We start from the raw sequence: 71656 nt of genomic DNA on the forward strand, positions 1-71656 counted from the left end.
GCTGGCACCTGTTGTATTTGTGCGCAAGGACAGAGGAAAGAACATCCGCTAGTGTGTAGATCTTTGAGATCTCAACAAGAACATCTGGATAGATATGCAGCTATACCCAGTATTTTAGAAGAGTTAAAAGTATTAATCGGGCACATATTTTCAGTGTAATTGATCTATCTCCCTCTTATCATCAAGTTGCACTTTGTGAGGGATCCATTAGTTGTGATGCCGTTAGGGGCTTTTCGTTTTGCACAAATGCCGTTTCGGCTGGTTTCAGCAGTGGTCTATGTTCAGCTAGCGACAAAGGGAGTGTTGGAAAGGGAGGTGCATGAATGTTATTTCATGCTGATATATAGGTCTATGGTAAAGATTAGATTGTTTGCTGACCAAGTTCCATAAAGGGGGTTTAATAGTAAAAAAACAACAATGCCAGGTCAGGGTTGGCACTGTAATGTATTTGGGGCACAACTTTTCGGGTGAATGGATAAGTTCCAAAACCCATTTGTCGGAGTCAGTTGTTAAGGTCTGAATTCTGTAGAATGTGGGACAGAAATGGTTCTTTTTGGGCCCAGCTGAATATTATGTTTTATTTATTTTTTATGGTATTGCATTTTCGCCGGTTACCATTGCTGATGTTTTGTTGTTGGTGAATAGGAGGATGTGTTGTCATTTAGCCTTTAAGGTGCTAGAGAATGGGCACACATCGCTGCCGTCTACTGAGGATTGCTAGCCGGAAGCTCCCAAGTGTCCGCTGCTGAAGGGGGCCCAGCAGTGGAGTCCTTTTGCTGTTATAGTGGGGTTTGCTGAAAAGATCTGGACAACCTACACTGGATGCTGTGATCTGTGTGGACCAAGAACTTAACATAGATCTAAGAGGAGCTAAGAGAGGTGTCTGGGAGAGCTTGCTCTGCTTAGTAACACCTCCTGCCTCAACTGAGGGCAGTTAGGACACTGGCAATGAGATTCTGAAACCAACCTCAGTGAACCCACAAACTGCATAAACAATCCACATCCTCTCCCAAACCAAAAGCCACAATTTAAGGACAAACAGAGAGGAACCCATGGTTCCACACACTCTATCTGCCTTCAAATCTTCTGACTTTCCATGAGTTTCTCCCTCCAGCAAAATGTTTGGTGCAGTCAGCATTACAAATACACCTGTCTCTCACCCTATTACCTGCCCCGCGTCTATCTTCTTGGGTTCAATCTCAGATCGCATGCTTTCCTACTAAGCCCTCCATATTTGGCCAACTTGTTAGGGAGCGATCTTCTAAACTGAACTCTAATGTATATTCGGTGGGTACTCGGCTCCCACAAAAGCTCTTATGAAATATTTAGACTCTGCTTTTTGATGTGGCTCTGTCCCTTCTCAGTTTGCAATGCTATGGGCAGCCTCTAAGCATGGGCACAAGCCCTCAAGAGAGAAATTACAGTTTTAATTACCCCTTGATTAAAATTTGGGGGTGAATTTTCGGCAGGAGAAAGACATCTGCCTGCTGACCACATTCAGGCGTTCGTAAGTTGCCGTGCCCTTTTACCGTGTCCAATACGCGTTTCATTCTATGAATGGCAGGTTAGACTCATCCGTTCGATGACTTAGGGCTATGCTAAAGTTACAAAATCTCTTCAGGCTCTTACTGAAAAGAGACCCATTGATATTTTGCTCTGGTGCACCAAAGCCAAGCAAGCCTTCCTTTCTTAAAGAAATCAGGCGGCCTGAGGCATTGAGCAGTAGCGGCTCCTGGAGGGAGTGCTCGGGTCGGGGGACAGTAGTGAACTACTGCATACGGCCGAACCGAGGTAAGTACATAATTAAATAAATAAAAAGAATTACATTGCGCACGCTGCAACGCCAAATAGCGTGCACAATGAAATTCGCAGCTGAAGAGGGGGTTTGTTCCATTGTTTGTGGGCCACGTGGGAGAAAACGCGTCCGCTGCTCCTGCTGTTTTTGATTGGGGGGCAGGCGGAGGGACGCGGAGCGTGGTTGTCTGGTGGGTTGCTGGAAGTTAACTCTGTTGTTGAGGTAGGCGGGCCCGAGTTGTGGAGGGCTTTGTAGGTGTGGGTGAGAAGTTTGAAATTGAACCGTTTGTTTTGAGCGAGCCATTGTACTGCTCTGAGGTGTGGGGGGGGGGGGTCATGTGGGCCCGTCTCGAGACAAAGATTGACATGCTGTGTTAAGTTTCCAAACATGTTTATTTACAGTTTAAGCTGTCACAATAAACTAAAACACACCAAAAAGCCACACATCATTTTGCCTCGCTGTCCAGTGTGTCAAGCCTGTGGGTGTATTTACATTTTGTCAGTATGTCTGGTCAGCGCCTTCTTCAGTGTTCCTGTGACGTGCACATTTGTTTCATGTTAACAGAGGGCTCAGAGGCACAGCGAGGCTTGAAAGAATCGCTGTTTCCTAGAATTTCACTCTAACCTCAGCCCTGTGTGCACTGCCTGGAGCTCTCCCTACCGTATGCTTCTCAGATTACAACAGTGTGATACTTCCGTACGAACGAGTAGGCAGCACTGTCTCTCATGGACTCAGGGCCCGATTCACAGAACTAACTTAAGACAAAATCCTAAACTTACTACCATTCTGGTATTCACAGAAGGGACCTACTCATTTTCGGTATTCACAGAAGGCATTTAGGAGTCCTAAAGTTAGGACTCCTAACTTCTGTGAATACCGAAATGAGTAAAGTGCCTTCTGTGAATTCCAAAATGAGTAAGTGCCTTCTGTGAATACCAGAATGGTAGTAAGTTTAGGATTTTGTTTTAAGTTAGTTCTGTGAATCGGGCCCTCAGTCACCAGTAGTGCAGTGGGTGCATTGGCACATGGACCCATAGGAGTGAGGGGGCCATTGTGTCCTGCACCAGCTGCAGCGTTTTTTTAAATGCTTAAAGCTTCAACTTTGTATGTGCAAATGTCAGACTGTGTCGTGGTTCTGTGTGCCCTTAAGAAGGGTAGGTATGAACAGAAAGAAAACCAGCAGGCAGGCCCCGGGCATACATACGGCCCAGTAGGGTGTGGAATGCAGACACTCCATATTCCATGCAGGGGTGTACTCCTTCCTTTCATGAGCCAAGTTACTTATAAAACAATCAGCCATCCAATTTAACAATCATTGGCAAAGCCAATAGGTCTTGCGTCGCCTGTGCAGCGTGACTAAATAATATATTTTTTTTAAAGCCTATGACGTGGTCACCCACATCATGTTGTAGGTGTGAGCACCCCACATGTGCAGGCCTACAAAATGAGGCAAGCACATATTTTTTATTCATTAGTCCAAGTTGGATCAGTAAATAAAAGCAATTGCAAACTTTTTTTTATTTGGGGGTGTGAGGGAAGCAACACAGAGGGTGGGGACGGCAGAAACATGAGGGCAGGAGCAAAACAGAGGGTGCAGGTGGGGAAATCAACCAGGAGGTAGCTGGAAGAAACATGGGGACCTGGATAGGGGTTTGAAGCAACAAGGGGAGATAGGGGAGATGTGAGTGGGCTAAGAAACATGGGGGATGTGGTGGGGGAAGCAGCATAGAGGGTGTGGGAAGAGAAAAGAGAAAAGCAAATGGCCAAGACACAGCTACGTGGGACATAGGGTGGAGTAAAAGCAAATAGGCAGGCTGGAGAAAACAACATGGAGCTGGAGGAGGGACACACAGGAGAGAAGGCAACACAAGGGCGTGTGTATCACGTTGGGGTATGTGGAGAAACTCACAGCGGCGGAGACTAACACAGAAGTGAGGGGGGTAAGAGAAGTGCACTAGGGAGACAGCTGGAAAACACATGCACTCTCGTAAAGTGCCAAAGACAAAAGAAAAAAGTAGATCCCTAAAACTTAGCAGTGGAAGGACACAAGTAAATTGGAAATGCTCCTTGAAGGACACAAGTAAATTGGCAATGCTCCTGGAAAGAGAGACAAAATATGGACAAGGTAAGTCAATAAATAAGAAACAGACAACTGAGAGTGACAATGTCGTCAGCCAATGGCAAGTGATGGGCGGGCTGCAAGCTCCTCTGAATTCTTGGTAAGACCACAATATGTTTTTCATTGGCACTGTCTGGTATGCTCGACCTAAAATCAGTTAATCTCTAGCGAGGGTGAAAGCTCAGTGCCCAGGCGGTGAGGGGGAGCAGTGGCTGATGGTTTTTAAGGCTGCAAATATTGTTGGCGGCTGGCAAAGGGGGCACCCATGTGCCGAAGTGAGTGGCAGGGGCGGAGCTTTAAATGATAATAGTCCTGCCAGTGTTCACCACTGGCAGTAGTAAAAAACTGACTTTGAAAAGGGCCAAATGTTTATGTCCTTAACTTTACAGATGAAAACCCCAATTTCCTGAAAATGAGGGTAAAAGCCCTTAAGGAGGCAACCGTTGCCAGTGATGCAATCTGTGTTTACATTTCAAATGTTTCCCTTCATCTTGCATTCCCCAATATTTTTTGCCTTTTCTAGACGCTGTTTTCTGCAGTTTCGTTTTCCATTCCTCAATGGCTCTTGTATAGTGCCTACTGATAATGGAGTAGTTCTAGGTGCTTGGGCGGATTACGTTTGTAGATGGGTTTTCTTGCCGGGGCAGCACCGAGAGCATTGAAGTTGAGGCTGAAAGCAGTGCGAGTTTCTCACAGTACCTGTCAATGTGTCTTAGGGTGTTCAAAACATACCCATCCAATTCTTGGCCTCTCTACTATGCACAACGATCTGGGGTCAAATATGTTGTAATTGTATTGGAAAGGGATAAAGGAGGAATAGAGAGTTGTAGAAATATTGAAAGTGTCACAAGAAAAGACAATACTGTGCATGTGTACCAGAGGCATGCCTATCACAGGCCCAGTGGAACTAGGGCCAAGAGGTGAGAGGGGGCCCCAAGGGCTTCAGTTTATTAAAACCACAGCTCAATATTTATTTTTTGGGTAGTAACTGTCTTGGGTCTGGATCTGGATTTACTTTTCCTGAAATGAGTGTTACGAGGTGAACTAGCCGACTGCTGCTTGTAGGGAGCTAAGCTGCTTTGTGATTGGACGAACGAAGCATCAGTCATCAGATTAGAAAGTAGCCCAGCTCCAGACAGTACAAGCTTGGAGGCACCAAGGAAAGAAACTGACAGCTCATGTGAATGACTGTTGACTGCAATTATCATAGCAAAATCTAATTACAAACATATACCCCACACAATGAGTTCCGGAAACATCTTTTACTACATGCTGAAAAATGATACATTATCAAAACATTGAGGCCAAGAGAAGCCGCTTGTACATGTAGATGTTAGACCTACAAAGTGACGTTTGCTAATATAAGTGTTCAATTTTCCATAGAGTTTAACAGGGGTGAACCTACCAATTGTCTAGCAGGTGCAGTGACACCGAGGACAACTGAACCCAAATTATAACTGCATTTTACTACCCATCTAATAGCCATGTGGGGGGGGGAGGGAGGTTTTCCTTACTTGCACCAGGGCCTATGAAGACCTTGCTGCGCCGCTGCACACAGCCTTAACCCCTTCACTGCAGGGGTAGTTCCCCCGCTGTGCTAGGTGGCGGGGGCGCGCACAGCGCCCCCATGCACATGATGAGCTCAGCTCGTCATGAGGTACAGTGCTCCTGTGCTCATGACGAGCTGAGCTTGTCACGGCCACACCTGTTTTCGTGGAACGTTCAGCACAGCAGGGAAATTATCCCCGCGTGCGAGCGTTCCACGGCTCATGACGAGCTCAGATCGTCATGAGCACAGGAGCATCGCGCCTCATGACGAGCTGAGATCGTCATAAGCATGCAAGGTGTTAAGATATAAAACGTGACTATCAAAACTCACAAGAAGGAGAAGTTGTGTGACATTTTAATATTCACCAATGCTAACACTACCTTCAGAGATCAACAAATATATTAGGGGTGGGTGAAGAACTCCGCTCTGCCGGCGTATTTGCGGAGTTTAGTCCACTCCACGCTCTGCATGGAGTTCCACAAAATGCTGCGAAGTGACGCGGAGCAGAGTTTTTTATCACACACGGCTCGCCAACGTTAAGTTGATGAGAGCTCACAAGAAAAAATTATGCTCTAGACCTCCTCTCGCGTTGAGAATGTGCAGCTAGCGCTGAGGAAACTGGTGCAAGAGTAGAATGTTTACTCAAGCTTCTGACGGTGAGCAGCGCCCTCCGGCGCGATGCGGAGTGCCGTTCACGTTGATTATACAGCGCAGACAAACTCCCAGCTGGCTGAACTCCACAGGGCGCGGCTGAGTTTTTGCGGCACTTCACGGAGTTCCGCAGAGTAGAACTTCGCCCAGGCCTCAAATAGATACTAGTGGTACTCTAAGAATGGTGGGGTTATACACTCTGCAGACGACAGCATTTCTTTTTTTAGTGAAAAAAATATACCAGACAAAAGAAAACGTGCAAGTGGAGTGGACAGTGAAAATATTCGCCGCAAAACCATGAACCTAGACCCTGGGCCCCTGAAATTATACGATTGTGTGGGCGCTACATTTTTCTCATAAATATATATTTGCAGCATTTGCCAAATAATCCATTTGCTGCTGCATAAGATGCAGATTTTAACAAAAAAAATAGTTTCTTGCCCAAACGGTTCAAAAGTTTCTAAAAACACAGCAATGTGTTGCTTCACAGTGGAAGGCCCTTTCTAAAGGTTGGCTCAGCTGGCCACCTTTATGTTGCTTATTGCTATATGTGGGTGTTAAACTGCTCCTAATGAGGTGAAACCAATGCTCAGGCATTTTTAACAAGTATAAAAATGACAAAATTGCGAAGAAATATCAGCATACGATGGGCCGCATGACCACATAATTTGCCTTTTGTTGCCGCATCATTTACTCGTCCCTGCCGTATAATTTGACCCTCCCCGCACACATAATTCCAGTAGCCTTGCCTAACCCGTTTTAATAGTTTAACACTGACTATTCTGTAAACAACATTTCAATCCTTAAAAAGATGTTGAAAACGCGGAAGAATTGGGTGGGGCGCAACCGTCGGGCACACGCACAGCTGAGCGCCAAGAAATAATTCCGTGTGCAGTGCGTGCTATGTAGATGTTCTTGTTGAGTGTTTCTTGCAGTTTAAGACTGTCCAGCCTGGGAAACATCACCCGATGGAAGCGGGTGCAGTGGAAGCTCTCGAAGAACCGGGATTTCCGACTTTGCCCAATTGAATGGCTTTGCTGCCATCTCCTGGACAAATTAAGTAAAGCAAATGTGATGCCTTTGATGATTGAGTTTACCTGCTCACACCATCAGTAAAACGAAGGATTCCCCAGAGACAGTCAGTGTAAGAAATGGGGGGCGATTCACCCGGGTCTTGCACGTGATACAGCTAATGTTGAACCCAATCTGGGAGCTGGGCCGGCGCCAGTAAAATATGCTGAGTTTACCCGAAAGTAATTTACCATCAGGACACATTCCGCAATGTCTGCAATGTTATTTTTATTTCCCGGTGGGTCCAACATAAAAGACTCACTTAAGGGGCCACCAGCCCCACTTTTGCAACTTGAATCCTAACACCTAGCTGCCAATGCAATGGGTGGAAACAAAGGCACTGAACTTGTCACCTCTTCACAAGTTTTTAAAAACACTGGAGCATATTACCAACAACTAGCGCTAATTATCGCTATGTTGGCTTAGCGGGAATATTCCTATCGCCGCCCTTCACCTGTTTTTATCGCTGAGATACCTTGCTATTATCAAAGTTTATCTCAGAAGCGATAAAAACGGGTGAAATGCGTGAATATCGCTGTCAACACAGCAATATTCATGCATTACCGTGACAATGCTCTTAGCCTTGTTATCCACCTCTCATTGGATAACATGGCTAAGAACTGCTCAGGGCAGGAGTTAGCTTTTGGAGATATTCGCGCTTAGCGCAAATATTTCCAAAACTAAGCCATTGTTGGTAATAGGAGATAGCGATATTAGCGACTGTTTCCAGTCGCTAACATCTTGGCACGCCCACTTTGCATGTCTTTAGCGATAATTATCGCTGACATGTAAATCGGGCCCCAAGATGATCGCTATCTCCTACTAGCTGTCACTAACTGGTGTTAGCGACAACTTGGTAATTGGGCGATCAAATTATCGCCGCTTTCGCGGGAAAAAGTTCCGCTAAAGAGGCGATAATGGCCTTGGTAATATGCCCCACTATTATTAGAGACAAGTTTTTAACTTTATTCAACATCTGTATATAAGAGTTATGCATGCACTGTAACAATTTCCGACGTAGCTGTTTGTATGAGAAATTACACTAATATTGGTTTACATGGCACTTAGTAATTCACTTTTTAATGTAATTTATTTTATAGTGCTACTCGTCCCACTGTAGGGTGTCAGAACGCTTTACATCATGCACATATATTATACAGAGAAAATTAACTATGCAAACATGTACATCAAAGTACAGCGAATGTTACATAAGACTAATAGAATCCACAGTCTTGGAGTGACATGTCACCCACACTGGATTATAAATTAAACTTGCTTGGCCTGGAGAAACTCTGAGGGCCGAATTCTATTATATCCTATGGTATTTATGTTTCAGTGGACGGTATACCCGTCACCACTGTGACAGAGTAACCTGTCCGCCAAGATCTAAATCAGCCCTAAATGAGGATTTAAAACATAACACAAAACACAAAACTTGGGGTTGTCTGTTCTTATAAGTCTTTACTATTACCTTTTCTTCAATGTCAAAATAGCAAAGGATTGAGAAAAAAAAAACGTTTCTAAACTTGTGCCTTGCAGTTTGTATGAAGCTCATTAATGGAGGTTCATAGCTCACTGTGCTATATTAGAAGGATTCGAACTTATGAACTAACTGCAAATAACAAAAGGATCTGTGTGAGCTATTTAAATGAAATGAAAAGCTGTGGTCTGTGCTTTGCAGCGGGTAAACTAACCCTCTATGCTACTTGACTAGACAAAACACAGATCTCTCCAGCAAGTGCACTAACCACCAGAGCTATCTTACTGTTACTATTATCCTCTGTTTATTGTTTGGCACAGAAAGATCTCTGCAGCAGGTGCCTTTCTCTCAAAAAATATTTTACAAGGCAGCCTCTTTGTGAACCGTTAAATCAGTAGGAACAGATTTAGCAACACTTTTTTCCTTGTTGCCAATTTTTTCACAGCATAGGTTTTTTTTAGTTATTTTTTTTAAAGGTATAAATTGACTGTCAAACTCCGCTTATCATAATTTCCCCCTTGTGGCACAACCCCTTTCTACTGCCGTATCTTGACCCTAACTTATTGGATCCTAGAGTATTTTTTCTATTTCCAGCACTGACTACAAGAGAGCAAAGTGCTAACACCACTGCTCTCACTGTCTATCTCCTATCAGGAAAGATCCAAGCTTGCTGATTCCCGTTGGGAGAAGGTGCAACAACAGCAGACAGGTGGCCTCTGGGGCAACAGCTGCTCCCAAACTAACACATACAGTAGGTAAATTCATTCAACAGAGCAGCAGACTAACAATTTTACACCAGCAGGTGATAAGTAAACTAGAAGATGCTCCATTACTGGTATATCATTAGGGGTACGCTGCAGGTGAGACGGAAATTCATTTCACAGAGGTGCAGAGTACCAGTTTTTCTCCAGCAGGTGTAGTACAAGTTTGCACCAGATTCTTTTATTTGACAATTAGTGCACTTCTAAGGTATTTTTTATCTAAACCAGCACATTCTAGTGAGAAACACACATTAGCACCTCTTTCGCAATTTGCTATTATTCAAACAAGCAAAAGAATGTCTAAGTAAGATGTAACACTACCTACACAATATGAAGAATGACAAGAGAAACCATGGTGAAGAGAAATGATGAAAACAAGGAACATTTCCAGACAACTATTGGCCTGTAAAGTTCCAAAGAACATCGAGAAACTTCACAAGTTTTTTTTTTTAACTTTGGCAGCTTCAATGTGTAAAAAAAAGGGAGGGGAATGAAGAAGAAGTGACAAAGCAGTTACTGGCACATGCATCAACGTAGGCTTTTGCGATTCCTAAATAGCGATTTTTAAGGAATCGCTATTTAGGACTCGCAAAAGGCCTATGCATGTAGGAATCGCTAAAAAATAGCGATTCCTAAACATTCCTTAATTGCTACTCAAAAACTGCTAGTCGCAATTAAGAAATGCTGTCCCATTTATTCCTATGGCCGTAGGAATGAATTGGAGATTGCATGAGCAATTTGAAAGCACCAGTAGGTACTCGCAAATTGCTCGTGCAATTTCAAGGGTGCAAGGGTGTCAAAATGACACCCTGTTGCACCCCTGAAATTGATCTCTGCACATATGTGTCTCACACACATGCCCTAAGGGCATGTGTGTGCGCAACATGATACTTTGAGAAATGCACAAAAGTGCATTTTTCGAAGTTTTTGCAAATTACCATGAAGTTCAACTTCATGGTAATTTGCTACTCCTATTAGCGAAATCGCTAATTTTTTTACTTTCATGCATTGCATTTAAGGAATCGCAATTTAGAGATTACTAAAATTGCGATATTTGCATTTTGGATGATGCATCCCAAATGTAAAAATACTGGTGGCAAAGGGGCGGATTCTGAGAATCTGCCCGTTTGCGACCGTTTTTTGGTTTGATGCATATTCCTGATAGTTCTTGTTCTACATTTTCGTTAAAAAAGGAAGGCTCTCCCTCAAAGCTGCTGGGCTTGCTAGATTTGTATTTTCACTGCGGCCTCACAGCAGCAGCACTGGTGCCTGCGGGCGTCCTCAGTCTTTATCAGCAGACCAGTGGCTCAAGGTGGTTGCTAGGGATTCTGAAGGGTCGTTCCTCTAATGGGTGCTTTGGCATCGAAGAAAGTCATTTGTATTGAGGTAAAGTGAACGAATGTGACCTTGCTGTGAAAAAAAAAGATAGTTTTTTCTGTACCAGCATCAACATTGTATGCAATGAACAATTGGATTTGACATTAAGGGGGGGATTTACTGAGATTTTGCGCCAGGTTTGCGCCACAAAAGTGACGCAATCGGCACAAAATCTTTTTTCCCCTAGTTACTTTCCAGCTCTAAACTTGTTTAGTGCTGGATTCACAAAAAAGTAATGCGAATAGGGCGTATGAAGGGTAGAGCATGAGCGTCCTCATGCAGCCAGCCACCCAAGGTTTCTCACACTAAACCCAATTTACTAAATAAAGTAAGTTGGGTTTAGCGTGAGATAATTGCGCCCTTTTCAAGTAGGCGCAAGGAAGGAAAAGTGCTTTCATTTCTCTGTGCTTGTCTGTCTTTGCACGGGAAAAACTTTGCAACATGTCTGGGCATCATATTTTGTACAGGAAGGGTACCCTTCCTGCAAAAAACCAATGCTAGACTAATGCACACACCATAGTGCTATGGGGCTAAGGATTGTGCGTGGTGCAGGACAGCTGAAATCACGCCGGCACAAGGGAAAGGGGAGGAGAGAGTCATATCAATGTAAATATTGAGCTTTCCTGCTCCCTCCCTGTTGCACAACGCAGCACAGCCTCAGGGGAGGCTGCGTTGCTTTGCGTGACTTTTTTGTAATACTCCCCCTGAGTGTGAAGATTGAGTATGCATTTCAGGTGTAAAATAGTGCCTCATTTTTGAATGTGGAACTAATTCCTACGAGGCAAAATAATATACAACATCTAATAGCACGAAGTACAAGTTGTGCACTCTCACTTCACGAAAACTAAAATATATGTAAAAATATAGACCACTATAAAAACCCCAGTAGGCAAGAAAAAAACTTCCCATGTGTTATACAAATGCGTGCAAAGATCTAACTGTTCTTCACCGAATAAGCAGAATTGACAAGAAGTATAAAAATTCAGACCCAGAACCAACCCACACCTACCAAGTGACTCACACAAACAACCACTTCAAAATGATATACATCCTTCAAGCAGACACCCACCATGTCAGGATGAACTCGAGACATCAAAGGTAACTCAGTGTCTTTTTTGACAACACTCATGCCAGCGACTAGAAGACTCGTACTGACAACGCTGATGCTGAAACTCGAACATGACACAGAAGTTATTTTTTAGGTCTCGCCTACGCAGCGTGCAAGTGCTCCTTAGAGAGACCTCTTGGCATCGCTCAGCACTTTTGTTAAAACTTGTGCATGTTTTGCACTGCTCTCTATGGACACTCATGCACATTTGGTTTTTCCCTTGCGGCAGCGAGCAGCGTTGCCATCTGTTTGCAATTATTGCGAAACAGATGTCGTCCCTGCTCGCTCCCACAAGAGAAAAGCTATGTGAGTCGTTAGCTCCACGTCACTCGAAGGCTCCACTTTTATTGCTATCTTTTGATCTTCGGGTCTGCAACCCGATCCTCTTTGCCTCTTCCTTGTTTTCTCATGTGCCTATAGCAAGCGCTGAATGGGTACTTGCAGAATGCATTTGCGAAGACGATATGCACGTCGTGTCATCAAAAGGATTAGAGCGAAATATATTTTCTCTCTCTTTGTTTCTATTTTAAGGACATTTTTTCCAAGTTTTGGCGTATAGATTGACGGGGGGCTGTCACTCGGTATCCCTTTTATTTGCGCGCAGCCGAGGTTGCATGGGTCTTTGGGGCATTTGTTGCTGTTCTGGGACTCTGGAAAGGATTCTGCGCACCCTGCTGATATTAACTAAGTGACACCAGCAAGGGGGTGGCTAGGACTCCCGAGCCGGTGGCTGTTCTGTGGCTCATGCGCCCGCAGAAGGTGGCAGCCAAAGCACCAGGTACAGACCCCTTAGCAGCCAGGTCCAGGCGGCAGGGCAGGCGACCCTTCCTGCTTCTGCTCTGCTACCGCCCTGTTCTGGCAGGCTCACACATAAGAGACAGACGACGGCTCAGCCTCCACACTCCCTTTAATGTTGATCCCTTTGATAAAGGCGCCCCCTGGTAGTCTCTGACTGATGGGAAATTATACCAAGAAAAACATACATTGCGTAAAGTCTACGTGACAAAATAAGGCTAGGTTCCTGAGACTTTTAATAACACTTTAGTCATCCAGGTGCCTTCCTTCTGGGAGCACACTTAAAGGGGCATTCAGAGATCAAAATGTGCACCTAGCACGTTTGACACACGCAGGAGCAATACATTCTATATAGCGCCAATGGAGATGGGAAGCTGCTTCGAAGCGTTCTAGAGCAGTGGCGTAGCTATGGGGGCGGTGAGGGCAGTCCACCCCAGGCAGCACTATTTTGGGGGGGCCAGCTGTAGCTGGGCGGCACTGGTGGCCCACCGAGCAGCCAGTACAGTACATCACACGTATTGCTGTAAAGTGCAAGTGCGCCTGCTTGCAAGCAAATGCTGCACCACCTAACATAGTGGTGGTGGGGCGCTGCATTGCACGGCGTACTGTGTATGTGGGTCCAAGGGCCGTCAATCTTTGTAGCGAGCGTAAAGCGCTACCAATGACGGCCCTGGGGTTCATTTTTGGCCAGCCCCGGGCTGCAGCATGGATACACAGTATTGCGCACCTCACCAGGCGCGCTTTCTTTAAGTGGAGGAGTCTCGTGCTGGGCAATGCACTGGGAGTCATGCCTGAAGTTATCCTTGACAGCACGTTAAGACACTTCTACATGAGGGAATGAGAATCCATCATTTAAGCTGTCAGAAGCTCAATGGCAGCTGGCCTTGATTGTGACATTTTGCAGGAGCTGCTCCAGAACTGACACCAGCATGTCCGCACTGTGTAGAACCGTCTGCCTCAGGCTGCTGCCCCTGGCCCGGGCCCCACTTCCATGGACCGCTTGTGCTGCTCACCTTGAAAACAAAGCTGTTGGACCTGGACTCGTGGCGTGGTTCCCCCCGTCCCTCAGCACCCCGTTAGCCTGGCCCTGCATCCAAAAACCCCTGGTCATCCTGTCCATGTCCGCCCAGACCCCGACGACCAGCCCCGGCATGCCCCCGTACTCCTCCCCGGCCCTGCGCGACCAGAACCTGCAAAGAACCACAGGCCCACCGGCAGCCATTTTCCCTTCCCGAGATCCCTGACTCCCTGGGCCTAGCATGACCCCAGACCCAGCGAACCGTAGGCTCCAGACACGCCAGCCCCCGCTGGGGGGCTGAGGGCTCCCCGAGTGAGATAAGACAGGGAGTTTTGATTGCACCTCCGGCCTCCCCTGAAAGACTGGTTTCTGTCACACCTCTGGCCATCCCTTGGGAGCCTGTTTCGATCGCACCTCCGGCCTCCCCGAGTGCTGGCTCCAGACCCTGCTGAGCGACTGGGAATTCCTGGACGCACCTTCAAAGAGATCAAAGGGCCAACCACGGGACCTCAAAAACGACCAGCCCCCAAGGCCTAAGACCTCCGCCTGCGAGGGTCCGGACATCAAAGGGTCACTGGACTATATCAAGGCCCGCCCAAGAACTAGCGGGCAGTTGTATCCTGGAAAAGAAAGCCCTGCTGATCTGATCGCGCCTGACACTTGGGGAAAACTGAACTTCAGAACTCTTCGAGCCCTGCTGACGCTGTCGCGGGTCATCCTCGTAACTACGGAACTGGAACATCGGAGCCCTGCTGACCTCATCGCGGCTCGATCTTGAACCTTAAAGATCTTCGTCGAACCTCCGGAGCCCTGCTGACGTGGTCGCGGCTCCTCAAGAACTATCCTCCGGATCGAGCCCTGCTGACTTCGTCGCAGCTCGAGAAGTACTCTGGTCTGGCTGGACCATCGACGCTACCAACATGACTGAACGACCTGAAGTGAGTAGGACATCCAGTATGACTACCATCACCCGTATCCCCCCGGCTCGAGGATTGCGAGCTGTGCGCAGGGTACGTTTCGTACTGGCTGAAAGACTAAGACTGTCCCACTTCCTTTTTACCCGAATCTCTGAGACTTTACGATCCTTCGATCGCTTGTAAATAAGAGTGCTGAATCCTTTTTCTGTTCATAAAGAACTTGTTACTGAAAACCTACGGGGTGGTGTCCGTTCGTAAGTGTGGTGTGATCTCAGTGTGTACGATTCGATACTCGAAGTTTTCCCTGGTGAGGACCTCTCGTTATGACTCAGCATTATTGGCAGGAGAGGTGGGTCACGGAGAAGTCGGGTGGACATAGCCTGGCCTCTGGGACCGCCCCTTCTAACAAAAGCAAAAACTGCGATTTCAAAATCTCTTGAGGAGCACAAACGAAGCTAAAGCTCCAGTGGAAGGCATACAGCTTACTGCAGAGGAAGCAGTGGCACCGCAGGAAGAAAACGCCACCTTGGAGGCGGTCCATGACAAAGTTAATCTACTGCATAGCTTAGAATTGAAGTGCGAAAAACAATCTGTGGTATCTGGTTTCTCATCTTTTTATGGAACCATTTCCTGAATTAGAAGCATTGCACTTATTTTGCCAATATGCTAGACCTATAGGGAAAGCATAATAAACTTCCAGTATTAACATTTCTAAGAGGATAGTGCCACACTGAGAGCTCCATGAGTTTTGAACATGCCGGTTTTGAGCTTGTCGCCAAACGTTAAGAAGTTAGGAATTTATCTTACTTTTTCCTAGCTTTAGTTCCAGAGTTTAGGAGAGAAAAATGAGAAAAGCTGATTAGCGGTTTTCGTTTTTTTGCAGCGTTGATTTCCAAGTTCAGCCTCTATCTACACTGTCCCTCAAAGGTACGTCGCATTTTTCTTTTAGGTAACCTGGCCGACCTGAGTGAAAAATGTGTGTAACAAATGTGATTTTGAAGTTTAACGTGTTCCAATAGTGTAAGTAACTACTAAAAAAAACAGTAGGGATTGCAGCACAGTGGCATAGCTAAGGGGGCTCCCACCTTGCAAAGGTATAAGAGTATGTACTAGCCACCCCATATTGTCAAAGTGAATGTGGGGCAGTTTGTTCAACTTCCACCACTTTGCCAAATGGGAGGTTATAAGGAATGTTCTCCTCATTCTTAGTCAGGGGTGCGAGGCACCGAAAATGAAGAGGATTGGGTATCTGGAACACTTGGTGGCCCACCATATGCTCCAGGCCTCAGAGAAGTGCGGAAGATCACAGCTCAGCTACTTCTCAGTTCACAGTCTGAGCACTGGGAAAGCAGAGAGCAGCCCATAGCTCTTTCAACACGCATATTGCAATTGTGAACTGAGCACTCTGGGCCCAATTCACAGAATTAACTTACTCATTCCGGTATTCACAGAAGTTAGGGCTACTAACTTTAGGACTCCTAAATGCCTTCTGTGAATACCGAAAGTCTTAAAATTAGGATTTTTCTCAATTTAGTAGTAGTAAAGTTAGGACTCCTAACTTTACTACTACTAAATTAGAAAAATCCTAATTTTAAGACTTTCGGTATTCACAGAAGGCATTTAGGCATCCTAAAGTTAGTAGTCCTAACTTTACTACTACTAAATTGAGAAAAATCGTAATTTTAGGACTTTCGGTATTCACAGAAGGCATTTAGGAGTCCTAAAGTTAGTAGTCCTAACTTTACTACTACTAAATTGAGAAAAATCATAATTTTAGAACTTTCGGTATTCACAGAAGGCATTTAGGAGTCCTAAAGTTAGTAGTCCTAACTTCTGTGAATACCGAAATGAGTAAGTTTATTCTGTGAATACCAAAAGTAGTAAGTTCATTCTGTGAATGCCAAAAGTAGTAAATTCATTCTGTGAATGCCAAAAGTAGTAAGTTCATTCTGTGAATCGGGCCCTCAGTGAGCTGTGAACTGTTCACAGTTCTCTTTGTGCTCAGTTCAAAACTGTGAGCTGAGAATTGGGAGAGCAAATAGCAGCTAACAGCGCTCCGAGAGCTCAGTTCACATTGGATGTTATGCTACGGTTTATTAATACAAGCATGTACACTTTGGATTCTTGGCACTATAGAACAACATAATTGGAAACAACAGTGTAATAAAAACAAGGAACATCATAGAGAATTATAGATCAAAAAGACAAAATACAGATTACATACAAGAGTCTTAAGGTTAAGGTTTTTTATGCACAAAAGGGGAAGGCCCTTCTCTAGCCAATGCAAATTAAAAGGCCCTCTCCCAAAAGGAAGCTATTTTATTCCTGAGGACAGTCAGCAATTTTTTATTTGTAGCGTGCAAAGTATAGGGCTGTATTATTAAAGTGTATCCTTGATACAAAGAGGAGAGAAAGAGTAGATAGAACGGTGTTCAATCACTAGGGTCTTTTATGCCTCACAAAAAGCCTGTCGAGGATCTCAAAATCGGTGTAACTTTTCCAGGAGTTTGAAAACGACACCTGGACAAGTTCAGCATAATTCTGTGTGGCCCAACTTCTTGGCAGGGTGGACGGCGTTCACCCTGTGAAAATAGTGGGTGACGCAGACAGAAAACCCCGCTCCGCCCTTTGCTTTCACCTGAAGTGGAGTAGAGTGGTGTCGTAAATTTAACCTTGCCAATCCACTCCCGCTGCTCACGGTCCTTTTTTCCCAGCCCGTCCCGCTACTGGCCATGGGTGGCAATCTGAGGGATAGCCCCGGGCGCCAGAAGCTCTAGCTACACCTCTGTTCTAGAGGGTAGAAGGTGTGCAGGAAAGGACGGCAGATTACGGGCAAATGGAAGTTTAATCCGTTTCGAAATCAAAATAAATAGTCCTAGACAGGTAACGCTGAATTCAATTAAGAATATTCACCATCGTAAATAATACCTTGAAAAGTAAAACACAGTTCTGCATCGCGAAGTTTTGCGATCACTGATTTTAACCATACAGTGTCATCGCACCTCAGCACAGTCTCATCCCACAGCACCGATATACCAATGAGTGGCAGAAGGAGAACCTAACAAGCATTTTAGATCCAATCAGCGCGCCTCATTGGCATCGCAGGAAGGGGAGATGAAGACACAATTTGTGCAAGGGATTTCTTTTTAGGTGACACGGTTGCGCGCCTCATTTACGCATCATTGTGTAAATTTATTATGCTATAAAATCGACGAGAGTCACAAAACTCAAAAATAAGTCTCTTTAGCTTACTAATATACCACCAGGATTACTGCCCTGGCAGAAGGTGTGCACAACGTGCCCATTAAAAAAGTTGGTATTTCCCGATATCAAGACGAGGTGACGTAAAATGACGTCACTCATAAACCGGCCAACCAGCCCCTACCCAGCCTTCAACTCTGCAGTCGAGGCTAGACTGTCCCATTTAAGTAAGGTGACCAGGCGTCCCCGTTTTGCCAGGACGGTCCCAGTTTTTCACCAGCTGTCCCAGCAAATTTCAAGAAATATAGCTCATGTCCCTGTTTTAAACCCTTCGCAGCGGGGGTAATTCCCCCGCTGTGCTGGGGTGCGGGGGTGTACACAGCACCACAGTGCTCATGACGAGCTGAGCTCGTCACGCAGCACGGTGGCGCTGTGCTTATGATGAGCTGAGCTCGTCATGACAGCGCCCGTTTAATGGAACGCTCAACACAGCGGGGAATTATCCCCGCGTGTGCGGTGCCTCATGACGAGCTGAGCTCATCATCAGCACGGAAGGTGTTAAAGAGGGTCAACAGAAAACGGTGGGAGGTGTTTTTTATGTTTTACAAAGCAGGGATAGTTAGCAGTTGTTTCAAGAAGGCAATGTAATTAACAGGAAAGCTGCTGGGTTTAAAAATTGCATTTTATGTATGTTCTTACTGCCTGTTCTGTAATTCTCTGCTGAGGAGCGCTCTCATCTCTTGAAGTGAAATTGTAGTTCTTCTTCTATTTTTGTGAAACGTCCCAATTTTTGGCTTTAAAATTCTGGGCACCCTACATTTAAGGAAGAGGCAAAAAAGACCATTCAATACGTGTAGTGTTTATCCCAATAGCACAATTGAACGGAGCTGTTTTCTGCCTTCGTGGCCTTGTAGGCTAGGCGGGGGTTGCATGGTAACTCGGCCCTCATCCCACGAACTGCTGTAATCCCAACTCTGATGCAAACAAGAGTTTGGGCCTAATCAGGATTAAAGTTTATCTCTAATATCTCCGCGTTTCACAATCACAATGTTCCACAGGTAACATCTAATGGAATTTCTGCAGAGAAATAGCAGTAGTTGGCAGTTCGAAACAGGGAAAAAGTGGAAATTACCGCAGCATGCCCCATTCTAGGGTCGGGAACTAGGAAGGAAAAGTAAAGGTGCACCCTACCACGGTAATGGTATTTACTGGATGCGCTATTTACCGCCATAATAAGGGTGCCTTCACTGAGGCCAAATGGGGAGACCCAAGGTGCGAAAACCCATTGGCTGCCAAAAACCCACTAGGAATAGCCAAAAAATAGCATCATTTGCATCACATGAGGTGACTTATATAAAGCTGCTCATGCCGCTAGGCAGAAGGAGGCAAATAAACAGGGATACAATAAAATAGGGCAGCTTTGGCAGGACCAAATGCTTTAAAATGCCCTGCCCCGTGATAAATGCAAAAACAACAGTTAATGGACAGAATGCAGAATAATGTCATACATTCACCCCAGTACAGAGATCTGGGCCTAAATCCATTGTTTATTTGCTCACCCTGCCATTCCAGTTTGAACCCAGCCATATGCAAATCAGTCTTGACCCTGTGCCCCATGGGATCCCGAAACCTGTCCCAGGATGCTTGTTTCTGGTCCAGGGAAGACATGGCTTGGCAGTTCGGGCTGGACTGTTCCCATGAGGCACATGGTCAGACTGATTTGCATATGGCTGGGTCTGATCTGTGGTGGTGACGTGAGCTAAAGAATGATGATGGATTAAACCCAGTTCATTTGACTGGGGATGAGTGTTTGATTTGCTCAAACTCTCCGTCCATCATCCCCTTTGGTATTGCTTTGTTCGCCCTAAGTTGGCAGGGTATGCCCAGACGAGGGTCCCTTGCTCACTTGGCCACTGGATTCAAGATAGCCTGGCTGATGAGGATTATGAATCCGAAATCAGTCCCAGGATGCTTGTTTCCGGTCCAGAGAAGACATGGCTTGGCAGTTCGGGCTGGACTGTTCCCATGAGGCACAGGGTCAGACTGCTTTGCAAATGGCCATGTCTGAACTGGGGTGGCGGATTGAGCTAAAGAATGGTGATGGATTAAACCCAGATCAATTGACTGGGGGTGAGTGTCTGATTTGCTCAAACGCTCCGTCCATCATCCCCTTTGGTACTGCCTCATGATAAAGGCGCAGATTTATTCTGCCCGCTTCCACAGAGCAGAAAATGGTGGCCGTGCTGGAACCCAAGGAAGGCTGTAGCAGGCCTCCTTTTAGCTCCCCTCATGAAGCATAGCCAATAGGTCTCGCTTTTGGGACATTATAAGTGTTTAGTTATGCAGCACAATATCCTTGGTGCAACAACATCAACTGTTGCATGGCTAAACATTTATACGGTCCCCAAAGACGAGACCTATTGGCTATGCCAATGCTTGTTATTTCAAGCTAGGGTTTGTGAAGTTGTAAAGTTTTTCCTCTGTAAACTTTGCAAAGTTTTTTTTCTAATCAAAATTTTGCAAACTTCAGATAAATTGCAAACGGGAAAAAGTTTTAAACGTGTAAGAAAAAAAATCCTGCAAATTCTGTTTTGTGATCAAAATACGGCAAACATCTATGTTTTATGGGAGAATTCTCTTTCTAAACACATTTTGTGTGGAAGTTCCTTATCACAAACTTCTGTGTTGGATGTTCTGTCTACAGACAGAGTTTTGCAAAGTATTAGAAAACTTTTAAAAGTTCCCAAAGGGCAACTTTTTTAACTTAGGAAAACGTATGGCTTAGATGTTGTCTGAGCTCCCCGAACTTTGCCTTTATTAAGCTACATTACAGTTGCAACATGTGATACTCTGGTTTGCCAATGGGGATAACTGGGGAATAACCTCCTGGGGGAGGGGGGTATGGTACCGTCAAATTAGCTACCCGAAAAGTTCATGCTGGGAAGTAATGAAGTAATGTGTCAGAAGACTGACCAGACTTGTACAAACTAGCGAGTAAGAGCGGGAAAAGGGGTCACCATAAAACGCAAGAAACTTCGTACATTAGGCCCCCCCCCCCCCTCCGACCAATATACCTTTCTGGTCCTTCAAGCCCTTTAAAGACATGCCCATGACTAGATGGAGAGAGGGTGGCTGCAAAAAATGCTATTGTACAACCTTCCACTTGACCTCTATTTCTTTAACATTGGGGCTAAATCTGCTCCTACGGGCACATCCTTATTTTTTTTTTTTTGTGAGACATTATCTACTCAACACCAACATTATACCAAAAAGATATATTTATTATTAGTTTTGTTAAATGTTTTATACTTGTTTTCATCAATAATAGCAAAAAGTGGATAAAAAGTCCTTTTCCTAAAAGACATATATATTATTAGTTTTTTTTCCACATTGTTCCTTTTTGTACATTTCAGTAAACGGTTAACGTATCACTTTGAACAATACAAGACACAAATATGCAGTGCACCCCTGAATTCCTACCAGCAAATCAAATCACTCAACTATATCCACATTCATTCTCACTCATACCATACACACTAACCATCGGCCCTAAACCACATGTACATCCTGGTCGGAAGAGGACAGCGGTGTCTGAGGTCCTAAGCCTTATCTTGACCACCTTTTTCAGGACCTTCTCAATTCAATTTGCCGGACTGTTACGTAAATGTATGTGTCTTGTAAAGCGCACTGCTGCCCTGAGGCGTCGTGGCGCTGTAGACCGCTCGGGAACCCGTCCTGGCTATCCCTGTGAGATGGTCCCTACTGGGTATCTCCAAGGTGAAACCAGGCATCCCCGGCGAATGTGGGGGGCCGTTTTGGAGATGAGGCAAGCTAATGCCCAGAGTTGCCGAGTGTGATCCCTGGTTAGAGTAGGCACCGAGGCGAGAATTATCGAGTCCGCTGACCCTGGTCCATGACCCTGCCGTGTCGGGAATTGAACCCTGGTCCCGGGCCGTTCTCTGCTTCCGGGTCTGCCACCTCTAACCAGTGAGCCACACCTCTATGGAGGGACAGCATCCTGCAGACACGCGCCTCGTCCGCCAAAATACTCCCCCCCCTAACCCCCCCCAGCTTCACCACTCTTACCTGCACGGGCAGCAAATGGTAAAATCTGCAAGATTTGGACTTCTTTCATGGAAGCTCTTCAGAAACAAAGACACTGACAGACATCCTCCCTTTGGCAACTCGCAGGCGACTGGTTACTAACTTATCCTCTGTCTTGATACCCAATAGGGAGGGCACAAACTCAGTGCAGGAGAAATAGTCATGTGAGTTTTCTGAACCAATAACGGACTCTGACTGACTGGAAGAAGCCGTATGAGCAGATCAAATAGGTTTCACCTCATTCACATTTCAAGTTAGTTCAGTTTCATTATTTACACATGAGATATATTACACCTCAAATGTTAGCAATGATTTACCCAGCAGAACGCCTGCTTGGGCTTGTGCCAAGCTAGAGGAGTTCACTTCCTGCACATGGTGTGCAGATGCATAAACTAGCCAAATTCTGGGATAAAGCTGTAAAATATCTACATTCAGGAACCCATGCCTGTTAAATATATAAAGGATATAAAAAAGTGATGAATGGAATGCTTGAATTAGCCACAGGTAATTATTCGGGCCGCGTACCACTCCATTGTTATTTTGCACACCGTACCACCTCAGATTGAACCCAGCCATATGCAAATCAGTCTTGACCCTGCTCCAATAGAAACAATCTAGCACAAACTGCCAGGCCATGTCCTACCTGAGCCGTGGCACAAGAGACCCAAAATTCGTTTTGCCCTGATCGCGGCTCGTCAGTCGGGTGCAGCTTGGTTCCAGCGGCACAGGGAGCACGGGACCCTTGCCTGGTACACCCGTTGCACTTAGGGCTTCACACTAAAGTATATAAAAAAAGTGATGGAAGGAATGCTTGAACAATCGCACATGAAAACTGTGAGAAAGAAATTGAAACGGTATGCAACCGTTACCACGCAACTTTTACCACGCATACTGTTACAATGCACACCATTACAACGCAGGATCCTTTACAACACATGCCTTTACAACGCATGCCATTACAACGTAAGTATAGGTACGTATATCTTTTTATTTAACCCTTTTTTTATTACCAAAATATTTAAAATAAATAAATAAATTAAAGTAATTTTATATATAGTTTGGGTTTTGGGGTACAGGGGTATTTTTAGGGTTCAGGGCTGGGTTTGAGTTTTGGGGTACAGGGGTATTTTTTGGGTTCATGTCTGGGTTTGTGTTTTGGGGTACAGGGGTATTTTTAGGGTTCAGGGCTTGGTTTGGGTTTTGGGGTACAGGGGTATTTTTAGGGTTCAGGGCTGGGTTTGGGTTTTGGGGTACAGGGGTATTTTTAGGCTTCAGGGCTGGGTTTGGGTTTTGGGGTACAGGGGTATTTTTAGGGTTCAGGGCTGGGTTTGGGTTTTGGGGTACAGGGGTATTTTTAGGGTTCAGGGCTGGGTTTGGGTTTTGGGGTACAGGGGTATTTTTAGGGTTCAGGGCTAGGTTTGGGTTTTGGGGTACAGGGGTATTTTAAGGGTTCAGGACTAGGTTTGGGTTATGGGGTTCAGGGGTATTTTAAGGGTTCAGTTTTATAAAAATACTTAAATTAAAATAAATAAATTTATTTTAGTAATTTTTATATTTATTTTAAAAAGTATATATATCATTTTAAAATTACAATAACATAAATAAAAAATGTATTTAATAAATAAAATTAATTAAATATTACTTACATTTTTTTTTAAATAATATAAAAAAATAATATACTTACCTATACTTACGTTGTAATGGCATGCGTTGTAATAGTATCTGCGATGTAATGTCATGCGTTGTAAAGGTATTCGTTGTAAAAGATCCTGCGTTGTAAATATTGCATTGTAATGGTATGCGTGGTAAAAGTATGCGTTTTAACGTCATACATCCAATTGAAACTGACAGAAGGTCTAGCACACTGATCAGCAGGGCTGGTAAAACTGAAGGTTCTTCCCAGTAATCGATCTCCACGAGAAGGCGAATAATTAACAAGTCTTGCTAGAAACTTCGACTGGCCTATTGGACAATTAATCAGTGCCTATTGGGATGGCGTCACTGCACGGTGTGTTTTACATTTTTTTAGCTGTTTGCAAACTACTTTTTTGGTTGTCTAGGCCGACTTTTTGAGTTAGTTTCCATGATATTAAAACAAGCATTGCCTGCAGCAAGCGCAAATCCATTCAGGCTTCCAAACCTTGCAAAACACTTATACAGAGTGTCTTTCAAATTCAACACTGCTCCACTTTGCAAACATGAGCCACTTTTTTAGCTATCTAATTCACTAATTTGGGCCACTTTTATTTTGGTGCCCGGGCCTATTTCCTGTCCCAATCCAGCCCTGGTAAACGGCTCTAATTATCAATGAAAATGTTATGAATTTGCATTGCAGTCTCAGTTATTATATATAGAGTAAATCAGAACCAATATAATTGTTAGTATGGAGAAGGCGATACTCCTTACTGTTAATGCACCTGAGAGTTTTTTGTTTATTACTCTAAAACGTAATCAACAAAACGTTAAAATAAAAAAGCTTAGCAAAACTTTGCAGCTGAAAATGTAACTTTGTCCCCCTCAGCTTTAGACAAGCGACAAACCACCCATTCAACAACCCCATTGAAATCTTGCCCTCCCATTAAAACTCCGAAATAAAATAAATTATTTGTATTTCAGTGTGCGCAACAGCCACCATGCCATGCAGTAATCTACCTGAACCCTGGAACTTGATTGGCACAAAAAAAAGAGACGCTTCATAATGCAGTGGACATTAAAGTTCATTTACCCCGTTAAAAATAAATAATTAGTTACATATAATTGGATAGATGGATGGATGGAAGGATGGATGGATGGAAGGATGGATGGATAGTAAATAGACGACAGCCTTCGGAGCAGGATGGAAGCCCTCGACCTGCAGTATGAGCTGGGGGTACATACAAGTCTTCCTTCAGATAATTATACATAGTAAATGTATATATGTAAGTGTCCACACGTGGGAGGATCGCACACTTCAATCCAGTGAGACATGATTTAATGTCTGATGATGTCACCATTAAAAGCCTTCTCACACCTCTTCTGTTCTCACTAAGCTTCAGGCTTCATATGTTTGTTTAGGTTCCCTGTAGGGTGCACATGACTTACCTGACTCTATGAAAGTGCACCTGGACACCCTTCGTGTTACACCATGCTTACTTTTTGTAACCCACACATGGTTGCTGCTACGTGCACGTGGAGCAGCGGAGACGTGTGCGTTTTTAACGTGACTTTCAGCCAAACATAATAGTAAAGAGCCAGGATTTGAGGGCCTTTCTAAGGAGATGAGGTGGTGAGAGGGAGGCAGATCTGGACAGCTAGAGAGTTCCCAATTCTGGGGTTTGCATAGCGAATGGCCTTTCACTCCTTCCCCTAGACCGCGGAGTCAGTGAGGAACTCAGGGCAAGATTCACAGAACTAACTTAAGGCAAAATTCCTAAACTTACTGCCATTTTGGTATTCACAGAAGGCACTTACACATTTTGGTATTCACAGACGGCACTTACTCATTTCGGTATTCACAGAAGTTAGGAGTCCTAACTTTAGGACTCCTAAATGCCTTCTGTGAATACCGAAAGTCTTAAAGTTAGGATTTTTCCCAGTTTAGGAGTAGTAAAGTGAGGACTCCTGACTTCTGTGAATACCGAAATGAGTAAGTGCCTTCTGTGAATACAAAATGAGTAAGTGCCTTCTGTGAATACCAAAATGGTAGTAAGTTTAGGATTTTGTCTTAAGTTAGTTTTGTGAATCGGGCCCTCTGGGTTAAGAACCTGATGTCTCTTCTCCACGGACTACGCTGGACGAAGGCTCTGTGCATCTCTGCTCCTACCTGTGTGAATAAATGGAGATCCCTGTTCAGGTAAACCACTCACCTGCAGTGTTGCAATGGTTCCAGGAAGCAGCAGAGGGCACTGTGTCTTGGAGTGGAGCATGAACCATGGATCTCACGAAGGGTGTTAGCTTGGAGTGCAGCGTCTAAGCAGTCGAGGGCACTTCTGTGGTCTACACCAAATGAAGACCTGGTGTGTAACTACACTTTCCTGAGGGAACATCCTGAGATTCCTGCTCAAGTAAAACCCCTCGTCTGCCACGCACGGTGCTGAGGGTTGGAGACAGTGAGTACACGTCATTGGTCTTGAAGAGAACCTCTATTTTTGGTGTGTTTGGGGAATGCTTTCCCATCTGCTCCTGAAGACTTATTTATTTAGTGTTTTCTATAGCACAAACATGACCCGTTAGGGTATCAGAGCGCTTCAGAGAGATATAGTGATTTCAGTAGTGATAGGAGCAAGCAATGATATCTAACACGAGTGAAGCATTACATTCAAAATCAAGAAAGGAGCATATGCACATACGATAAACGCTCCCCCTGTAGGGTTACATCGTAATACCCATCAGGTCTTAAGAAAGGTGCCTGACATGGCCCACTGGGCAAGAGATCTTTAGGTATCTCTGAACATCATTCACAAAGGAGTGAAGGGAGCAAGTGCAGTGAAGCGTGTGAGCAGGTACAAACTGAATTGGGTAGTAGAGTGGGAACTTGGGTAAGTCAACACGTGACAAAGGTGTAGAGTATGGTATTTGGGCATTTCAACACATGACGAGGGCATAGAGTTGGAAAACTGGGTAAATCAACACACGAAGAAGGCATAGAGTTGGAAAACAAGGTAAGTCAACATGTGAAGAAGGCATAGAGTTGTAAAACTGGGTAAGTTAACATGCAACAAAGGCCTAGAGTTGGAAAACTGGGTAACTCAATATTCTACAAAGATATAGAGTTAGTAAACTGGATATGTCAACATGCAACACAGGCATAGAGTTGGTAAACTGGGTATGTCAGCGTGCGACAAAGGCGTAAAGTTGGAAAGCTGGGTATGTCAACATGCACAAAGGCATAGAGTTGGTAACCTGGGTATGTCAGTATGCAACAAAGGAATAGAGTTGGAAAGCTGGGTATGTCAACATGCAACAAAGGCATAGAGTTGGAAAACTGGGTATATCAACATGCAAAAAAGGCGTAAAGTTGGAAAACTGGGTAAGTCAACATGCAATAGAGGCATAAGGTTGGAAACTGGGTAAATCAACATGCGAAGAAAGCATGGATTTGGAAAACTGGGTAAGTTAACACGCAACAAAGGCATAGAGTTGGTAACCTGGGTATGTCAGTATGCAACAAAGGCATAGAGTTGGTAACCTGGGTATGTCAGCATGCAACAAAGGAATAGAGTTGGAAAGCTGGGTATGTCAGTATGCAACAAAGGAATAGAGTTGGAAAGCTGGGTATGTCAGTATGCAACAAAGGCATAGAGTTGGTAACCTGGGTATGTCAGCATGCAACAAAGGAATAGAGTTGGAAAGCTGGGTATGTCAGCATGCAACAAAGGAATAGAGTTGGAAAGCTGGGTATGTTAGTATGCAACAAAGGAATAGAGTTGGAAAGCTGGGTATGTCAGTATGCAACAAAGGAATAGAGTTGGAAAGCTGGGTATGTCAGTATGCAACAAAGGCATAGAGTTGGTAACCTGGGTATGTCAGCATGCAACAAAGGAATAGAGTTGGAAAGCTGGGTATGTCAGCATGCAACAAAGGAATAGAGTTGGAAAGCTGGGTATGTTAGTATGCAACAAAGGCATAGAGTTGGTAACCTGGGTATGTCAGCATGCAACAAAGGAATAGAGTTGGAAAGCTGGGTATGTCAGCATGCAACAAAGGCATAGAGTTGGAAAGCTGGGTATGTCAGTATGCAACAAAGGCATAGAGTTGGTAACCTGGGTATGTTAGTATGCAACAAAGGAATAGAGTTGGAAAGCTGGGTATATCAACATGCACAAAGGCATAGAGTTGGTAACCTGGGTATGTTAGTATGCAACAAAGGAATAGAGTTGGAAAGCTGGGTATATCAACATGCAAAAAAGGCGTAAAGTTGGAAAACTGGGTAAGTCAACATGCAATAGAGGCATAAGGTTGGAAACTGGGTAAATCAACATGCGAAGAAAGCATGGATTTGGAAAACTGGGTAAGTTAACACGCAACAAAGGCATAGAGTTGGTAACCTGGGTATGTCAGTATGCAACAAAGGCATAGAGTTGGTAACCTGGGTATGTCAGTATGCAACAAAGGCATAGAGTTGGTAACCTGGGTATGTCAGCATGCAACAAAGGAATAGAGTTGGAAAGCTGGGTATGTCAACAGGCGACAAAGGCATTAAGTTGTATGACTGAGTAGGTCAAGAAATGACGAAGGCAGTTTTTGAGACTCTCTGTACACGTCACTAAGGAATGGCTTGAGCCGTTCAAGCGGGTTCAGAAGCCCAGAAGCCAGTTCGGCCTTTTAGAGAGTATAAAACTGTTTTTCTGGGCCTTGCTCATATTGATGGCGCCAAGAGTTAATGTAGATCTGGGCTACAATGTCACCCTCTGCTCCAACAAGTTGGCTTTTAAACATTGCTACAAATTGTTGTTAAATCATAATTTTTTTCCAATATGTTGAACACTCAGGGAGACCATAGATTTAATAAATGTGTGCTTCCTTGACCATGGCCGAGCTCAAACTGTTGTCTTCTGAGGTAGAAGTAAGAGCGTCACTTTTAATATCTGAAAAACATCTTTTTTATTTTTAATGACATGTTTTAATGATTTGAAAAGAAATTCGATAGTACATGAAAATGTATTCATACATTTATATATATTTTAAATGAGCCACAATTACACCAAATAAAATAAATATATCTAGTCCTATCCTACATCGTAACATACTGTTAGGGTTAAAAATACATTCATAATAATAACAAGCATTGACAAAGCCAATCTGGTGCAATGGTTAATTTTTATTTTTTTTATTTTTCATTGCAAGAAAATGCCATAAAGTGAAAATAAAAAATAAAATGCAGCCACCTGGTCTAATGGTGGGCGGACCCATTGCCCTAAGGGCAGAAGGAAAATGTGAATGACATTTTAATAGACCAATGGATGAAACCCACTGACAAGCCCTCTCTAAATATATATATTATGAGTTAATATTTTTGAAAAACAATAGTCTGGAGAGACTGCTAAGGCAGTCTCCAAGACCATACCTATGCACAAAGCCACTTGTTCTGCAGCTAAAATTTGTATAAACCCAAGGTGCTGTCAGGCCAGGGCAGTGTTCAATTTGTGCCAGTGTTTGCCGGTGCTCGGCACCTACACTTATTTGATAACACTGCACTTATTTCTGACAGTGAACCACAAGGTGGTGCTGTCTATTTTTCAAAAGAGCACATAGTAACCCTGGACGCAGTTCGCGTAGTCGCGCTTCATGTAGCTACACGAAGTGCACTACGCATGCTACGCGTAGCTACGCAAACTGCGTAGTGAGTTAGGGAAATGCTGTTCGCAATGATTGCACAGTGCCGGATGCTTGTCTGCACTGTGCAATCATTGCGAACGGCATCATGCCCAGTGCAAGCAGTCGTTTTCTGCCGCTCAATTAGATTTATACTCGAGCGGCAGCTTTCTCAACGCCAACATACGCGACCACATGCAATGAGAAACCTGACCTTCCCACGTTGAGAATCTCGCCAGGCGGTTTATTTTCCACGCTCGTGATCGGCAACTTGATGTTGCTGAACGTGAACGAGCAAAAAGTCTTGCAGGGATGTTGATTTTGCTCAATCGCGGTCGCCAACTTGACTTTGAGGACCGCGAGCGAGGAAAAATTGCCTGCTACGCTACGCATTTTTACACTGTACTACGTGCGATTCGCATAGCGCGTAGTTGCGCAAACTCCGCGAGCGTAGCTTTCTTTTCCACCCAGGGTTACACATAAGCAGATCCTTTAAAACTTAAATATAAACAGCATTTGACAGCACTGGCAGGATGTGCAAGCTGCAGTGGCTTCCGGTGAAATTACTTGGGTCCTGGCACTTATTTCTGTAAAACTTAAGCACTGGGCCTGGGGTGCTTGTGTTCAAAGGGTGCCCCTAGGTTCTCCTTCGCCAGCTTGTGCTGTTAACTGGACCCTCATCATAAAGCTGACTCCCGGACAGCCCCTGTTTTTTTTTAGCCTACAGCATTTCTTAAGGCACTGTAGTGCCTTAAGAAATTTGTAAAATGAAACCAAAAGTTCCAGCATGCCGACAGATGTTGACAGAAGGAAGGCCAGACATGCCTTTTATTTCTTTGGGGATTTCCCTGGTGGGCTACAGCCTTTGGAAGCTGGTTTTAAAAACCCAGGGCTGCACCTACTGCCTCTGTCACTTTCCCCAGCTCCTGAGGTTACCTGCAGCAGACACAGAGAGGCTTCAAAACAGAGAGACAGAGGGAGGGGGGAGAAGGCAGAGAAGAAATGATTGGAGAGGAAGCGATCTGGCTAATCTCCCCTGCCTCCCTTAGCACCAGATCAGCGCCAGGAAACCCACTGTGACAGAGCGCTCTATAAGCTCACCTTAACATAACATAACACAACAGAGGGGATGGGTGTAAAGAGAGAGGTGGGAAGAGGAAAGGAAGGGGCAGAGCTGAGATGAGTATTTTTGCCAGGGTTACTTTTGTTCCGCAGTAAGGCCCTGAACAGCAGAAAGGATTGGACGAGATGGGTCCAGTGGGAAGTTATGCTGGCTTGCAGAGAAAAGCTTGGAGCATGAGGCTGGGAGTCAGAAGATTGGACTCAGAAGCTTGGAGTCAGAGGCTTGGAGAGAGGCTTGGAGAGAGAGGCTTGGAGTCAGAGGCTTGGAGAGAGAGGCTTGGAGTCAGAGGCTTGGAGAGAGAGGCTTGGAGTCAGAGGCTTGGAGTCAGAGGCTTGAGAGAGAGGCTTGAGAGAGAGGCTTGGAGTCGGGGGCTTGGAGAGAGAGGCTTGGAGTCGGGGGCTTGGAGAGAGAGGCTTGGAGTCGGGGGCTTGGAGAGAGAGGCTTGGAGTCAGAGGCTTGGAGTCAGAGGCTTGGAGTCGGGGGCTTGGAGAGAGAGGCTTGGAGTCAGAGGCTTGGAGTCAGAGGCTTGGAGTCGGGGGCTTGGAGAGAGAGGCTTGGAGTCAGAGGCTTGGAGAGAGAGGCTTGGAGTCGGGGGCTTGGAGAGAGAGGCTTGAGTCAGACGCTTGGAGAGAGAGGCTTGGAGTCAGAGGCTTGGAGTCAGAGGTTTAGAATCAGAGGTTTGGAGTCAGCGTTTGGAGAGAGAGGCTCGGAGTCAGAGGCTTGGAGTCAGAGGCTTTGAGTCAGAGGCTTGGAGAGAGAGGCTTGGAGTCAGAGGCTTGGAGAGAGAGGCTTGGAGTCAGAGGTTTGGAGAGAGAGGCTTGAAGTCAGAGGCTTGGAGTCAGAGGCTTGAGAGAGAGGCTTGGAGTCAGAGGCTTGGAGAGAGAGGCTTGGAGTCAGAGGCTTGGAGTCAGAGGCTTGAGAGAGAGGCTTGGAGTCAGAGGTTTTGAAAAGAGAGGCTTGGAGTCGGAGGTTTTGAGAGAGAGGCTTGGAGTCGGAGGTTTTGAGAGAGAGGCTTGGAGTCAGAGGCTTTGAGAGAGAGGCTTGGAGTCAGAGGTTTGGAGAGAGAGGCTTGAAGTCAGAGGTTTGGAGAGAGGCTTGGAGTCAGGGGCTTGGAGAGAGAGGCTAGGAGAGAGAGGCTATTAGTCAAAGGTTTGGAGAGCGAGGCTGGGAGAGAGAGGCTTGGAGAGAGAGGCTTGGAGTCAGAGGTTTGGAGAGCGAGGCTAGGAGAGAGAGGCTATAAGTCAAAGGTTTGGAGAGCGAGGCTGGGAGAGAGAGACTTGGAGAGAGAGGCTTGGAGTCAGAGGTTTGGAGAGCGAGGCTGGGAGAGAGAGGCTTGGAGAGAGAGGCTTGGAGATAGGGTCTTGGAATCAGGGGCTTAGAATCAGAGGCTTGGAGAGAGAGGCTTGGAGACAGGGGCTTGGAGAGAGGGGCTTGGAGAGAGAGGCTTGGAGTCATAAGTAAGTAAATCTTTATTCGGTTTTCAAGGTGCATAAAAAACCTTGGAGAGAGAGGCTATGAGTCAGAGGCTTGTAGAGAGAGGATTATTTCTTTATTTATTTTTTATTTAAAATCTTTATTTCGGCAGAATAGCCATAAAAGACACATATGTATACATACATAAAACAAGAGAATAATCAATTCCGCATATCAATTCATAAAAGCATGCTTGAGTTTTTTCTTTTTTTAAAAATAAAGTGCAAAAAGTCACAATTCAACAGTCTCCTTATAACACGGTTCATTTGACATAATTCATTTAGCATAATTCATTTAGCAGCAGGAGTGTAATATAGAATAGACCTTCTTGAAGTATCTGACACAATTTCTCAAAGCATTTGACCCAATTTCTTTCGTATAAAAAACACTGAATTTAGGAATCTACTAATGCTAAATACAATGAACTGGGCAGTATCCGTTTTGACAATCCTATATGCAGTATGACAATGTCTAGTTCCTAGGAGAGCACACATAGGTTTTAGCCATTTTTTCCGGGCTTTCGTGTACGCTTTGCATACAAAGAGCATGTGAACTTCGTTCTCCAAACAGGAAACTAAACACATAGGACATATTCTATTATTGTCAATTGTACATGCCACACTTTTCTTTGACCAACGTTCTAAATTAGAATTTAACATAAGATTCCCATATCTGAATTTCAGGTAGAGGGTCTTAGCCACAGGAGGCTCGATTTCATCCAGAAATGATTCGAAACAGGGTTCGCCTTTAAACAATAAGAAATCTTTAGTTAAGGTCCCAGTTCTACTCTCGTGTACAACCTTATTGTTCATATAGGACCAAAAAGCTCTCTTCACCATGGTTTTTGCAAAGGGTGGAAGGTTCTCCGGGTGTTCCCATAATGAGTTCAGACCCAGCATTCTAAACCATTTTTGTATATGTCCAAACCATAGGATGGAGTTAAAAGAATCGAGGTTTAATACCTCTTGAAGGCTGTTCTTATAGTCCAATAATTCTGGAGTGGACCAAATTCTAATCCAGAACATCAAAGGTCTTATAATTGTAAAGTAATCAGTTTGTTTGAAATTTAAATCAAATTGGAGGGGGATTAAGGGGGTGCTAGTAGGAACCCTTACTATTGATCTCATAAATTTGTTATCCAATCCTTGAAAGCACTCTCTGGCCCAGGGACCCCATATTTCGGCCCCATATAGAGTAGCAGATTGGATTTTAAATTTAAAGAGTTCAAGAACAGGTGTTACACTCTTGCTTGTACTAGCATTCAGTTTGCTCATTATAGGTTTAACATTTTGAGCATATACCACCTTACTTTTCTCAATTTGGGCCTTCCATGTTAACTTTGAGTCAAGTACCACCCCCAAATAAGAAAAGTTATCAACAACTCCAAGAGTTTGTCCATTCAGAGTCAGAATCCCTCTGTCAGGTCTGCTAGGGTTTAATGCCATACATTTAGTTTTGTTAGTATTTATTTATAAGCCTTTTTTTCACAGTAACCACTAAAGGAGTTTAAGAGTATCTGGAGGCCCCTCTTAGTCTGGGATATTAGGATGGTATCATCCGCGAAGAGCAACGCAGGTACTCTCTCTCCATTTAGCTGGGGTGAATCGTTGTTACAGGCATTTAGATATTCTGGAACATCATTAACAAATATAGAGAATAAAGTGGGGGCCAAGACACATCCCTGACGAACGCCGCGCTCGATTGGAATATCGCGGGACAGTTCGCCACTTGGGCCCCATCTAATGTTGGCATGGTTTCTAGCGTGTAACTCAATTATCTGTGTTAGCAGACACCCTGGCATCCCGGCTTTATTTAAGGAACTCCAGAGCAGATTTCTAGGAACAAGATCAAATGCAGCTCTAAGGTCAACAAACGCTACATACAAGTGACCCTTCCTAATATGTACGTACTTCCAGTAAATACAACAGAATCTGAAGACCTGGTCCAGTGTACTAGTCTTGGACCTAAAGCCGGCCTGAAATTTAGTAAATATTTTTGACTCCTCCAGCCAATCATTCATTCGATATAATAAATGCTTGGCGTAGAGTTTTTGCAGGGTATCCATTAGACTAATGGGTCTATAATTAGAGGGATCAGATCTACTACCTTTTTTAAAAATTAGTACAACTTCCGCTGCACGCCAGCTTTCGGGAAATGAACAATCTTTTGACAAAACGTTAAATAAGCGGTTTATATAAGGAGCCCAGACTTCAATTGCGTGTTTGTAAAGGTCACCAGGTATTTTATCCGGACCGGGGGCTTTACTGTTTTTTAATTCGTTGATTGCCTTCATTGTTTCTTCCAATGTGAAGTCAAGGCATTCAGGAGGTGGGGGTAACCATGGGTCCTCACCAGCAGCACTGTCATATTGTTTGTACAGGGATGTAAAATGATTTACCCATGTTAGTTCATCCAAAAATGTGTCCTTAACAGCTCTTCCTGCATGCCCCCCATTTGCAACCAACCTCCAAAAGCCAACATTGTCATTTGTTTTAGCAGCAGCCAACATATCTGCCCAGAGCAGCTCTTCCCATTCTTTTTTAGAATCCTTTAAGACGTGCTTGTATTCTTCCCTTGCAAGTTTAACATCCAATTTTGAGCCCTCTTTGATAGCAATTAGAAGTTTCCTTTTGGCCATCTTACACGAACGATTATACCAAAGCTTCCCATGGCAACCCATCCTTACGTTTTGCTGATGTTTCTTTGGCATTTTAGTCATGTGAATCTTAAGTTTGTCAAAGAAAATTTTGTGCAGTTCAGCAAAATGTGCATAGTTCTCAGTTAGGAAGGGTTGACCAGCTATGGGGCCAAAGATCGAATCAAAAAGAGAATAGACCGCTGCTAGGGTTGTGCCATCAGATAGCAAGTGCGGCCATTTTAGGGCACGTCTATTGTTATTGATGTGTACAGTTTCACATAATTCATCAGCAGCTTCCCTGTTCGTAAAATCACTGAGCATATGTGCATCGATATGGAGTTCCAGGGGATAATGATCACTCTCATCCCTGTTTACTACTCTACAATCCATCATAAAGTGCCAAACTCAATGATACAAGAATGAAATCAAGCCTACTTTCTGATTTTGCAAAGGTTGGCTGTTTGGTTAGGTCAGACGAAAAGCATCCATTGCAAGCTCTCAAGCCATGATCAACTGTTAGCCTTAGAAGTTGGACTGCTAGGGTGGTACACTTGACGTATTTTGAAGTTTCGAGTTGGGGGATGTTATAGGCATGATCTTCATCCTCGAAAACTTCAGTGATACCAAGAATTGGTTCGAAATTGCAATTCAAGTCACCTCCCAAAATTACTGGGACATCGCCGACCACCATTTTTAAGAAGAAGTCCAAGATTTCCAGGGTAGGTGAGACCCTAGAACGACCTATGGGTCTATTATAAACATTGATAATGAAGTATTCATACCCCTTTGCAGTAGTGATCTTTATAGCTAGGATATCAGGGGTTCCTGTATCTATGTATTCAGTCCTTACAGTTAGTGTGATTTTGATCCATATGATCAGTCCCCCGGCTGGCCTTCCCCTCTCAGGCTGTGTTGCCACTTTACCAAAGGTTTTAAAACCCATCCTGTGTGGTATATCCATAGCCCAAGTTTCCTGCAGTAGGCAGATTTCACCAGAATCAACATAGTTTGCCCGCCCAATCAGGGTCCTTCAAGTTTTTTCCAACCCCAGCAATATTCCAGGATAGAAATTTCAGTTTTGGGGTTGGCACTTTATCAGAAAGGACACAGTTAACAGTAGGCACTACTAAGGCCGCCAAGGGAACAATACTATCTAAATGTGTGTTGTCTATTTGGTTCTCTGCATTTGTTACCACTGCCCCTACTGCACGATTAAGATTTTCACCATGACATTCTTTCGGCGTGTTAGTGCATACTGGATTACCTTCAGAATTGGTTTGCTTGTAAGAAGTAGTTATTCCTAAACTATAAAGATCCTGCCCCACGCCCAATGTACAATGAAGATCATAAAGCATGGGAATACAGTTTGGCATGGTCTCAAGTCAGTCCACTGCATCTAAGCAGCTGAACCTATTGAATGTGGGAACTCCAGACCACATATTTAGCTCAGTTTGTCTGGCCGGGTTTGGTGCGTAGCCATGAAACAGATTAGGAGTGTTCCAACCAGGACCATACTTGGGAACCCTCGGAGGAGGGTAAAAAAATGAGAGGGGTCTAGCTGTAATGGGAAATGTGTCTCCATACGATTTCCATGCACAGATTTGTTCCGCACTGTGTGGTTCCTCAAATGAGATAACTATACAGTCGCCCGGAACTGACTTTGTCATTTGTCCAACCCATGGTACCCTACGTACCATCAGAATTTTGCTTTTCATATGATTTGGAATCGGTTTATTTGAATTTAACCAATAAATCACCTTGTTTTTTAATGAAGCAAAATTCTCTTCATTTTGATTTTGTAGTTCGGGGACACCAGTGAGGACAATGACAAATGGACTAGCATCAGGGGGCAGATCGATATATCCTCCCCTGAAGTTGTTGTGGGGATAAGCTGACTGGAGGTTATGCGAGTCCATTCTATTAGCTTGGGATCTATCGAGCATGGATTTATTAGGGCCCTGGGTATTATTGCTCTTGTGGGGTCTAGTTGTTTGCAAGGACTTCTGAGAAACAGAAGGTTTAGCGGCCGTAGGATTAGTGGTAGGCACATTTACTGGCTGCGATTTTTTACATTGGGCAGCAACAGAAGGCTGAGATTTGGTTGTATTTGCCGGTGGCACATTCAAGGGTGTGGTAGTAGGTGCTGTTTGGGTGATAACTTTCAAATTGGAGTTTTTGTTTTTGGCTACCCCTTCTTTTTGTTGCAAGACACTAAATGGGTTAGTATTTGAGGTTACAGCAGGTGCAAGAGTTTGAGCATGTATAGAAGTATCATTGCCATTAAGGCTTATACTTGCTAACGTTATAACCCTCTTCTCTACCTCAAGTAATTGATTTTCAATACCAGCTAGCCTAACTTCTAATGGCCTGAGAAGTGCTTTAAGCGTTTCCCAGACTATTTTCAAGAATTCTTCCCTGTCCCCTTGTGTGGAGTACCTAGATGTAGAGATATTCTCACCCTCTTCTGTTAATTCATCCATGCTTTGTACCGGGTTAGATAGCTCTAGGTTATCTGTGCTGCATTGGTTATTAGAGGGCATATGGTCAGTCCCAGTAGTAGGGATGACAATTGGCTGTTGGGCCCCCCCCCCCCCCCCCCCCCCCTAGGAGACTTTGATTTGATGCTACCTTAGCCTTCTTTCTAGCGTAGACGGATAGGTTTATGTTTAGGTGGTGGCTTGACAGTTTCTCGGGTGTCACTCGGACCAATTCCCCCCAGCGCTTTGTCCCCCGGGTTAGCCTCAGTCAGGAGTTCAGAGGGTAAAGTGTTTTCTGGAGCTGCACTATCAGGTGAACCTTGGCTGCCTACTTCTGAATTAACAATGGAAGCTACCTCCTCATGTGTAGAGTGTACTTCAGCCAAGGTGATGATAGGAACAGGGCCAGTAACGCGCTCCGGGGTTTTGGAAGTAGCAATATGACCTAATGAGGATTTCTTTTTCAGTGCCAGTTCTATTGACAATTTCCTTGCAGACTCCAGCTCTAAGGAGACTCTGTGCTGGAGCTTAGTAATCTCGTTATCAATAGACAGGCTAGTCCTTGTGATAAAGTCATCCAATGTCCCTGTAACCTTTTTACCAATTTTTGTGGTTTTACTTCGTGTGGCTCGAACGGACATATTTGAAGTTGAGGATATAGCCTTTACAAAATGAGAATTATACTACAGTTTGGACGAGACACAACCAAGGGGGATGGCCCGGTCCGGTCTTGCTCGGTCTGTAACGGCCCTGTCTTTGCCCCGTCTTCGCCCGGGCTGCGTCCCGCGCTGCGGGAGTAGGATGTTGTTATGAAGCCTCAGGAGGGCGGGGGGCGGGCCAGCAGGGAGAGCGGACCGGAAGCTCTCCGTCGGTCTGGCAGGGACTTCTGGGAATTGAAGTCCCCGCACGCTCGCAGCCCCGCTGCAGCCACACGCCCGGTGCCGCTTTTCCTCCTTACCGCCTCAATGCTCCTCAAGGACGTCAGGTATGATCCCCACCTCAACACAGGCGAAGGGGCACCGTTAAAAGCTTGGATAAAGAGGCTTGGAGAGAGAGGCTATGAGTCAGAGGCTTAGAATCAGAGGTTTGGAGTCAGAGGCTTGGAGAGAGAGAGGCTTGGAGTCAGGGGCTTGGAGAGAGAGGCTTGGAGTCAGGGGCTTGGAGAGAGAGGCTTGGAGAGAGAGGCTTGGAGTCAGGGGCTTGGAGAGAGAGGCTTGGAGTCAGGGGCTTGGAGAGAGAGGCTTGGAGTCAGAGGCTTGAAGAGAGGCTTGGAGTCAGAGGTTTAGATTCAGAGGTTTGGAGTCAGCGTTTGGAGAGAGAGGCTCAGAGTCAGAAGCTTGGAGTCGGAAGTTTGGAGTCAGAGGCTTGAGAGAGAGGCTTGAGTGAGAGGCTTGGAGAGAGAGGATTGGAAAGGGGGGATTGGGGTCAGAGGCTTTGAGAGAGAGGCTTGGGGTCAGAAGCTTGGGGTCCGAGGCTTTGAGAGAGACTCTTGGGAGTCAGAGGCTAGGAAAAAGAAGCTTGGAGTCAGAGGCTAGGAGAGAGGGGCTTGGAGTCAGAGGCTTTGAGAGAGGGGCTAGGAGAGAGAGGCTGGTAGAAGGAGGCTATGAGTCGTGAGGCTTGGAGTCAGAGGCTTGGAATAAGAGGCTTGAAGAGAGAGGCTTGGCGACAGAGGCTTGGAGTCAGAAGTTTGGAGTCAGAGGCTTGGAGAGAGAGGCTCGGCGGGAAAGGCTTGGAGAGGCTGGGAGTCTGAGGCTTGGAGAGAGAGGCTATGAGTCAGAGGCTTAGAATCAGAGGCTTGGAGTCAGAGGCTTGGAGTCAGAAACTCGAAGAGAGAGGCTTGAGTTAGAGGTTTGGAGAGAGAGGCTTGGAGTCAGAGGTTTGGAGAGCGAGGCTTGGAGTCAGAAAGTTGGAGTCAGAGGTTTGGAGAGAGAGGCTGGGAGAGAGAGGCTTGGAGTCAGAGGCTTGGAGAGAGAGGCTTGGAGTCAGTAAGAGGCCTTAAACAGGAAAACAGAACAGCTGTAGGTTTCTCAGACTGCCCACACAAACTATAAAATAGCACTGGCAAACCTCATGACAAAGACTGACCACAGTTAAACATCATTCGAAAATGAGCTTTGTTTCCCAAAGCATACCACAAATATTTTAGCCTTATCTCCCCGATGCAAAGTAATGGAATCAACAAGGTATTCTTTTATAGTCCAAGGGAGACACAAGACTGTTTCCTGCATTGGGAGCCACTGCACCGATAAAGCATCATTATATTGATGCATCAGGTCATGTCCTCCTCAAAATACTGAGACCAACATCTCTCATGAAGGGCATGCAGTATCTTAGAGCCAAGTGGAGCACAGGTGAAAGATGTCTACATCGTCCCTTGATGGACCTTCAAGAGTGCCTGGAACTGGTTACTGTAACACCAACTTTTTCCTGGGCATCTCTTTCTGCGTGCCGTGTCTCTCTAACCTGATTGTTGATAACGCCACCGACCACGTTGTCACAGACACCATGACTGCTGCCTAGTTTAATTAATTTCACTTAAAATGGAACTTGTTACAAGAGGCAAAGTTGAGCATCTCTGAATCCTAGCATTATCTGAGCCACTCTCCTGTTGTCCCTTGCAAGTGCTATGGTTCTCTTGGGGATAGGAAACATGGACATCCATCATCAGTACTTCTCATCCATCACAACTACTTATCTAACCCTGCTTCTCATACTACATCCATCATCCCAACTTCTCATTCTTCAACCCTCAGGCACACCAACACACTTTCAAGGATGTGAAACACTCCTTTCACACTGACTGACTGGTAACAGCCAATCAGTTTAGAGGGAGGGCTGCATTCTATTGGTCTAGGCATTGCAAAAATAACCTTCTCACTGCACACTGTGCACTTTGCTTACAGTGAATCCAATCCTGTGCAGAATTTGATTTTATTTAATTGTTTTTCTATTAAGAAAGGCCTCTGCCAAAATCTCTAAATGTTAGGGTAATATAAGGTGCTGCTACTTGGGCCATAAATCAACACTTGGGTGACAGCATTATACCGATCATGAGGAAACCGTTTCTGGTTCAGTTTTATGTGTAACAAAGATCCCCCAGAATAGTGTAGCATAGATTTGCACATTTTGCGGCACAAAAATAAACATTGTGCAGCATTGTGCAGCATTATTGTGGCACTTTTATTTTACTTGTAATACAGCTTTGTGAATCCTTGCAGTTGCGTCTGATGGACTGAATAGGCCCCTCGTCCCATCCTGTGTTCCCAAAAGCCTATCTGACAGAGCTTGTGGGGTGTTGATAAAATTGAGCACATATTTGCCTTTGGCGCGGAGGCTGCTGGCAGCTCTCGGTCACTCCCTTTCTCTCGCTCCTCCTCACCTGCTGAAAACAGCAACCTCAAGAAACAAATATTACCCTATTTTTCCTCTCCATTATTTGTTCCCCTGAGAAATGTATTAAAAAAAGAAAGAAACACATAGCTAAAACTGGTTTTTTCAGACATGTTTCCCTTCAAAAGTTCAGCCCTGGTGAAGAAAAACAAAAGGAAGGAAAAAATGATAAAACAAAGTAGCCGCAAAGTTACCATGTTGCCTTTAGTCACACCCAAACATGTTAGCATCACTTTAAAGAGTTTGCCAATGAAGCGCTACTTTTGTTTTCTCGACGTTCTTTCAGCAGCATTGGGGCCAAGGCATGCAGCTTTTCTAAATCAATGCTCTTTAAACACGATAGGTAGCAGCCTCTGCAATTCAAGTTTTAAGCTTCCCGCATATTCACTGATGGACCTCAGACCAGACAAACTGGAGTATTGTGCTATACGTGTATGGAGAACTTGCCTGCTCATTCTGAAAAAGAGGCCAGAGGCAGAGGGCTGTGCCCAGCAAGGCCCTCAGAAGATGAAATTTCTACCTGAGCAACATTAAAAACGCACCTCCCTGCTTGTTTATTTTTGCCTGTTCTCTCCTCTCTCCTTCATTTTATTTCTTTCTTGCTCCTCCTCACATGCAGAAAACTGTGAATTCAAGAAACTGTACTTACCCTCTTTTTCCTCATCTTTCCTTCATTTGTTACCCTGTCAATAGGTTCCACCCCCTGAAAAAAACTGCAGAAAAATGTGTTTTTTCGATACATTTTTCTCTTTCAAAGTGCAGCCTCGATACAGAGAAACAAAATAAAGGAAAAAAATATTCAAACAGAACAAGTAGCTGCAACATGGCCAGATTGGTTTTATTCACACCTAAACACATTAGTGCCATTTTACAGAGTTTGCCAATGAAGCCATACTTTCCTTTTCTCGTTTATCACAGCATTGTTTCCCGCTTAGATTCTCTGACGCAAGCACAGCTGAGAACGCACTCTTAAAGCTTACAATCATGTCACAGGGCAGAGCCCACAGACACAATTGTACTTTTGAATCTGTAATCCCTAATGCAGCAGAAGGAATCAGGCAGGCACCTTGTTTTCTTTTTATTCTCTCCCCCTCCGTTGCACAGTTATTTATTGTTCATGCTGTATTCTTTATCCGTGGTTTGCTTACTTACTGTCATCCTTCTATGTAATGTAAGGTCCTTCTGTTTTTCACAGTGTGTATGTGAAGCGCTCCGATACATACGGGTCTAGCTAGCGCTATATAAAACTTTTGAAATAAATAAATAAAAATGGCTCGACTGCATCATTTAGTGGTGTGTGTACTTAAGATGGAATCATTTTTTTTCAGGTCTGACGGAGCCCTTTATTTTTTTGTGGCCAAACAGATAAATATTGCATTGTGCTCCTCTGCTGATTTCGTTAATCGAGAAATGCTGGAAGATCTGTGTAAACAGAAAAGCACTTGCTTAAAATTAAATAGTGTATAGTATTGGATTCACTGAAATCAAACCTGAAATTGCATTTCCTCTCCTAATTTCAACAGGGAATGATGGATAAGAAATACAAATACGAAGTAGGGGCGATTACAGACTTGCGTAGGTTGAGAAGTAGGGACGATGGATGAGATTTAGGGATGACTGATGCGAAGTATGGATTTTGGATGGGAATGAAGTTCTCAAATGTATGCTGTAGATATTGGCCCCTTCTTTTCATTCTGCATGTCCCTCCTCTCCAAAGCAAATTTACAAATACGCAAAAAATTCAACCGCAGTCAAACACATGCAAAAACGAACTAACCAACATATGATGATACAATCTGTTTTCTGTAAAAATATGTATATCAAATGAGATAATACATGAAACGGATGCACACAAATATACTCCCACGCATTAAAAGAAACGGAATATCGTACAAACAGTCGTAAAAAAATAATTGCATGCATAAAAGCATGGGGTTCCACTACTATGATACAGTACAGCGTAAAGATGTTTAATTGGTTCTGTCACAATAAAACAACACAAACACCAATGTAATTTCTATCGATGCAATACTAAACGGCAAAAAAATGGAACATCAGCGTTAACAACCATGCCTTTGGCAATGCTTTGCTTTCAACAACCTGCCTCTCAAACTGAGTTAAAATAGGCTGAGAATAGCACAGGGGGCTCTCTTCGTCAACACAACCTCTCCATATAGAGGGAACGGAGGCGGGGAGGGGGTGTTTCGCCCAACTCGTCCACACATGTGGGACCCTGGGAGCCGCCATCATCCGAGCGTACACCAAAGCAGCCTGCAGACAAAACACAAAATGGACACAAACAAGAACTCGCTCTCCATTGGCTGCGGTGCAACCTACTCGCGTCCGATTCGCGGAGAAGGCCTTCCCCACCAGAGACTCCTGATTGGACACAAGTTTTTTCACAACGCAAAGACGGCCCCGGCGGTTGGTCGCGGAACTATGGACATTCGAGGACAGACACTAGGACCGCCCCTCCTCTTGGTAGGAAGTGGGCGGCACTAGGAAGAAGTATCCCATCCCATTGGTAGCAGGAAGGGAAGTGGGCAGGTCCGCGCCCAGCGGCGCGCTGGCATTGGCCCTCTGCCGTGACGCGTCGCAACCTCTGGTTTTTAGCCTCTTGGAGGGTGAGGGAGGTCCTCGCCCGCACTCCCGTCCCTTCTCTCTTTAGCTCCGCGCGCTCTCGCACATCAGACGCTGCAGAGCACAGGCCGCACGTGCAGCTCCACCAGCACCCCGACCCCACGTCACCCGGGAACCCGCGGCTACCCAACGCCATCATGGTGAAGCTAGCAAAGGTGAGCAGCGGCGGCGGCTCGCGCCGAAAGCGGGGTTCATTCGCGGCTAGGCCTGAGAAAAGTCCTGCTTCCCGCCGGCGGCCTGTTGGTTATCCAGGCCCCGGTGGAGGGGGGTGAGGGTGCCTTAGTGTAACCGGTATTCTCTTCCTATTCCTTGTGGGGGGGGGGGATCCGTTAAACGGTTGAGATCGAGCTGACCTGGGGAGGCAGCGGTGAGGGCTCTAGAGCCCGGGCCCTCGATCACATCGGCGGCCTCGTTAAATCCATTTCTCTAACATTTCATGGCCTCCTTCTTTCCTTAAAGCGCGGGGAAAGTGCTGCCCTGGGTCTCTAGCCCTCCCGTTTCCCGCTGGGGCGGCGTAGCGTCGCTGTAGGCCCGCTCCGGGGGTAGAAGGCCTCGGGGTACAGGCCGCTCAATTGCCGCCTCTTCTTTCCCCCCAATCCGTACCCGCGCCTGCCCGTCGCCGTTAGAGCTGATTGTGACGTATCTGCGCCGCGGCGGGCGCGAGCCCGTGCGCGAGAGTACACCAGGCCCCTCCGCTCTGTTCCTCGCCACGCGCCGTGAACACCGTGGCCAGTTGTGCGTGCCGACGTCAGGCGCAGGCCCTCGACCGCATCCCGTAGTAGTAGGAATGCCATGCGCGAGGCGGCAGCTGTCGGGCGGCGCGTGAGCACGTGGCGCAGGGGTCCGAATGTGCGTATTGCACGTGCCTGGCTGACCCACGCCTTTTGGTGTAACTGCACTTTTATTTCCTTGGCACTGCACCCGGATCGCGCTTTGTTTACTTTTTTTCCCGTCAAGGAATCTACCCACGTGCATGTTCGGTGGATTAAAAAATACTTTCTAACGCGGTTGGATTCTGTATTAAATGTAGTAGCCAGGGTGGTGATGGTGTAGAGATGCCTGTAGCGATAGGACCTGTTTCGGGGTGTAAAAGTAACTTTCAAACAAGATGAACCCTCATGCGGTTATATTTTTTCTTAATAGTTGATGATCCTTTAATTACCGTTTTAGGGAGCTCAGAAACAAGGAAAACCGAAGAAGGTCGCCCCTCCTCCGCCAAAGGATGTCGACGACAGTGATGAAGAGGAGGACTCTGAAGAGGATGATGATAGTGAGGAGGAAGAGGTAAATCTTGGGGGCCCTGATTAAATGGGAATTCAGCCCTCCTGGTATGGGCGGTGTTGGGCACGACTAACGTCTTGGTTTATGTATCTGCAGGAGGTCCCTCAGAAGAAGGCTGTGACTCCAGCCAAGGCATCCGCCACTCCGGGCAAGAAGGCAGCCACGCCAGGGAAGAAGGCAGCCACCCCTGCCAAGCCTGTGATCACCCCAGGGAAGAAGGCCGCAGGGGCCAAGAACGGCAAGAAGGCCCAGAAGGAAGAGAGCGAGGACGATGACGACGACGAGGAGGACGACGACGAAGATGAGTCTGGTAAGGCTTTAAAGAGAACACTCGTAGGCATGGTTCACGAATGCCTAGGGGCGCCCCATGTGAGCATTGGTGGGCATCTGAAAGCTAACGGGACTGGAGTAGTCCTTAGCCGGGTAGTTAGTCATGCCAGAATAGTCGTGTGTGGCATTGGCCAGTGACACGTGCGTGGCAGCTCTTGGGGTGATCCTAGATTGTCTGAAACTATAGTTGTGTATTTGCTGAAAAGCTTTTCTTGCCGATGGTGCGCAGTCCCAGACTTGGACTGTTTGTACGGTTCTCTATTTTTAACGGGGACTTTGTAGAAGTGGCCTAGCCGGTGATCTTGCATATATATATGGGTTTTAAGTTTTGTCGATCTCTCACCTCTCACAGAATCCGAAGAGGAAACTCCTCCTCCCAAAAAACCCGCTGCCAAGAAGCCAGAGGCCCCAAAGGCTGATAAGAAGTCCGCAAAGAAAAAGGCAGCCAAAAAAGAAGAATCCGAGGAAGAGGATGATGACGAGGAGGATGACGATGATGAAGGTATGCTATTTTTCTTTTTTACTGAATGTTGGGTAGAACCGTTCTCGAGTGGTGGCACACATGATGAACACCTAGGGACTTAATGCTGAATCCCTGATGTCTTTTATCTTTTCTGATGTGCTTCCTCCTTGGCGTGAGTGGGAGAAAGTGAGGTGTTGTGCACTCCTGCGAAGCCCGTGCCTGATCATTGTAACGTAGCCCACGTTACAAAGAGCAGCCTCCTCGCTTGTCTTTGGCCTAGTAATGGTCGAGTGATGCGCTGTTCATTAAGCGAATATGAATACAGGGTTTCCTCTAAATACTACGAGGATTGCTGCTGTTTACTCTCGCCTTTCTTCAAGATAGTCCTTTTTTTTTTTTTTAAGACTCTGACGAGGCAATGGATACAACACCGCCTCCACCCAAGGCCAAGGCTGCCCCGCCAGCGAAGGCACCTGCGGTCACGACAGAGTCCTCTGATGAGGAGGAGGGTGATGATGATGACGATGAGGAGGACGACGATGAAGAGGACGATGACGACGAAGAGAAGGGTATGTTTATACTCGTTTAGAGATTACCCTTAAATGTGCAAGGTTTGTATGATTAGGTAAATAATCATTGAGGTTTGTGTTCCCATCAAGAAACCGTGAAGGAGTCTGGCAAGCGGAAGAAGGAGGTTCCCAAGGCGAAAAGCGCTCCGGAAGCAAAAAAGCCAAAGACGGAAGGAACTGAAAGTGAGTAGTTGGGCATTGGCTTTGAATAGGGGACATTGTGCTCCCCCTTGGGGGGTGCTTTGAGTGCGGCCTTCACAGTTGATCTCAGAACATGTGATGAACACTATGGGACTTAATCCTGATTTCTGATGCCACTGTTAACTGATGTGCTGTGTTCAACTATTGGCCGTATTGGACATATTATTGTAATGGTGCTCATTGCTCTGAAGTTTGGACTCTGCTGTAACTAGCAGATTGTCATCCAGTTGGTGTTCTTGAAGTGGTAACCCTTTTTATTTTATTTATATCTTTCAGCTGGTTTCTCCCTCTATCTTGGTAATTTGAACCCGGAGAAGGACTTTGATGAGCTGAAGGAGGCCATCAGACAATTTTTCGGCAAAAAGAACCTGACTGTTTCTGATGTGCGAATTGGTGGATCAAAGTAAGTTTGTTCAACACCTCTATTGACTGTTTATGAAGTGCAGTAAAATGTCAAATGCGATCTAAATAAATTGTCCATTTCAGGAAATTTGGATATGTAGATTTTTCCACTGAGGAAGATTTGGAGAAGGCCGTTAATTTCAACGGTAAAAAAATTCTAGGCCTGGAGATAAAGATGGAGCGAGCCAGAACCAAAGAAGGCAACCTTGAAAGCAAGAAGGGTAAGCTTACTGTGCGAAGGATGATGCTGCACTGCTGGAGAAATAGTACAATTCCGTTACCTAAGTGCATTTACAAAGTGTTTATGTTTGCTCCATTGCATTGAGTGGGATTCTGTATTTGCTGTCATTGTATAGGAATTGCATTTATATAGCACTTAGAACCGCAAAAGAAATAAGTGGAGGGTTAGTATAGTGAAACATGAGCTGTGGGCATGAGTGAGTTCAGTTGAGATGGGTAATGTGAAATAGAAAAGGAAGAGCCTAGAAAGTGTTTATTGGGAGATCTTAGCAAGTTGGCCAATGCTTGTTTTAATTTAACTGTATATAATGCCATTAAAGTATACCAAGGCAACTCCTGTTTAGCTTTAACTTTTTAAGGACAGCTATCAGTGGGTTATTCACTGCCCGCTCTTTTAATCAGTGGTAAGGTCTTTCAAATGGGGTGGGAAAGAGGGCTGAGACAGTAATGCGTTTATGAATAAGTTAGCGCCTCTACTTGGGACCCTGGAGTAAAGGTAGTAGTATGATCGAAAAGTGCTGGGTCACCATCTTCTCATTTGAAGTATGAAACATTCTTAGACACCCTCGTAGTTAAAATGTGTACATACATTAACCCTTCATATAAAGCAGGTGGTGGAAACTAGACTTGCCCTCAGGGCTCATAAGGATTTTCCTCGCCCTGCTTAGTCCTTAGCCAGACACCTTCATTGGCCCTCAGCGTCATAAATGACATTCCACATGGACGGTAACATCTGCAAGAGTGACTCAAGAAACCGCACCACCCATACACAATGGTCATCATTGTTTCGGAAATTGATTGAATGGCTCATACCTGGGACCTGAAACAGCAGGGAGAAAATAAAAAGCAGTGGTCCAAAGATTGTGTTTACTATGTTGGAAAGTGGGTTATTGGTAGAGGCAAATGTAGGTCTACTGCTAGCAATGAGGACACAAACACATGGTACGACTCTCCATAGGTCTTAAAAAATGATGCCTCTGCTCAACCCTTAGTAGACTGGCTTAGCTTCAAAGACTGGTATGTAAATCACAATTTCATTGAATTAAGACAACACAAAATAAAAATCGAACACCGATTTTATAAACGTAGGTAATATTTTTAATTTTAGCTGACGCCAAAACGAAAAAATCCACTGTAGGAAACCAGAGATGAATTTTTAAAGATTAGTCACTTTCTAGTGCTTAAAAACCAACAGTGCCCCTTTAGTCATTTTTTTACTGACCGGGACATCTTTAGAAACTGTTATGGAGAATTTTTGCACCACTGTAGTGGGCCACCTTCTCCAGCAGGTGGGGTCCAGTTAGAACTCCCTCCTGAAGTTCTACTTGCGGGTCCCAAAGTATCCAACACACAATTCAAGGTTCTGGAATCTCCAAGAGGGTCCTTAAAAGTATAAAACCAATTAAACAATCCACTTGAACACAACCCTTACAAATCCACTGGTACTCCAGGCTGGAAATGCTTTGTGGGGAGGTCCAGGTGAGCTCTTAATCTGTAGCTTGCAGGTAGTCCATCCTTAAGTCCTTGAAGCAGGTTTGATTCACATGGCTATAGTTTCCAATGGCGGAAAAAAAGGGCAAAGTCATTGCCTTTAGAAATGCACTTCAAAATCTTCCGCACAGGCAGACCCTTATAATTCTCTTCAGTTTCAAGCAGCAGAACAGGAGGGCTCTGCCCCTCAGACACTTATTCAAAGGGCTCTGGGTCATGCAGGAGGTCACTTCTGACCAGTGGGAGCAGGATAGCTCCCAAGTTGACATCCTGTAGTGGCATTATTTGTCCCAGAGTACAACAAATCTTCCAAATCCATAATGGCTGATTTCCAGCAAGGTGGTAAGAGCTGGCTAAACACACCCTAGGATGGCTGATTTCCATTGGCTCTCCCCCTACCATCTGCACATACCTTCCCTATTCCTAGGCCTGGCGGGGGTCAAAAATGTAGATTGGAAACTGACACTGGACATCCCTCTGTGTAGACCATGGTTTAAGACTCCTCCCCCTGGCCTGGAAGTCCTATGGAACAGCACACTGCCCTCCCAGCAGAGCAGGTTAACCCTACCCTATCACCTCTTCATGGTAGGCTAATCCACTTAACTCTAACCATCAGGGCAGACCACTGGAATGTTGAATTTGGACTAACATACACTTCAGGAGAATTAAAAAATATATTTGATTTATTGCTACCATTCTGGGAAGTCTTTGAATGGCTATTCTTTCTAGTCCTCTCCTATCAATAGTTATGAATCAACCAGGGATTTGCAATGGGGAAAAAATGACTTGGGCCATTTTTACTGCACCAGTACTTACAAAATCATAGTTCGGAAGTACTTGCCTTATATCTACAGGAACCCTATGTGTAACTAGGAGATTTTAGGGGTTCTGAATCTGTAGAAATATTGCAGATTCTCCCTTTACTGGGCTCCTGACATCAGTCGAATTTGAGCAGCACTTTACCCCCAAGGGATTTCTCTTTACCCAAGCATATAAACTCATTTTATAAGGGTGTACCTAATGGATAACTGCCACCAACGTCTAGTTTAGGCACACTTTACTTTATAAAAGAAGTCCTGGCACCCCAGGCAGTTTTTAAACTGACCTGGCTTCAGCAGTGTGCAAGTGCAGAAAAAGCTGCTTGCCTCTAAACTGCAATGCCCCATGATACTGGGGCTACAAGTGTGCCCCACCTCTTTCAGCAAAGCACTGGGCCTGTTTGGGCAAGGTCCAGAGTCAGTCAAAACCAGCTACCACCAGTATCAGTCAGCAAAAAGTCGGGGGTGCCCAGGACGCACAGGATGACTTTGCACTGCTATAACTAGTAGCAAATTGGGTTTTTTCAGTATTTATCGGAGGGGGTGCTGCCTGCCATGGTTATTAAAGGAGCAGGCCTATCCAAATGGTGAACCACTATTCAGGGGGAAGATTTAAATGGCTTCAATCCTGCATGTGCGCAGTGATTATGAATACTAATAGACGCACGATAAAATCCTATTTAACACATTGACTGCGGCGGGAATCAGTGCTGAGACGGCCAGGGGCCATCCGCAGCATTAAAGGGGTTAAATCGAATTACACGAAGCACCCATGCCTCAACCTAACTGACACTAGCCATTCCACAAAATTGATGCTACAGAGCATTGGAGCACTCTTCTGCTCTGAAAGGCTTAAACGGAAAGCACTCGGTTATAGCTACAAATGGTGAAGTTCCTAATCTGATTGCACAACCCCATTTCAGAGGTGAATGCTACTACAATATATACCTACAATCATCTGCTCCTGCCATGTTAAATATTGCCCAGCAGTATAGGAACGGGACTCTGCTTTTTAAGAACTAACATGGCACCAGATACTTGCATCAACCGTATTGGTCATCAATGCACTTTTTTCTTCTTCAGTTATTGGTTGTTTCCAAAAAATTAAATAGTAATAGACATTGAAAAGAAAAAAAAACATGGTTGAGACATAAGCTTAATGACTTCTAAGGACAATTGAATGGGTGATGTACATTAGGAAATCGATTAAATAACAAGGAAAGACATATCCATGATCATACATGTTGCAAAAGTAGTATCAGTGCCTTGGCCCACAGATAACTGCTGCTGTCAAAGGCAGCAAAGATGACAATAGGAATGTCACGGAGAGCTCAAGCTAAGTCTAACTAAATGGGATGTGTAGGATAGGAGGTTCATGGTGGCTTGTGAGCGCTTTAGTAATTGTAAAGTGTCCCATATTCGTCTGTGAGGACGCCGTTACGAGTTGTGATATATTGTCAGCTCCTCTTAGGTTAGTGACTCAATTTAACCAGCAGGTGTAAAGTAGGCTTTACTGGTGTCCTTCCAGTTATTAAAAAACACTTTTACTGCAGCAGTGAGTAGATCTAGTAGGGCCCTATCATTGTCAGTAAGGGACCCAGCTTTAAGGAAGCCGAACACCAGGGTGGGTATCTCTGGAGTGTGGGGGGGGGGGGGGGGGGGGGGGGGGGAGTATGAGAAAGTTGGAGAGAAAAATAAAGACTTTATCCCAAAATCAACGCACTTTTAGGACAAGTTGCAAGCATTAGAAGGCCGTGCCCATAGCTTTGTCCAGGAGTACGGAGTCGCTGTATGTCCCGTCCCATCCCCCACCCCCCTTCCCCTGGGCACTCAGGCCACTGTTGCAAGTTTAGCACACAGTTTAACCTATATCCCAGTGGCACTAATGCACCTTCCTGAAGTTGTTGCATCGCTGAAGCCCATGCTGCTGGGACTGGCTGGCACGCTGGAGATGCGGCTGGGACTGTGCTGGATGCAGTGAAGTTATTGCAGGAGAATGCAGACCTATCTTGCGCTCCTATTTTGGTTTGAGTAGCTTTCATGGTACAGATGGGTCCAGCTTGGAGTTGGTACCCCAAGTAGAGCGAAACCTTCCGATAGGTCCCCAGTACCCTAGGAGTGGCTCCCAGAAGAGTACTCTCTACAGTAATGCAGGCGGACTAACCAGATTGAATAAAGCGCCACAGCACGGCTCCAGCCTCTTACAATTGCAGCCGGCTTAACCAATGGCTGTCCAGTCTCTCAAACTCGTACAGTTACAACCTGACCACATGTGAATACTTTGCAAAGCTCATGGATATGTCACTTTTGCAAGTTTATTTTTTTTGCAGAAAACAATTTTTCAGTCTCCATGCATTCTTTAAATGGAGATAAAAAAAACTGATATTAGGTTGTTTTGGATCTTGGAAATGCTGTCCGTCAAGATTGCTGGGCCAATATCTGAGCTGTGACTACTGGAATTAAAGGACACTTTAGTAATGAGGCAGGAGATGGATGGCCACATCGTTTACTAGAGTGCATGTTTACATGTAGTTTTATTAACTTATCTGTGGGTGTTGGTATCATTGAAACCTGTTGGGTTAAAATGAATGCACACTTATCGGTTAAGTAGAAATGTACTAGTTGCAGCTACATTTTAATAGCTTTTGTAGAAACTGCACAAAGTGGGACTGAGTGAGAACTACTTTGCTTTACTGTAAATGACATCTAGGTGACTTTATTTGTCCTACAGAAAGGAGTGCACGCACAGTATTTGTGAAAAACTTGCCTTATTCCACAACCACTGAAGATCTGCAAGATATTTTTGACAATGCTGTCGACATCAGGCTGCCTTTAGGCCACGATGGCAGTAGTAGAGGGTAAGGTGTTTTTTATTTTTTTTCTCCCCCTTATTTATTTGACCTTCGCCTGTGTTTTATAGTAGACCTGTAATCTTGCTTTTACCTTCGCAGAATTGCCTACATTGAATTCAAAACTGAGGCGGAGGCAGATAAAGTTATTGAGGAGAAGCAAGGGACTGAAGTTGATGGACGATCGATTCTTTTAGACTACACAGGAGAGAAGAGTGCAAAGCGAGGAAGTGGTATGTACTGTCTAAGCTATTGCACGAGTAACGATTTGGGGCAAATTTAGTGGAATTTTTTTTAGTCTACTAGCAATGCAAAAGAAAACTACATGTTGTACACATGGCATTCTGTTATTGTACACAGGCTCTCAAAAACATGTCCATTTGTTTACACAAGAGGATCACGCATAAGGGCAGGTAGAATTAAGAAGGTAAATATTGTTTATGGGGAGGTCGTGAAAAGAACCATGAGAATTGGGATCCCTGATAAAGTCCTGTTGGGATGAAGTTTGTAAGCTGGACATGTCATTTATTGTGGACGATTCAAGAAATTTGGGAGTGTTTCCGGGAATCAAATGGACTGCAGTCGTATACAGATTTTTTTTGCAGTGAAGTTTATTTATGTGGTGATTTGCTATGTTCTGTGAATCCCACCCCCTCAAATTGAAGCACATGCCTGTTCATACCCGCTGTCCTGCACTTGTCCTCTCAGTATGGCCTTCATGTTGGGTTCACTAGTCATTGCTGTCTCCTTAGATTCCAAGACTTTGCTCGTGAATAACCTCTCGTACAACGCCACCGAGTCTTCCCTTCAAGAGGTGTTTGAGAAGGCTGTGTCTGTTCGGATCCCACAGAACAACCAGGGCAGGCCGAAAGGGTGAGTAGGGACTTATGGGCACCTTACTGCGGGAGAGGGGATTAACAGGGTAGACTTCCTGTTAAGATGGGGACTGTTGGGCGGGGGTGGAGATTTCTTGGTGAGTATGAACAGTAAGGTGGCCACAGGGGTGCGGAATTTAATTAAATATATACTTGTCCATGGGGCAGGTTGCGTCCTACATCTACTTACTGGGGCTGAAGGTAGCGGTAAGCAATAGTTATAGGGATACAATGCCCATTTGAGTGTGCAAACCTACTAACTTGCATGCTTTTAAGGATGTTCAACAGCTCTGCTCGAATCTTTTTTTCTTACTGATATGTTGAAATTTACTCCTGACAATGGCAGACTTAAACCTTCTTCCAGAGCTGGGGGAATAAAGTGATTGGAGGGAAAGTGGCCTACAAACTAGATTTTCGCGTAAGCAAATTTACACTTGCATATTCATGCTAAAATGCAGTTCACAATTTTCTAGGAGTACCATTTCTTGTCCTACTTACATAAATTTTTGAATTCATGAAAGCTGTATAGCTGTGCTTAATGCAAGCACATATACCATGGATGCACTATTAAGACTTTCCTTAATTGGACCCCTAATTTGGTCTGGTGTTTACCATGACCATTTGAGTTTATAAAATTCTGTCTCACTAGGAGTATATTGGAACACAATTTAGTTTTGTTCAGTGCCAGTAACTACTGTGGCAGTGTGCTTTTTGAAACCATTTTTTAAACCAAAAACAATTTTTGCTTTTGCTAATGTGTTGTAGTGGTGAGGGTCAGGCAGCTCCTCACCAGTAAGGTTTCACAAAAACCATTCCAAAACAAGTCACACTGACAAAACTGACCACTAATTTCACAACTGGCTTTGCCAATGCTTGTTTTTAGTTTCCCGTAATCCTATTGAAACTGGTTATACTGATTTTCAATCATGAATATTTTGGGGAAATACTAGCATGCACCAGCACATGTTAGTAAATAATGCTGCAAATAAATGGTACCTGAAAATTTACAGTAGTTCAGCAACATGACTTTTTTCCTGCTTTCATTTTTTTTAATTAACATTTTATTTTGGAAGCAAAAAACTAATCTGGTTTTCAAGCTTTTGCAAATATTTGCATCAAATCAGTGCATTGTGGTAGAATTATACATAGCCTCATATTGCTTAGCTTTGAAAACGTGTGTACACCTTTTTATACTGGAACCACTCAGTGCAATCTCACCCTAATAATAAAGGCTTTCAATTAATGAACCATGAATACAATTTTGAACACCATTAACAGGTGGACAAATGTTACCTTCACTGCAGACAGTGTTCTTCTTGATCCATAATATTTTACTGACAAAGGGTTTGCAGTCGGGGGTTGGGCCTACTTGTCCCAAGGACAAAATGCAAAAACTTGTTGCCCTTGACGCGAAACAATATGGCCTGGGCGTCGACTGTAGAAATTCCACATCCCTGTTAACCCCTTCGATGCTGAGGAGCTCAGCATCAGCCACGGGTGACGAGCTGAGCTCGTCATCTTACGCGGCTTTAAGATAAACCGCCGCAGCGATGCGGTTAAGTGTACCATAATACCCTTTGCTGATTTACTTGAGCTTCTCGTTTTTTTTTTTGTTGCAGTTTTGCCTTTGTGGAGTTTTCGACGGCCGAAGATGCAAAGGAGGCGCTGGAATCCCACAATAATACCGAGGTCGAAGGAAGGGCCATTCGCCTCGAGATGCAGAACTCGCAGGGTGGAAATACCCGAGGAGGCGGTATGTGCTTCAGCCACTATTTGCGGGCGCGCGATGGCCCTCTACGGTCGGGGTTATCGGCTCTAAAAATCGAATTGAGATCTTCGTCTAACACCCCCGCCCCCCCTTGGTAGTTCAGTGTAAGAGTATGCCGGGTCCCGACTAAGTCTGTGCATTTTTAAGTCTGACTATTTATTTATTTTGAAAGTTTTATATAGCGCGAACAGGATCTTTGCAGATATCGGGGCGCTTTACACGGCTGGGAATGCCAGCAAGAGATTGGGGTTACATATAGGTAGAACAGCACATCAATAATATAAATATAACAGTTAAATGTGTGCATAGATCGTCAGTAGCATCGATAATACTGGTGAGATACATAGTCATAAAGTTAGAACAGCGATTTAAATGTGTGCGTAGATAGTAGTAGCAATAATAATTCAGGTGAAATACATAATCATACATGCATAGAGTTCGAGCAAAGTAATACAGGTCGGAGTAGGGTCTTTCCAAAACAACGTTAATCGGTCAAGTGTATTTGGCCATAAAAATAGCTTTTACTTCTTTCTTAAAGAGTGAAGGAGGAGATGAGCCTGGTTTCAGGGGGGAGTGAGTTCCAGATCTTGGGTGCCATTCCTGAGAAGGAGCGTTTATATGTTTTTACCTTCCGGAATCTTCGAGGTTTTAGCAGAAGATTGTCTGTGCCTCTAGTGATTCTAGAGCCGCCAGAGATTGACAGCTTCTGAGTGAGGTATCTGGGGGAGCTCAGGTGTAGAGCCTTGTGTGTCATGCAGGCGATTTTCAGATGTATTCTGGCTTCAAAAGGCAGCCAGTCCAGTGTTTTCAAATCAGGGGTGATGTGCAAGTTTTTTTGATCCAGTGATGAGTCTGGCTGCAGCGTTTAGAGAGGCTCTTAGGGGTGCAGTACTGGTTAATGGGAGACCGCAGAGGGCGGTGCTGCCGTATTCAATTCGAGGGATTACTAGAGCTTGTACTGCAGTTTGGAAGTCTTTGGCTGGCAGGAAGGGTTTAAGCTTCCTCAGTGTATTGATTTGGAAGTTCGCTCCCTTAGTAGCCTTGCTGATATGATGTTGCATGTTAAGGTTGGAGTCGAGGGTTATGCCTAATTTTGCTGAGTCCACTATGATGGGTTGGACATTGAGTGCAGTTAACTGTTTAAGCCAGGTTTGCGTGATGGGGATCTTGGTGGGGGGTGTGATCAGCAGGAATTCTGTTTTTAGAGCATTGAGTTTGAGATTATCAGCAAGCCAGGATTGGGTTCTTCTGATCGTAGAGTTCAGTAGTACAATGTCGTTGGGGGATTGTACTTTGAGATATAGTTGGGTGTCATCTGCGTACATGTGAAAGTACATTGGATGCTTGGAGCAAGGTGGTGAGAGGTTCCATAACTAGGTTGAACAGGGTTGGTGATAGGGAAGATCCTTGTGGGACGCCTAGCGACACAGGTATAGGAGAGGACATCCGGTTGTTACTCTTGAATTTCTGCGACCTGTTGTGTAAAAAGGAGGTGAACCACTTGAGAACAGTCCCAGAAAGACCCATTCTTGTGCTCAGAAGCTCGAGTAACTTCTCGTGTTTGACAGTGTCGAATGCCGAAGAGAGATCAAGCAGGATGAGGAGGCAGGTATCACCTTGATCTAGAATTTGAAGGGCGTCGTCAATTATGTGCGTCATAGCTGTTTCAGTGCTGTGTCCTGCTCGGAAACCTGATTGATTCGGGATGAGGAGATCAAACAAGTCTATGTTTAGTCAGTTGTAGTTGAGCGCATTTTTCCAGTAATTTGGCGAGAGTGGGAATATTGGTAATGGGGCGGTAGTTGTTTAAGTCGGATGGGTCGGCAGTAGGTTTCTTTAGCAAAGGTGTGACTTGTCCAATTTTGAGGGAGTCAGGGAAAGTTCCTTCTTGGAGCGAGCTGTTGATGATTTTAGTCCAGAGGGGAAGGAGCAGAGGGATGAAATCTTTGACAGCGTTGGCAGGTAGGGGATCCGAGAGGTGATTGGAAGGTTTCAAGGTGCTGAGCAGTTTGCCTATTTCTTCTTCGGAGTAGGTTTCAAAGGTTGACCAAGTTGCATTGTTTTTAGGTTCGGTGGGTGTTATGCAATTGAGTGCTGTGGAGTCTTGCGTCTGCGCGGAGGTCATTCTTTATGTTGTCAGTTTTTTGGGTAAAGAAAGTGGCGAAGTCATCACATAAGGGTGCTTCGTGCAAGGTACTGACAGGTTGGGGTTGTTCCTTGGCCTGTGTTCTGATTAACTCAAACAGTTTTCTAGGGCGATTTATTATTATTTTTATTTATTTATTTTTTTTTTTTTTTTTTTGCTTGGTCAAGCTGGCGGCTGAAAGTTTGCTTTCGAGCGCTTTATTTTCCTGAAGTAGGCGTTTCTCTTTGTCTTCAGGGTTTTTAGGTGTAGTGCAGAGGGAGCTGTCCTCCAGGTGCGCTCTGCCAGTCTCATGGCTCGTCTATCTTCATTGAGACTCCTGTCGTACCATGGTTTGGAGATTTTTAGCGGGGACTCTTTTTAGCTGCATGGGAGCAGCCTCATTAATTATTGAGGTCACTGCGCTATGATAGTGGTCAGTCAGAGATTGGACATCTGTAACGCCAGTAGGGGGGAGTAGGAGACTAGCAATCGCAAAAAAAACTGGTTGTATCTCCATAGTCTGATTATTTAGAGAATTTAATTTTTGGGTACCCTGAGTGAACCACCTCTGCTTTGTTTTTTCCCCTCAGGCCAAACCAAAACCCTGTTTGTGAAAGGACTCTCCGAAGACACGACAGAAGAGAGCTTAAAAGAAGCCTTCGACGGAGCCGTGGGGTCCAGGATAGCCACAGACCGAGACACGGGGGCGTCCAAGGGGTATGTTTGAGCCCCTGGGCTCGGAAACGTTAATTACCTGTCTGCAAGATGCGATGGGGTGTTGGATGCTTGTGGTCCAACCGCCCCTAGCGTCTGGTGTTAGATTCTGCAGTCTGGCTAACCCCGATCTCTCGCCCCAGCTTCGGGTTCGTGGACTTCTCAACCGTGGAGGACGCCAAAGCGGCGAAGGCCGCCATGGAGGACGGCGAGATCGACGGCAGCCGGGTGTCGCTGGACTTCGCCAAACCCAAGGGTGAAGGCGGACGAGGTGGCGGCTTCGGCCGGGGAGGCGGCGGCAGAGGCTTTGGCGGCGGAAGAGGACGGGGTGGCGGCTTTGGAGGCGGCTACGGAGGCGGCTACGGGGGCCGAGGCGGTGGAGGTAGAGGAGGCGGCGGCAGAGGCGGCCGAGGAGGATTTGGAGGTAAGGACCGTGGAACCACTGATTACGCCTGTGTATTTTTTTGTTCTTTTTGTACCTTAGCCGTCAAGCTGAATATGCTAATATACCCTGTTCATGTTGCAGGTAGAGGAGGCGGTGGCGGCGGCGGAGGATTCAGAGGTGGAAACCGAGGAAGGAAAACCAAGTTTGACGATTAAAGCATCTTCTCCCCTCCCCCATTGCACAAGGACTCTGGTTAGGATGGGTTGTAAACCCCCCTTGGCCACGCGTTGACAGAGCCTTCTGTGAGGACATTCCAGTGTGAAGAGCAGTCCTGTCTGTGGCCGTCTGGATCCCAGCAAAGCATAAGGATGACGCCTGTCGGCTGTTTTTCTGCCGGACTATTCCTAGAGACTTTTTTTTTTAAGAGTAACGAGTGATGGATGTGGGAAGCGACATTTGTCTAAATTGTCACAAATTTATAATGTTTTATCCAGTGTACAAAAACAATCGTGTTTTCCTATCAACTTATGTAGTATTTTTGCTGTAAAAAATGCAGAAATGTTTATGGTTTATGCTTCTCCGACTTCGTGGTTCAGATTAAATGGTCTGGACAGAATAACTGAGCTCGTGCCGTTTTCTGGGAGCTGCCTCTTGGGGGGCACTTGTGATGGGGCCTCGAGGAGCTGCTGATCCCGTGCTGTCTGGGGTGGTTCTTGGAAAGGCCCCGTCATTGGATGCAGCGAGACTCCAGCATTGTTAGGCGTCGACACCATCATGTAGGGTCTATGTCGAGTACTTACTATCTTTAGTTGTGTGCTAACTAGGGCGCCGACTCTTGTCTGCATGGGTAGCGCACTCTACACAGTTCCAAAGGGTGTTGATTTTGTCTTCTACAGATTGTGTTTGTTGTGATTTGTTTTCATCGAGGTCTTGTTAGTGCTTAAATGCTTCCCCCAAAGTTTATGGTCCTGAGCAGGTATACGTATTGGGAAGGAAGTAGTTTAAAGATGTGTTTGGGTAAACAGGAGGTCTTAAAACTGAGGGGCGGGCCTTAAGTGGTGGGGGGGGCTCAGGCACAGCAGAATCTCCGCTAATAAGGACAGCTGTCCCTAACCTCTTGTCGCCTTGCTGGGGAGTAGGTGTGTGTGGGGGGCTCCAAATAACCCTTGACCTCCTAGTTAGCCACACCTAATCGTTTTCCACTTTTAAGACCAGACTGCCCATAGTATGTTGGCAACCTTTTCCTTGATTGCCTTCATGTTCCATTAATCCATTTAAAAATGAAATATTCAAACCCTGTGCTAGCTAGATACATGTGGCCGATACCTTTAGTTATTGCCGTTTCTGTTTATTGCTGTGGGTGATAAACGGGGCCCATAGCCTTTTACCCAAATGCCAGTGTCCAGCAGTGCAGGAATTAATGTGCAGTCTGCTTGAATGAGTTGTGGTATTAGTGTCAGGCCAGGAGGATCATATATTGCAATTGTTTATTACTACCTGTGGCTAGCAGGCTTCCTTGGGATCCTATGTTTATGTTCATTAGTTAATGTTGGCTATTGCGAGAAGTCGCGTGCTCTAAATGGAACCTATCCATGCATTAACTTCACATTGTATGTGGTAGATTCAATTCAATGTTTTATTTTTTATAGTGCTGAGCGGTAAGCGGTGGCTGTATGTGAATTCTTATAATCTGCTGCTCTTTTATCAATAGAATTAGTTGTGATCTTAGAAACTAGGCATGGGCAGTCTGCAGAAATACAGTACAGTTTAATGCAAACCAGCTTGTGTGGGCGGGGAAATTCTGAAGATGCAGGGGTTACCTTGAAAGAGGCAGCAATTTGAAGCTTAAATCTCATGCAGGGAGCAATACATTATGCAGCCAGGTTGACTACAATGTTCAGGTAAGCCAAATTAAACAGCACATTTAACTATGGCCAAGATTTCATCTCCGTACCAGTTTAGCAACGCAATGCAGAACTAAATGACGACCGGTTAACCTCTGCAAAGGGCCTTCCACTCTAGGCAAACGCGCAGTCACATTTTTAGTAAATTGATCCGTTTGAGCTAGAAACATTTTTGTTAAATCTGCAGATTATGGACTGGTGCAAATTCATAATTAAGCAAAAATGGCCTCAATCGCATAATGCATGCCCTGGTCAAACTTCACGAGATTACAAAATTAAAAAAGCTCTTTGAGGCGAGTGCTGTATTGGAGGCTCTTGATAAGCATTATTGTCAGATAGCATAGCCCCCGAGAGGCTGCAGCTGACCATACTTCAGCAAAGACCAGATCATCAGCTCGAGGGCCAAACGTGTAAAGCAATGGCAGGACTGGTATACTGAACTATCAAAAGCTTTAGGGCGTGCCCAGGCAGCAGTATCTTCCTGATCATAGCAATGTGAGTATAAGGAGATTCTTCATATGCTGCAGCATGTTTTCTGAAGCTGTTTTCATGTTCCTGAAGCTGTTTTCATGTTCCCTTAGTTTTGAGTGGGGTTATAAGAACAAAATAGGGCCTAGATGGAGGTGAGGCCAGCCTCCCCTAATGGGTGTGTATGTTCAAATGTATCTGGCTATGCCGTGTTTGTTGGGATCTGGTGGCATCCTCTGAAGGGGTTTTCAAGTCTCAAGCAGCTGGCTGTTCAGCGTAGTCGCGCCACGGGGCAGACTTCATGCAGAGAATATGTTTTAAAGTTTAGACTTAGTAGGGTTATGGCTTTATTTCAGTACCACCACTTGGCTGGAGGATGGCATTCCTAGTCTGCTGCAGATGACACGTGGAGACTTGCATTAAGGTTTGTGGTCTGTTCTGTATACTTACAAACACGTCGCAACTCGGGCAGTTATGCTCATTGGTGTATATGAACAGAGCAAACATTGGGCATTAGAAGTTTGTGCTGGCTTGCAGTTTTTCTACTTCATAGATTGAATTCAGATGAGGGGGTATCTTTGTTGTTGGGGCTATTTTTAATGCAAGATGTTTTAGCATCTCTTCTAAGACCCTCCCCCTTTGACTGCTGTAAAGCTCGACACTGGTTAGCCCTGTTAGGACATTTTGGGGGTCATGTCACACGAGCTGCTGTCTAAAGCCTGATCTTTTAACGGGTCGAGTCAAAGCTGTAGGTTGGGTACACCTATACATGATGTATTGGGCTAGTCTTAAATTGTGCTTCTCTACTGCCACTGTTCTGCTTGAACTATGAAAGCAAATCTGTTTTCTTTGCTGTAATGCCTGTATCCTTCTGCTGTCTTTTGGCAAACACCAAAAGTAGTTCTGCAACTGAGAGCCAGCTCTGTTGGACACCTGCAGCTTTACACCCTGGTGATATGGTCGTATGGTAGTGTGACTCCCAGCACTAGGATTGTGGAGTCAGCTGTGGGAACTACATATTGATACCAACTGTGACTTTGCCTGCTCTAGGTAAGTATTAATGAGCTAATTTTGTTTTGACTGGGAGCTCTGTATCATATCGATAATGGTTCCTTGTTCATTAGAACAAATTTAATTGTATGTGAGTAGTTAATGGTACACCAGGGATATTCAGTGCCTTGGTATGGCCTGGAGTGTATATTTGGGGCCCTGCTGGGTATAAGTTCAGCTTTCTGTTTAAATCGAATCTAATCTTGATTGATTTTCGGATCTGCATCCCTGTAAAGCAAGGATGTGCAAAAGGACACATCGGACAGGGGTTAAGCATATAACCTTGCAATGAATGAACCAGGTAGGTAAGGGGTGCGATCAACAACTGAAATATCTATATTCCTGTATCGAGCAGCACCTTCTCTAGAGATGCTAAAAATCAGTCTCCAAAGATTATCGTCCATGGTCAAATGGAATAAAGCATGGTAGACTAGATGCAAGCAAGAGAACCTGAACACCATTATAGGAGACTGCTAGGGCTCCCATCAGAAACTGTTGCAAGAATAGATCTTTGCTGCACCCCAGAAGGCAAACCGAAGAATAGACCAGTCAAAGAACGCATAGAGGTTAACAAACAGGAATCTGAAAGTCCCTGAACCACAGCTGGGGCACCGCACAGAAAGTTGCCTAAGATGGAAATGAAGGTTCTTCGTTTCTCTCTACACCAGTTGGTGTAACAGGCAGTAAGTCATTCTGAAACTTGTGCTGTAGGTTCCAAATTGTAAATCTGCAACAACTTACTGAGGAGTTCTGATTCAAGACCTCCAAATACCCAATGGTAGGTTTGTGTGAAGTGCTGTTGGGTCTCTCACATGCAACATGGATATTGCACCATGTACTGCCTTCCTAGTCTGTTAAAAGGTGACTGCTTGTACTCCTGCTGTCGGTAGATCGTCTGAGGACATTTAGTCAATTTATGAGACATTTTTGTCTTTGGTTTTAATGCTGGTGATATCTAAGTTTTCCTTGGTTCTCACCAGGCGACGACCATTGATGGACGGCGGAGTGCACTACATCTGTCCAATTATGTGGTGGGACTAGTCTGTTAATATGGTTTCTAGGATGATCTATGTGACCAATTTCCAGTTATTTTCGCACTTCCACCGCTTTGTGCTCCACTACCCCCCAAATGTTGATGTGTTCCACGCCAGTTTTGTAAAGTGGCTGCTGTTTCACTCCAGTACTGTGTACCAGTCTTCTTATGTGCATGAGGAATGTTTGCAAAGTATGCTGCCAGGAGCAAAAGTATTCCATCAGCTTTATAATGGCATAATATTCCTCTCCTGTGGGAGCCCATGTCTAATGGTGCCAATATTATGTGATTCTCGGAGGACCAATTGAGGTTGTGAGCCACCTTCTCTACATCACTTGGATGATGACAGTGGTAATCTTGACAAGCCTGACTCCTTGCCAGGCTAGGAGTGGGATTGTTTTGAGCCCTGTCAGCAGTTTATCAAGACTATGGAGCTATGAGTTGCCCAGCTGTATTTGTGTTTTTTGTCAGTTTGTACAGCTGCTTGATATCTGAACAAGGAGGGAAGGCCCAATGCTAGGGCCAAGACCTATTCCTGAGCTAGACTAGTTCCTTCATGCACATGATGCTCTATAAGAGAAGCTACGCTGAGCAGGTCGGTGCAGGAGCTCCAGTCTGACCAGTCTAGAGTACCTGACCGATCATAATCTGACTGGCAATGCGGCCCAGGACAGGTAGACCCCCTTCATCGCCCCCACCCAGGCCCCTGTAGCTTGCGATCGTCATCGAGGAGCTCAACAAGCTGCTGGGCAATCACCTAAGCTCAGAAGTTCTACCCAACATCCAGGCTGTGCTGAGGTCCACGAAAACCAAGGTAGTGGTCAAAGTCGGCAAGTGCAGCACCACAGCTATACATCGCACCATAATGGGTGGTTTGCCATGCTCTGGATGATCAGGTTGCACAGCCAACAATGATTTTCTAGGGAGGAAAGACTGGTGGCACCACTGGCCAAACTTATTTTCAGCGTAATGCAGATTAAGATTTCTTGGGTATGGGGGTGCATGTATGTTACCAAGATTTTACCAGTAATTGGCTTTCAGAGCATCTGACATGTTCATATTGCAAACAAAGATCTGATATCTTTGACATGGAGTGTATGTATAGTGGGGCACTTAACAGTAGCGTTCTCAGAGCATAGTTGAAGTTGGGTGCCTTTACCATTTTAACAATTAAACAGGGGGTGGTGATGGAGAGTTTCTGAATTAAGCAGAATAATCTCACCCACTCAAGAGATCAGGGCTTGATCCAACACCGTCTTTTAGCTCACTGCACCATCCCAGCTCAGAACCTGGCTATTTGCAAATTAGTCTGTCCCTGGCCCAGTGCATCATGGGAACAAGGCAGACCAAACTACCAAGCAAATTCTTTCACTGGGAAGGAAACAAGCTTCCGGGGACCGGTTTCTGGCATTACAGCCGTCTTCGGCCCGGCTTGCTTGAATCCTGATGGTGCAATGAGCAAGAGACTCACGTCTGAGTATACCCTTCCACGCTTATGGTGGACAAAATAATTAAACAGGGGGTGGTGATGGACAAAGTTTCTGAATTAAGCAGAATACTCTCACCCAGTCAAGAGATCAGGGCTTGATCCAATAGCCAGGTTCTGAGCTGGGATGGTGCAGTGAGCTAAACGGTGTTGGATTAAGCCCTGATCTCTTGACTGGGTGAGAGTATTCTGCTTAATTCAGAAACTCTGTCCATCACCACCCCTGTTGTTTGTTTACCATTTTAACAGCTTGGGTTCCCCACAGTTACAGATGGAGTTGTGACCAACCTACATTTTGATAATCAATTGGCCTTGGTTTTCTGCCATGCTTCCAAAGCCTGTACCACTGAGGGCCCTCTAGGGACGTGATCCTCTTTTGTTGAGAATTATCCAATTGGTGGTTTTCTAGTTATCTGGGCTTTTGGCACTGTATTGCATTCATATAGTGTTTGCTACATTCTTGACCCCGTCTACTTAACCCTTATGGAAGCTGCTTAGCACCTCATGTAGAGCTAGTAGGAGGAATTTAAGTAAATATGTATGAGCAGTTTGTCACAGGTGTAAAATAATGTTAATTCTCACCAGGTTGCCAAGCCCCCCAATTACCTGTCAAGTATGTTAGTGCCGCCATTGGTACCAGGGCCTACAGTGTAAAAGAAATGACAGGACATTCGCTTAGGAAAGGAATTTGTGAACCCGCCATAACTTTGCTAAAAAGTCTGCACCCCAACTGGGCCTGTGCAAGGTGTGGAATATGTAGCTCCTTTCTATCTGGCAAGTTAGTGTTTCCTCGCAGAGGCCCACCTAGGAGTTCATAATGGACTTCTGGTAGAACTCCCTGGGACAAATCTCACTTGATGTGTGGAGGATAGTATCCCCATCTGAAGACCATTGGCTGTGACTTTCACTGGTGTCTTCATGTTCATCGTGATTAGGTATTCGCTTCTGCAGTCTACCTTCCATGGTGGGGGGGAGGTACAGCGATCAGTGTGCTACTCAAGGTGGATGAGAGGATCCCAAAGATTCTGCCTGCTTGAAGACTTCATTGGTGATTTCATCCTTGCCCAATTTATAGAACGTGCCTTGTAGTCCATTCGTCCCAGGAAATTTATCGGCTGGTGTGTCTGAAATAGCCCTGGGAATTTAATCCTTTGCGACTCATCTTGCTAAAAGGCTTCTGTGCTCTTGGATCAACCTACAGAGGGTGAAGATGTGCATAGGTCATTCTGAGATTAATTACTGCAAAGGCCCTTGTGAAATGCAGCAAAAGCGTCCGATGTCTTGCGCTATAAATTGCGGAGATTGTTGTATGTCCCCCCCCCCCCCCCCCCACCCCAGGGCCCTTAGCCTGTCTGCCTAATCCCCTTGTTTAGAGTGGCGCCTAGTCGAGAGGTCTAGTGCATAATCTGCGCTGGAAGAATAAAGGGTGTAAAAGGCTGGTTTAGCTTTCTCAATTTGTGATGGTAATCGAAGCTGTGTCTAAGTCATTGTTCCCTTTTAGTTTAGCATCTTTCTCTTTCCTGCATTTAGTTGAAATGGTAGAGTCCCTCATCTGGCCTTGCTGGCTGTCCCTAGGAGCTGCGAAGACTATTGAATACCAGTTTTTAGGTAAGTTCTGAAGTGCGTTAGTATTAGTTTTTTTTAGTGGGCAGTTTGTAATAAAAAGTATTGAAGTGCCATGGCTTTCTTGTGTTAGTCGCGGCCACCATTTCAGCTGCAATAATGTTAGGGTGCTGTCCAGCAGAGATCCCTCCACACATGGGGTATTGGGCAGTGTGAGGTTAAGATGTACTCCATCTGTGATACACTGCAATGAGAACAGGGAAGAAAAGTAATTGTTTGGGTGTGTAAGCTGGCATATAGAAGCCATAGTTCTCCAGTGCATCAGCCATCCCAGGTTATGGTTGGCATTCTGCGACCTGTCGGACCAGACTAGTATTAAGTGTACAGCTAAATTCCAATGCCCCCCAACAACTATTTGTAACTTCAAGAGGATTCTAGATAGACTGGACCGAAAAAGGGATATGTGGGCACATATTGACCCCCTCAAAATCACTAATGTTACTGGTTTTGGTCAACTTCAATCGGGGGTTTGTTAAGTGTGGCTTCCCTCCCGTGAGGGTCTCAAGGTGCAGGGGGCTGCGGTTCATTCGAAGAGCCAGATCTTGATGTCCATCCTGAATTAGGACAGGGACAGGGATGGGGATTGGTGGAGGGGTGTTGTCTTCGTGGTGAGGTAGAAGGATCTTCTGGTCCTGCGGGTCTGTGTGACGATGGCCAGTGACAGTTAAGGGGAGGGGTCTCTTGGGTGCGTGGGATGAGAGGTGGATGACTGGAATCCCGTAATGAGGACAGGTGGGTCGAAGCGGCTGTCTCATATCCAGGTTGAACGGCTTTTACCCTCTCAGTTTTTCTTTGCAACTGGATTCTTTGAGTGAGAGGATTAGCTCAGTGTACTCGGCGTAGGAGACTATGTTGAGTCTAGTTTCTGACGATGGTTGCGAGTGGGGTCATGTAGATTTTGAAGAGTTTGTGGCGCAGAGGAGGTTCTGAGAAGTACGGTGATAGTCTGACCCGCTGTGTTCGACTGATGAGGAAGGAGCGGATGCCGGCGTCGTAGAGTCTTTTGCTGAGAGTGCAGTGGGAGATGGTGTTGAGGGCCACAGAGTGGTCCAGGAGGAGGGCTGCGGTTTTGCCCTGGTTGAGGAGGGCAGTCTTGGTGCAGTGATTGCTTCGGAAACCGGATTGGGTGATGTCCAGTACATGGTTGGCTTCAAAGAACTCTGCAAGCTGGGTGTTGATGGCTGTTTTTAGATGAGCTTGGCTGGGCAGGGAAGCAGTGAGATGCGCCTGAAATTCTTGAGGTATTTGGGGTCCACAGAAGGCTTTTAAAGCAGGGGGTGGACCTCTGCACGTTTCCAGTCATCGGGGAAGGTGGTGGTTTCGATGAAGCAGTTAATGGTGCGGCGTAGCTCTGGTGCGATGGCAGCTCTGTGGGAGATGTGGTGCGGATAGGGATTTGATGGGGCTCAAGAGTGAATGATCTTCATGGTCTAGTTAAGCTGGATCCGCTGAGGGGGGGCGGCAGCAATGCTGGTTGTGGTGGCGACTGGGGCAGTTAGATTATCTTGGGCTTCAAAACGGTTGTAGATCTGCTTGATCTTGTGGTGGAAGAAGGTGCAGAGGTCTTGGAAGGGAGGAATATCTGTGGTCTCACTGTTGGGCTTTGTGAACTTTCATGATGTTGAAATGTTCTTTGCTGTTGTGTGCCCTGGCGTTGATTCTGTCTTGGAGGGCCATTTTCTTTGTGGTTTTGATGGGGTATTGGTGGCTGCTTGATGGGTGGCGTGGGCTTATGGGTTTTCGTTGTTCCTACGTCTCTTGAGCGGTCTACATGTGCTTCTGGACTCATGGAGGGCAGGTGTGAACAAGCTTGCTTTCTTGACTTGTTTGCCTGGGGGTTTCCTGAGGGAAGTCAGGGTGTCGGAGCAGTTGGTGATCCAGTGACGGAGGTTTGGCAAACACATCACCTTTCTGAGTCAAACTACCCACGCTGGACAATGCAGTGTTATTTTGTAAACTGGTGGGCTGGGCAAAGTGGTTTCATCCAAGGCTATACCAGACCACTGATGTAGAATGCTGCTCCCACTCAGTCTCTCTTGGGTTTTTTAGATTTGCTTTGTGACAAGTGCATTTCCTGCAAGAGTGCCATGTATGCGTGTTTTGAGGTAAAGGTTTTTCTATGCTTTACATAGATGGATAGCATGTGGAGTGGTGTGGCTCACTGGTTAGTGGCGGCAGACCCAGAAGCAGAGAACGGCCCGGGACCAGGGTTCAATTCCCGACGCGGCAGGGTAGTGGACCAGGGTCAGTGGACTCGATAATTCTCGCCTCAGTGCCTACTCTAACCAGGGATCACACTCTGCAACTCTGGGCATTAGCTTGCCTCATATCTACAACGGCCCCCCACATTCACCGGGGATGCCTGGTTTCACCTTGGAGATACCCAGTAGGAACCATCTCACAGGGATAGCCAGGACGGGTTTCCCAGTGGTCTACAGCGACCCAACGCTTCAGGGCAGCAGTGCGCTTTACAAGACCGCATACATTACTATTCACATTGAGGTAGACAATTGTAAGTGGAGCCAATGTCATGTTGCCAAGAAAATGTCAATCTGTGCCGACTGCCACTCATAACTTACAATACGCACTAAAAGAAATTGAGCTGAGTAGAACAGTATGTAAGCGGGCGCAGCTACAAATGTTATACACTGGGTACTGTGGGACGATAAACAAAAAAGCAGAAGACCATGAAGTCACTGACAATGTGGGAAAAGAAAGACTGAAGTGTGTCCATGGGGAGGTTGTTTAACCTCTTCGCTGCTGATGACGAGCTCAGCTCGTCATCAGCTACAGTGGTCGTGTGCTGATGACGAGCTGAGCTAGTCATGTAACGCGGCTTTTTGAAAATTGCCGCACACAGTGGGAAAAGCCGCCGCAGCGATGCGGTTAAGTCCTTCGTAGGGTCTCAGCCTGTTGATGAATGATACCCTGATCCTGGGTTGACTCCATTTTCAGTAAACCTGCCACCTGTGGATAAGCCCTAACATAACTCTGTTGAAGGAGTGGGAATAGAGGTGTATCCAGAGAGGATGTGGGATGCAAAAAGACAGCCATATAAACTCACTCTGAATGTAACTTTGAATGGTCCAGAGTATGAGGATGGATAGTACATCAGGGGAGAGATGTTGAAACAGATATTTTATTTTAGAGGTTTTATATAGCGCTGGCAGGACCCAGAGGTATCGGAGCGCTTGTAACAAAGGTGTTTAAATACAGGTACAGTGTGTATAAGTACAGAAAGTTGATTCCAAAATAAGCAGCCCACATAGGGTAAAGGTTACACTAGATGAAAAGTAAAAAACAATTGCTAAACACCATAAGATATACAATAAATAGGTCGCAGTTTGGTGGGAAGGTTCGATAAAATATACCTAGGAGCAAAGCAGGACAAAAAATGTGAAAGAAAAACTGAAGGTCATAAGGTGTAGTAAGAAAGGGAAGTAAGGAGGGGAGGGAAGGTGATAAGATTGAAAGGGAAGGAGAGGGGGAGCAGGAGGGGGTTCACTAGCCTTAGGCAGAGCAGCTGGGTGGGGGGATGCTGAGGAAGGTGAGGCCACTCGGGAGGTAGTTAGAAGCCCCTGTATTTATTAAGGATAAGAAGTTTGAGTTCTTTTTTTGAAGCTGGGGTAGGACGGGTTACAACGGAGGTCTGGTGGGAGGGCATTCCACAAAAGAGGGGCATTGCCTGAAAAGGAGCGTGACTGAGTGGAATTCTTTTTCTGATGGGGGGGGGATAAGTAGGAGGGTGTTAGAGCTTCTCAGGGATCGCGTGCAGCCTGCTTTGGTCAATTTGATAGCAATGTATGTCGGAGTGTTTTGGTGGAGGATTTTGTGCGTAATGCAGGTGGTTTTATAAGTGGATCTGCCTTCAATGGGGAGCCGTTTGAGGGTTTTGAGGGCGGGGAGAGATGTGGTCAAATCGTTTGCTGTCTGTGATAAGCCTGGCCGCGAGGTTGAGCACTGATTTTAGAGGTGCCAGGTGTGATTTGGGAATTCCGGTGAGGATGGCATTGCTGTAATCAATGCGCGAAAGAACAAGAGATTGAACTGCTAGTTTAAAATCATCACTTGGGATGAATGGCTTAATTCTCTTAAGGTTGCGGAGGGTAAGGAGGGCTCCTTTGGCAGAGTTTTTGATGTGTATGTTGAGAGATAGGTGATTGTCATGGGAGATGCCCAAGGATTTGACTGAGGTGGCTAGGGACAAGGGGCAGTTGAGGGTATTAAGGTCTGTGATCCAGAATGGGGAGCTGGTGGTTTTTTGGGGAGAAAAGAATAATTTCATTTTTTTAGGGTTAAGTTTGAGGTGGTTAGAGTGGAACCAGGCTTGAATTTTGATGAGGGTGTTGTTGAGGTGGAGGATGTCGGCATGGGTTTTTATCTTATGGTAGAGTTGAGTATTGTCAGCGTAAAGATGGTAGTCTAACCTGGCATGTTTGAGGGTGAGGGGTTCCCTGGAGAGGGAGAGAGTATGGATCCTTGCGGAACTCCTAGAGAAGTGGGGGAGGGGTTAGATAAGCAGTTTTGGATTTTAATTTGTTGAGCACGGTGTTGCAGGTATGAGAAACCAATTATGAGTCATACCATTTAGGCCGAATCGTTCTCTAAGGACTTCGAGTAGAACTGAATGGTTAACGGTATCAGACGCTGCGGAGAGATCGAGGAGGATCAATAGGCTAGATTCGCCATTGTTGAGGGAGTGGTAAATGTCATCTACAATGTTAAGCATGGCGGTTTCAGTGCTGCAACCTTTCCTGAAGCCTGATTGGAGGGGGTCAGGTAAGTTAAAAAGTTCAATTTGTCTGTCAAGCTGAAGGACACATTTTTCCAGGGCTTTGGAGAGAAGGGGCAGATTGGAAATAGGACGGAGGTTGTTGAGGTCATTAGGGTCGGCAGTAGGGTTTTTGAGAATGTGGGTGATTTGGCCCAGTTGTAGGGAGGAAGGGACACAGCCGGTGGCTAGGGAAGTGTTAATGATGAGGTCCAGGAAGGGGTAATGATGTGTTTAAGATTTTGGACAAGTTTAGAGGGGAGGGGGTCTTTGGTGTGGGAGGAGGGTAAGTTTCGCATTGATGTCAAAGACATCTCTTTCAGTAACTGGCTGGAAATTATGCCAGGTGGCTTTATTTTTAAGGAGAGTGTTAGGGGGATCTGAATCGAGGAGGGAATGGCGGGGTTCAGGAGATCGATGTTATGTAGGATCATACATCAGGACTGGCAGATGGCGTTGCGTGGATGAGTGCGATGATGGAGTTGTACCGAAAAAAGAACAAGGAGTGCCTATAGTGTACCTGCAGATAGCATACCTCATGTGTTCCTTCGTTTGGGGAGGGCAAAGTAAGATTGTGTCGTGCAAGATATCCATTCTATTCTAGCAGAGGCTTATAAAGAAAGGCTGTCAAAACCTTTGTCTGAGATCTGGGAGTAGTATCTCCGTCACAGTTAATGGAAGGTCAAGCAGGAGGCTTCAGGGGACACCTGGACATACCCCTCTCCATGTCACTGGTTAGCTCACCCATCACTCGTATTATCAGGTTGTCTATGGTGGATTGTCTCCAAAACAACTGTTCCGATACTTGCATCGGTATTAGATGGTGGTAGGAGATGAGTCCTCGGAGGCACCAGATGTGTGTTTTGTTTCCATGGGAGTAAGATTCCAAATTGTCCAGGAACTGTACAAGGTTGGTGAGAGAAGCTGATGTTCACTTATGTAAGTGGACATCTTTCACCATTCCAGACAACCCTTAGGGTGATTTAACAGGTCTTGGACAACCTTAGAAAGCTCTCGAAGTGGTAGCTGTAGAGAGCAGCCTTCAGGCTTAGTCCAGAAGGAGTGTAAATCAGCTTGTTTTACCAGAATTCAATCTTATAGTATAGATTAAGTGAAAAAGAGCCACACAAAGTATTTATTAAATAATACTCTCCAACACATAGAAATATCTCCAACCCGGAGATAGATATGCACAGTATACATTTGCAAAGAAACACAGTAACTAGCACGAAATACACAGTGGACCTCAGGGGGACCAAACCATATACTAAAAAAGTGTTCTAAGAACAATGACGCTGGTTGAGACAATGTTGAGGGTACGTTGAAGAGCTGGGTGTGATAAAGTGCCCTCTTTCTACATGGTTTCCCCCACTTTTTGCTTAATAGCTGATGTACTTTGAGTGTGCCCTGGGCTCCTGCTTAACCAGCTACCCAGGGCCTATGTTCTTTCCCTAAAACTTCATTGAAGCCCATTTTTAGGTTTCGCCTAAGTGAAAGCCTGCGCACTGCGCAGGCGTTTCACGAAGGTGAAAACCTGATGAGAATAATATGTGGCTTTGGAATACACCCTCTGTTCCATTGGCTAGCTCCATAAATGGAGGCTAGCCATTGGAACAGAGATCTGTCCGTCATGGCCGGACCAGATTCGTGGGCGTTCCCGCGATTTCTTCCCTCTGCATCGTCACGCGGCCGTGGGCGGGGTTTATTTTTTTTTGGCGTCCAGGTTTGTTTTGGCCATGTCGTGGCCGACCGCCGCCGGAGGAAGTCCAGGTGAGTGCCTTTCTTGCCGTTCCTGCCCCCCTCCCGCTGTCCGTGTGCTTGCCCGCCCCC

General features: G+C 45.3%; 1 protein-coding gene and 2 non-coding genes across 3 annotated transcripts; all 3 read left to right on the plus strand.

Annotated features, from left to right (window-relative positions):
• Window positions 1-42940: 42940 nt before the first annotated feature.
• Window positions 42941-58107, plus strand: NUCLEOLIN (nucleolin multifunctional protein). Its single transcript, XM_086944559.1, has 15 exons — window positions 42941-43135; window positions 44151-44264; window positions 44358-44571; window positions 44944-45093; window positions 45459-45623; window positions 45714-45806; window positions 46101-46227; window positions 46311-46447; window positions 51507-51633; window positions 51727-51857; window positions 52377-52497; window positions 54119-54252; window positions 56983-57109; window positions 57250-57530; window positions 57633-58107. The coding sequence occupies exons 1-15, from the start codon at window positions 43118-43120 to the stop codon at window positions 57704-57706; spliced, it is 2013 nt and encodes a 670-aa protein (XP_086800685.1). The 5' UTR covers window positions 42941-43117; the 3' UTR covers window positions 57707-58107.
• LOC147684169 (small nucleolar RNA SNORD82) lies at window positions 45147-45214 on the plus strand. Its single transcript, XR_015301967.1, has one exon. It is a non-coding gene; the product is annotated as a small nucleolar RNA SNORD82 (small nucleolar RNA).
• Window positions 45893-45956, plus strand: LOC147684170 (small nucleolar RNA SNORD82). The gene has a single exon (XR_015301968.1). It is a non-coding gene; the product is annotated as a small nucleolar RNA SNORD82 (small nucleolar RNA).
• Window positions 58108-71656: the final 13549 nt, after the last annotated feature.

This window comes from Lissotriton vulgaris, chromosome 11, assembly GCF_964263255.1.
Source record: "Lissotriton vulgaris chromosome 11, aLisVul1.2, whole genome shotgun sequence".
Taxonomy (NCBI): Eukaryota; Metazoa; Chordata; class Amphibia; order Caudata; family Salamandridae; genus Lissotriton; species Lissotriton vulgaris.

Bases quoted from the DNA above. Each gene is read 5' to 3' on its own strand.
- NUCLEOLIN (XM_086944559.1), top strand. The intron at 45,624-45,713 runs GTATGTTTATAC...GTTCCCATCAAG, and splicing joins CGATGACGACGAAGAGAAGG to AAACCGTGAAGGAGTCTGGC. The intron at 46,448-51,506 runs GTAAGCTTACTG...TTTGTCCTACAG, and splicing joins CAACCTTGAAAGCAAGAAGG to AAAGGAGTGCACGCACAGTA.